A 72,089-nucleotide genomic window follows, 5' to 3' on the forward strand; every position below is an offset into this window, starting at 1 on the left:
GCCAAGCAACCCTTATGATGATTGGTTGTAAGTCAACCTTATAGACCAGCTATCCTAGTAGCGTGGACAAAGCAGTCTTAGGCTAAACTCAGTAAAGGCATGTGAAGCAAGCTGTTTTACCATACACAATCCCCTTGAATACCAAATGAAAGGACACTACACAGATATATATTGAAAATATATATATATATTTATTTACTACAAATATCCCCTATACTCTTTATGAGCACAGAAGCAAATGTGTTAAAACAAAACACAGTTTAAATACACAAAAGTTGCACAATATGGATGAGCCCTAAGGGCCACTTAAACCATATACTAAAATAGTGGTATAAGAACCACCAATGGGAAAGGAAATAGGCCTAGGGCCTGGGGAATCGCTGGAGCTGTTTGGGACTAACAGTGAAGAAGTCGGGAATGGCCCGCGGGACTCGGGTGCAGTGCTTAAAGTGCACGCATGCACCAATGCAAAGTCAATGGTGCGTAAAAGTTACAAAGTTACTGCAAAAGGAGTCTTCCGACTGGACTAGGACTACCAAACTTTAGAGTTAGGCACTAGAGGTGTGTACCAGTGTAAGAACACCGGCATTAGTAAGTTACCTCACCCACAGGAAGCGAGTGCACAGGTGCCAAAGTGTGTCGGGTTTCGTCACGCAGTCTGATGGTGCCTGAGGATGAAGATGCTGCAGGCATCCAGGCGAGAAGTGTCCGGTGTGATCCAAGGGTGGATCGAAGATGTGAAGACCTGAAAGCAGAGGGGACAATGTTCAGAAGTCACAAGCCAGTGACTGGCGAGGAACCAGGATGGAACCATGCAATGTCGGGTGCAAACAGGCGATGAGGTGCAGATTGTCTCCGCAGCCACGTGGACACGAAGAGGTCTAGGACGTCGAGGAGTCGATCACGAGCTGTCCCACAAAGGCTCTAGCTGATGGCGGTGTCGGCAACTTGATTGGAGCAAACAGGCCTTGGCTAATGCAAGTCATGCAGGAAGTGAAGAAAGCTTAATTCTCGGACCAGCAAGGTCAGAGGTGCTGCTCCTTTTTACAGGAGCGAGGGCCAATCTGGAGCAACCAGACCAGCTGTTTAGTTTGTAGATTTCGTTGCCAAGATGGCCACTAGCCACGTGGCAAGTGACCGGGATGACGCGTCGAGTGGCAAAGTGCAAAAGGACCCCACGCAGATCGTGGAGATGCTGGGGGGCTGATCTTTGGTGCAAATGCTGCTCGGTGGTGGGGCTTCTCACACCCCAAAGCACAGCATTGAGGGTGCCTCGGGTGCTGCGCAGTCAGCTTCTCGGGGTCTTTCAAGATGGCCGGTCCCACGTCTCTCGATGCCTCCACGGGTCTCTTCTTTTCAGGGACTGTGGATCGGGCTGCGAGATGTCTGGGAATCTAGGTCTTGTCAGGCTCTGGGCTCGGGTTCCGGCGGGAGGCGGCGGCAAAGCAGACGTCGAGTTGCTGGTTGGTGCCTGTATTCACAGGGTGGTCACTCCTTGGCCACAAGGTAGATTCTCTTCAGTCTTCTGTGCAGCAGAATGTCGAAGTCCAGTTTTCTTCTTAGTTTCAAGTCGAGTTCAGGATGATCTGAAGTCCTGGGACACAGCTCCTACTCTTATTCCAAATCTAGGGGCCGGATTACCTGCTAGGTCCCTCCTCTGGGTGGGACCAGGAAGGGGGGTGGTTACACCCCCTTTCCTTTGTCCAGTTTCGCGCCAGGACTGGTGCTGGAGAGCCCCAGGACCGGTTTGAACTGGCCTATGCACAGGGACACCTTGTGTGCCCCAGGCATGTCTCATTCTATTCAGCCCTGTCCTACCCAATACACAAAATCCTGTCTGTGGTGGTGCTAGCACCTCCCAAGGCAGGAAACCCTTTGTCCAAGCCTCCCTCGCTGGAAGGACTCCCAGCAGCAGAAGGTCAGACTTGTGTCTGTGGTGGCAGCATCCATTTTGTGATGCTGAGGCTCTAGTTTAACTTTAACCGGGGTTCAGGTTATGTACATGTCGTGTCCCTCTAGAAGGGTGGAATGCTACCCCCGTCGCCAGAACTGGCGAGGGGGTAGTATTCCAATTCGTATGACACCTTACTCAACATGTTTTGATAAAGGCAAACCAAAGATAGCATTTAACCGCGAGGTTCATAATGCACTTAAGAGTATATGGTATGGCAGTATCATGGAACAGCTACAGGAAGTGGTTCCGAAAGCTGCAGACAGGCTCAGCTCATGCTAGAGCACCATCTCACATATTTCCAAGCACTCTGCCTCCAGGATTGATGAGGCCTTCCATAGGAGTGGCTGGTAGGAACATATGTGTCCATTTTAGGTTAGGTATAGGCATACTACACCTAAGTAAGGGGTGATTACACCGACTTACCCCAGCTGAGTGATCAGCCAGTTGTGTCAAATATGGAGGCCAGGCCAGGGGTGGCACAATACGTGCTGCAGCCCCTGGTAGGCCTTGGTAACACCTATGCCCCGGGTACCCTGGGTACACTGTTACAGGGGCCAATAAGGTGAACCAGTTCCAATTCGTAATGCACCTAGAGTGCATTGGCATTAATTTAGAGAGAGAACAGCAGGCTGTGGGTCTGATTAGCAGGCCCACAGCCACATTAAGTCATAAACCAGTGAAGCAAAAAGCAAAAATTTGGGGTGACCATAGGATAGCAGACCCTACTCTCCTACACCTGCTGGTATGTGTTTTAGGCAATACTGAAAATGGAAAATTGTAACAGGCAGAGTGTTTGTTCCATGTACAATCAATTCAGTAGCTGGTTTTTATGCTACTGTGAACAGCAATCTTTCTAGTTTTTCAATGCTCAGCACTGTATAGTCTGCTCCCCTTTGTGCCAGTTTGATCTGTTTATCAGTGAGATTGAATTCTGAAAACAGTGACGTAGTATTGATTAAATGCCAAGGCACATAGCCTGAACGCAGATTTTGGAGCGTCCAACCTCATAGCATGATAGAACGTAACTGAGACTGACCATGTTGCAACATGACCAAGTCCTGTTCCATGATGTCTATGGTAGAAGACACTATGCTGTCCAATGAATATATGCTGGACGACAGAGTTGTTAACCCATTGTCACCTACAGAGAGAGATTTCTCTAAATTAATACGATCAATTTCTCCTATTTGTTCTGCAGTCTCTGCTTGCGTAATCTTCCATATTTCGTTATATGCAGCATACATACCGGCATATATGAAATGTTTTTGATGCGGTTTTCTTGGTCCTAAGAAGAATTCCCTAAGGTCTGCACCATCTTTAAGTAAAGATAAGTGTTGCTTTACATCCTTAATTGTTGATTTCTGTAGCCAATCAAGGCAGAGCTTCCCTACACTCTATGTTGTTACTATTCCAGGATGGTGTCTTTGAACATATATTGGGTCTGGCCTATTGAATGTGAAACCCTATGTTTTGTTCAGGAACCTATCTTGACAGTTGTTTGTGTCTGTGGGCCAGATTAACCATTTGTTGCAATCTGGATCTGTTCTGTTGTGATGCAAAATAGTATGTACGTCAACCTCCCTCTTTGAAGTGTTATCACTCTCAGGTGTAGGTATGGACGGTTTGTTTATGTCTTTGATCTAGGCTAACCCAAGGCAAGACATCTGTTGGACAGTGTCATTCAAAAACATAATTTGCTCAGGGATGATACAGGCTCTAAACAAAGCTTCTACCCCCTGCACTTGCCAATATTGTGTACCCCAGACAGTTTTTGTCTCAATGTTGTCTTTCCAAAAGTTGAAACCCTGTCTAGACAGTTGGGCATAAAAGGCTGCAGAATAAATCTGTTTTGTATTGGTCAACATACTTTTCATTCCTGTTTTGATAACATTTTTAAAGTAAAACGATACTGCATTTGATACATTGAACCCTGAAAAGTATGGAAACTTCATAGCAAAAGTCTTTGAGCTACCCCTTGGAGGTGTAGGACCATGTTCCCATTGGTTATACATTAATATATTTCTAGGATTTGCAGCTCTGTGCAAGAAATGATGACCATAATTTATAACAAAACATTTGTTCATAATCTGACAAACCTTCTAAATATTCATAATTTGCGAATACTGCTGACATCTCTAGATCAGACATCATATTATTAACAGTCTCGAAGTCCCAATCATCAGAAAAGGTACTAGATGACACAAAGTCACTTAATGAAATCTTGAATAAGTGTGGAATGTTCAACAGCTCCGACGGGCCACAAATGTCATATTCTGTTGTAAACCAATCTATACCATCAGGTATAGGAACGGCTGTGATGTTCACTGCTGAAAAGTCTACATTGGCAGAGTCCACTTGGCCTACTGCATCAGTATCGGCCACATAGTGTGGTTTGATCAGGTCGACACACACAAACCTGTTCTCCTTTTTTCCAGCAAAGGGTGGCAGTATCACTGTTCTAGTACCGTGGATTGCTAGGACAGGTACTGGTTGTGTGTAAGAAGGCCCAAATTCCTTCTTGTCTACGATATTTTCTCTGACTAGATCACCAAGCTTTGGGATTCAGACAGGCCTTGCTGGGACGGTTGGTTTTTCCCCAGGGGTGGTTGGCTTCAGGAACACGTGGCTTTGTTTCGTTCTTAGTTCATTTAAGTCCTGTAAAACAGCCAATCTTTGATATCAAATTTCTTTTGTCCCACCACTGATGTGTGACAATCAAGGTCTAAGACCAACATTCTTGTCCCAAAAACGACCTCATATGGTGTGATACCCCCTAGAGAACTTCTTGGCAAGTTGTTAAGACTACATTGGACTCTTATTAGATGTTTGACCCACCCGTCACCCGAACCTAATACCCTAGCTGTTATAGATTGCTTTATGTCCCGTATTTTTCTCTCCACAACCGAATTTCCCGCAGGATGAAATGGACTAGAATACCACAATGCAACGCCCAAGCTGTCCATGGCCTCTTTGTAAGCTCAAGAGCTTAATACAGGACCCTGGTCAGAATGTAGCGTGCCCATTGCGTATGTGCCGATAAAGACTCGCAAATCTTTTAGAACACTTTGAGCGTCAGCTGAGCGCTGAGGCTACATTCAAAGGAACCTTGAACACGAATACACTACAACCATGATATATTTATAGTTACCATCCCTTTGTAAGGGACTGCAGTGGTCCAGGTAAACACAAGCTAATGGCTTATCCGAAATTAACAGGGGCGTCGGAGCAGGACGTTTCACAGTCGAGACATTCATCTTCTGGCAATTTCACAATCCAAAACATAGTTCCGGATCTGTTTCTAAATGCATGACCATTAGTATCTCTGTTTTAATAATGTTTCTGTGACTGAAACACCTGCACGAGTAGATGCAAGGCCTTAATGTGCTGCTAGGATCAGTCCTAATCTATGTTCCATGTTTGGAATTACCCTCTCCCCCACTCCCCACAGGGATTCGAGCAAATGGAATATTATTTGTATCAGTTATAAATGAGTATTTGAGTTGAAACCCTTTAGGTAACACTGCACCGCTGCCTTTGCTAGTAGCATTGACAGCCAGCATTATTTCACTGTCTATTTTCGTTTTTGAACGAGTGATTGCAGCAACAGAAGCCCCTTGCACAGCTGCCTTCGCTGCTTCATCAGCCAATGAATTCCCTTCAACGTGAACGCCATCATATTGACGAATCAGCGTGTGTATCACATGAGTGTGTTGTCGTCTGTCTCGCAACTGAACTATTTGTTCCCAAAGCGTCTATTGCTTGATTGTGCCACCTTTTGCATCTTTGAAACCATTATGAAGCCAATTCTGTAAGCCAATTCTGTATTCACTAATATGATTGAACACAATAGAAAGAATCGCACACTATGAGTGTGGGGAATTTGCGATCCATATTTTCAAGTGCCATTTTTTATGCTTGTAGTTCAGCTCCCTGAGCTATGCAATCTCCTAGAAGTTGCGTTTTTGTGACCATTGGTCTGAATTTGCCATCGTGCATACGACCTTTAACGATCACGCATGCAGCACGATAAGCTTGTTTACCCTCGATAGCGGGCTGTGCTGATCCATCAGTGTAAATTACACATTCATACTGGTCTAGAGGCAGAATTTCAGTAGGAAGAGGACATTCTTGTTTGTAATGCAGGAATGCTTGTGTTTTTATATAAGAATCAAAAACGTATTTAACATCAGTTGCAGTAAGAGAATTAACCCGTTGTATCTATCTCGGATGTATAGCTTTTGCATTTGGAATGCTCGCTTTTGTCACTGCCTCTAAGGCAGGTACGGGAGTTACGATCATAATGCGTTTCCCCTGTGCTAGGGCTCTTTCTTTTGCTTCAGCGGTTTGAACTGCTGTCAGAATTTTTTCTGCAGAAGTGAATTTCATTTCTGCTTGTGTGCACAAATGGGATTTGTATGCGATTGGTACTTTTTCACCTTCGTTAAAAGTTAAGTAGGTGAATCCGCATTGACCCGGAATGATTCGGATCACTAAGTTGCGTACCTTTACGCATGTTTGTAAATGTTTAGTTGCTAATATGTCTTTTTGTAGTAAACGTAAAATTTCTGTGTTTTTTGTGTGTCCAATTTACTGTTTTAAAATCAGGTTTGATTGATTTGTAAAGAGGTTAACCCTTTCTGCCTAATTTAGAATGTAAGTTCTTCCAAAATTCAGGAATCCTAGTATCTACTGTAAGTTCTTCAGCGTTTTTGGAGGTTGGGACAGCGCACATTTCTCTAAAAAGTTGTCTGCCAGGCTTTTGCCTTCACTTGATAATTCGTATCCTAGAAAAAGGGCGTTGAGATGGGCAATTCTTGATTTCTTAAAATTGAATTTTTACCCATCAGAGGCGATGCCCAGTATAATGGTGCTCACCCTGTTCAAGTGCCTATCCAAGTCATTGTCTGTCAGATAGATATCGTCGACGTATGAGAATGCCTCATCATCATAAGTTTGTAGTAACTCTGTTACTCTTGCTGAGAATAAGCCCGTACTATTCTTGAATCCTTGAGGGAGAAGGCAGAAGAGACGTTGTTTCCCCATTATTAAGAAAGCGGTCAAAATTCAGGAATCCTAGTATCTACTGTAAGTTCTTCAGCGTTTTTGGAGGTTGGGACAGCGCACATTTCTCTAAAAAGTTGTCTGCCAGGCTTTTGCCTTCACTTGATAATTCGTATCCTAGAAAAAGGGCGTTGAGATGGGCAATTCTTGATTTCTTAAAATTGAATTTTTACCCATCAGAGACGATGCCCAGTATAATGGTGCTCACCCTGTTCAAGTGCCTATCCAAGTCATTGTCTGTCAGATAGATATCGTCGACGTATGAGAATGCCTCATCATCATAAGTTTGTAGTAACTCTGTTACTCTTGCTGAGAATAAGCCCGTACTATTCTTGAATCCTTGAGGGAGAAGGCAGAAGAGACGTTGTTTCCCCATTATTAAGAAAGCGGTCAAATACTTGCTTTCGAGTGCAATGTTTTCACAAAAGAAACCATTGGAAATGTCTAATGTGGTTTTATAATTTTTACGCACAATGTTATTCATTAATGTTGTACTATGTGCATTTTGCACTGCAAATGTTTTGCAACAACAGTTTAGATGTCTGTAATCCAAAACTAGACTATATGAATTGTCTGGTTTGGAGACAGGAAACAAAGGAGTGTTCATTTTTCAAGCACCCCTTGGTGTTCAAGTTGATCTAAGATCTCCCAGACCTGTTCTTTTGCTTCTTGCTTAACTGGGTACTGCCTTTTTGCATTTGGGTGATTTTGACTGGATTTTATGATGAGGAGAATCCTCATCCCATCCTACATGAATTTTGTATAATGCAGGAGCTTGGGCGACTCCCCATTTCCTGGCATAAGTATATTTTAAAAGTATTGGAATATGATCAGAGAAGGCTGGATAATGATGTCTTCAAACACTGAAGAGTAGCAGATGCACACCATGTTCGTCAGTTTTTCTCCTTGCTTGTTAATGAATTCCTGTTAGCGTGCAGACTGGAGCTGTGCCAAGCCTCAAGACATGTGTGAAAGTTTCAAAAGTCGTGGCAGCACAACTGTACTGCCTGTCCAATTGCACAGCTTAAAAGAGATGCTTTCAAACGTTTATTGTGTTCCAAACGCCATATTTATTGAATGATATTCAAATTTCATCAAACTTTCTTCAAACTTTGTCTTGTATTCTGCTATTCACAACAAGGCTGTTCAGAAACTCAATTTTTTCAAATGGAGCAGTTGTGCCCATCCGAGCCTCTTACTGCCCCACGTTAAAAAAGTTTGGGAAAAGTTTGATGAAATTTGAATATCATTCAATAAATATGGCGTTTGGAACACAATAAACGTTTGAAAGCATCTCTTTTAAGCTGTGCAATTGGACAGGCAGTACAGTTGTGCTGCCACGACATTTGATAATGATGTCTTCGCCATGTGGGCACTCTCTGACAAATTCTGGTGGCCAGTCTTGTTCAGCTAGAAGTATATCATAGCCTTTGAAAAGTCGCTCCCAAAAGAGTGCTTACACTTTTCTTGGTATATCTCCCTCCATCCGGAGTGTTATTTCATATAACCTATGTGGAGAACTAACCATGGTGTCTGCAGTTTCAACTTGAATGTCCTCATTCAAGTCCACTTTCTCCAGATGTACATTCAACATTGTCTGAGCTGTTCTTGAGCTGTGTCATCAAGATCCTCGGCATGTCTGATTTTTAGACATGCTACTTTCTTTAAGGTAAATTGAGCTTTCGTGTTTACTTTTCTGATCGTGTTGATCGCCTTTGGACTTCACACGTTTTTCTTTGTTCTCTGACCGTCCTCTTCTTTCAGATTTCTGTGACGATATCTGAAAGGTACAAGAGGAACGTGTATCAATATCTTGATACCTGTCCGGTTTTCTTAAATTATCCCTATTCTTGAGGTTGCACCTCCTTTCAGAGGGCTCATTTTGAGGAGACCTACCTCGGGAATGAGAACGCTTCTCTTTGGAAGTTTCTTTGCTATTTTCCCACTTCATTTTAGAAGAGGTAGGATTGTGTTTAGTAAAGACCTTTTCAGGACTTTCAGACGGTTGTGGTTTAACTGGTTTCAACTGTGTAACTCTATTAATTATTGTATTTGATTGAATAATTGTTCGACTGACATTGTTTCAATATCAGGGTCAGGTGTGTAGCCAGCTAAGGCTAACCATGTTGCTCCTGGTCTACCTAGTGGACCAATCCTGGTAATGTGATTTAAATGTTTTATGGTACCTTTAAACCAGAGCTCATGCTCCTGGTATGTGAGTGGAATTTCAATATCATTGGAAGGAATATATTCCTCTGGTGGATCATCTTCTTTGTAGAAGTGAAACATACGTGTTACTGGATTTGCTTCATACCTCTGTCTGGTGATATTCATGTGCCTCTATCGCAAAAACTGCCCTACCACCTATTGGTGTTAGGCCATGTTTTATAAGTTTTATAGTGATAGCTCTCCTTAAATTTGGAGGGATGATTATAGCATCCTCATCGGTTTCTTGGAAACCTGTAAAGTTTAAAGTGTCATCGCCTAGAGCTCTACCGGTCTCGGTGTTATCCTCGTTTTCGGTCATTGTGAAATGAAAATTGCAGAGCAAGTTTCAAGGGAACAAAGATAAGGTGCACAATATTTTGGAACACTGTATCCTTCAAGGTTGAACAAACCAAAAAGCTAATACATAGGATTTCTCGTCCTACTCAGCAAAGGCAGATATTATCCCTTTACCCACTCCAGACGTCTATTGGAGTATTACGCGAAAAAGGTCTCTGAGAAAAGCACGACTGAGTTACTTCAGTATCTAGCATTAAATTAGTACCCTACCAAACCATTGGGCGCCATGTATTGTAGTTCCTATATCCCTAATAGGCTCTGTGCATTGGAATAACATACACTATAGTTTTGACATAGGACTGAGGTCAGTATATCTCTATCGAGTATATTAAACTTAATTGTGTGTGCCAGCTAACTCATAGGTCACTAGAAACGTTCTCGAATGAACAAGAAGGGATTAGTCTCTGACAACCACACAAACATGGCAACTTTGTTTCCCTTAGAGTCGGAACATTATCTTCAGAGTCGTGGAAACAATAGATAAGTATTTCACTCAGTCAATCGTGCATGCTTTGTTTCTACAGAGAAATAGATAGACGGGCGTTTCAATAAAAGGGGTTTATTGAACAGTCTTATTTCTCATGCAAGAGATAATAACTGCTACAATCGTTAGACAGAAGGCGAAGTATAATGAGTACAGCGCAAACAGTAATATAAAATAATACTGTAATAGCATGATCTGTTGCTATGACATATATACAAATACATACATAAATAACACAGGCTAAAATACTCAACTGGTGCTTGCTTCTAACATAAGCCTACCCCAGTGTACCCGACCTAAGTCTAGTAAGAGGGAAGAAGTAGGTGCTATTTTAGAATAAGTTTAGTTTAGTTTAATTTCGCCAAGAATTGCCAAAGGTTTCTCTAGGTTCTAATCGGCTCCATGCCTTAGAATGAGAGAGGTTGGAGTCAGAAACACTAGAGTTGGATTCTCAGCAGGGAGATGACACCGTCTGGTCAGTGCGTCAGCTGGGGAGTTGGCTTTCTTCGGTACTTCGTCGTGCAAGTAGGTAGTCAAACTGCACCGAACCACACGTGCTTTGCCATAGTAAGTGAAGGTATAGTTATACCTTGAAGGTGTTTAGGAATGCCAGTATTGACATAAAAATCGGCATATGAACGTCATGAATGAACCCCAAAGGAATAGATGTTCATGCATAATAATGAATTCGTGGAGAAATCAATATCCGAGCATTTTGAGGAGACCTACCTCGGGAATGAGAACGCTTCTCTTTGGAAGTTTCTTTGCTATTTTCCCACTTCATTTTAGAAGAGGTAGGATTGTGTTTAGTAAAGACCTTTTCAGGACTTTCAGACGGTTGTGGTTTAACTGGTTTCAACTGTGTAACTCTATTAATTGTTGTATTTGATTGAATAATTGTTCGACTGACATTGTTTCAATATCAGGGTCAGGTGTGTAGCCAGCTAAGGCTAACCATGTTGCTCCTGGTCTACCTAGTGGACCAATCCTGGTAATGTGATTTAAATGTTTTATGGTACCTTTAAACCAGAGCTCATGCTCCTGGTATGTGAGTGGAATTTCAATATCATTGGAAGGAATATATTCCTCTGGTGGATCATCTTCTTTGTAGAAGTGAAACATACGTGTTACTGGATTTGCGTCATACCTCTGTCTGGTGATATTCATGTGCCTCTATCGCAAAAACTGCCCTACCACCTATTGGTGTTAGGCCATGTTTTATAAGTTTTATAGTGATGGCTCTCCTTAAATTTGGAGGGATGATTATAGCATCCTCATCGGTTTCTTGGAAACCTGTAAAGTTTAAAGTGTCATCGCCTAGAGCTCTACCGGTCTCGGTGTTATCCTCGTTTTCGGTCATTGTGAAATGAAAATTGCAGAGCAAGTTTCAAGGGAACAAAGATAAGGTGCACAATATTTTGGAACACTGTATACTTCAAGGTTGAACAAACCAAAAAGCTAATACATAGGATTTCTCGTCCTACTCAGCAAAGGCAGATATTATCCCTTTACCCACTACAGACGTCTATTGGAGTATTCCGCGAAAAAGGTCTCTGAGAAAAGCACGACTGAGTTACTTCAGTATCTAGCATTAAATTAGTACCCTACCAAACCATTGGGCGCCATGTATTGTAGTTCCTATATCCCTAATAGGCTCTGTGCATTGGAATAACATACACTATAGTTTTGACATAGGACTGAGGTCAGTATATCTCTATCGAGTATATTAAACTTAATTGTGTGTGCCAGCTAACTCATAGGTCACTAGAAACGTTCTCGAATGAACAAGAAGGGATTAGTCTCTGACAACCACACAAACATGGCAACTTTGTTTCCCTTAGAGTCGGAACATTATCTTCAGAGTCGTGGAAACAATAGATAAGTATTTCACTCAGTCAATCGTGCATGCTTTGTTTCTACAGAGAAATAGATAGACGGGCGTTTCAATAAAAGGGGTTTATTGAACAGTCCTATTTCTCATGCAAGAGATAATAACTGCTACAATCGTTAGACAGAAGGCGAAGTATAATGAGTACAGCGCAAACAGTAATATAAAATAATACTGTAATAGCATGATCTGTTGCTATGACATATATACAAATACATACATAAATAACACAGGCTAAAATACTCAACTGGTGCTTGCTTCTAACATAAGCCTACCCCAGTGTACCCAACCTAAGTCTAGTAAGAGGGAAGAAGTAGGTGCTATTTTAGAATAAGTTTAGTTTAGTTTAATTTCGCCAAGAATTGCCAAAGGTTTCTCTAGGTTCTAATCAGCTCCATGCCTTAGAATGAGAGAGGTTGGAGTCAGAAACACTAGAGTTGGATTCTCAGCAGGGAGATGACACCGTCTGGTCAGTGCGTCAGCTGGGGAGTTGGCTTTCTTCGGTACTTCGTCGTGCAAGTAGGTAGTCAAACTGCACCGAACCACACATGCTTTGCCATAGTAAGTGAAGGTATAGTTATACCTTGAAGGTGTTTAGGAATGCCAGTATTGACATAAAAATCGGCATATGAACGTCATGAATGAACCCCAAAGGAATAGATGTTCATGCATAATAATGAATTCGTGGAGAAATCAATATCCGAGCAAGGGGATGTCCCTAACGGCTTAAGAGTCTGGTTTTCCAAGAAATCGTGGTGATGTAGATGAAAGGAAGGAAGCGGCCATGCCTGTATTTGGGTGGCATGGACCATGCCTAAATAAGGACTGGATTTCTATGTCTAAATCAGGGCTTCTGCATAAGAAACAATATAAGCTGTAATCTCTTTTGTTTCTTGAATATTACTCTGTTTATTTATTATTTATATCATGAATCATGCTCTTAAAAAATAGTATTTAACTGCAAGAGGCATTTGCACTTTTCTGTAGAAGATAGAATCCCTTTAAAGTAATATTTATGAGAGTATTTATTATCTGTATAAGGAAAGAAACTCTTAAGAATAATTGCTTTGTATATACCTGCTGTAAGGATTGCTATGACATGTATCAATTGGTGAATTAAATAAAATTAATAAATAATAAAAAAGCTCCTCCAAAATAGTTTGTAAATAAAAACCATATTTGTATCATAAGGCCCATAAACATGTGACAGAGTCTGCAAACAAAATATTCTATGGACTTAGTAGAGGGAATGCAAACTATGACATTCAGAGATCTATATTGGGACCTTTTCCATAGTCTGTGGTCTTAGCACAGAGACTGCACACTATGAAACTTGTGGATCCACTTTCGGATTGTTTTCAGTGGCAGCAGTCGCTGTACTGAGAAAGCGTACTAAAGATGCTTTACAATTTGCAGTAAGAAACAGCTAAATGCATGACAAGGCACTTTAGATGGTGTGCCTTGTCACGGATTCAGCCGTTTCTTATATCACCTCGCATTTCAAGACCCCTTTTATTCCTTACAGACAATCTGACTTGAGAAAGCCCTTGGCCTGCGGCCCGCGCAGGCAAAAGACATGTCGATGTTCCATTACTCTCTTTCTCACTTGTATTTATGATAGGTAATAATTACAAAAGAGCGATATTTAAACGCAACATGAGACTTTTTTTCATTTTTTTTCTCAAAAACCTTTATTGACAAATTTAGCATATACAAAATACACTTTAGCATCAGAGCAGAGCATCGTACGCAACAGATCATTAACAGCTTAGCATAGACTTAATGATAATACAGTCACACACAGGCCTAAGTCAGTGCAGCACGGCGATGGCACCATAAACAACACTACATTACAGGAGAGAATGTCACCTCTGTAAAAAAGGTGGAAGCACTGTCAGAGGGGGAGGCGGGAACGCGGAGGGAGGCAGTTACTGACCAGCACCGGTGGCCGCGGCGGGCGAGTGCCGGGAGGGAGCGCGGGGGAGGCAGCACAGCTCTGATGTGGTCGGGAGTGAAAATCTGTCACTAGGGGGCCCCATTTGTCTATTGGACGGGATAGCGCAGGCAACAGCTCCCAGAATTCAGCTAACAAGGTCTGACATCTCGAAGCATCTTCAAGGCAATGAGAGAGCTGAGGCGCCGGTCTGCGACCCCAGCACATGGCCACCCTACGCCTAGCTAGGACGAGCAGCATTGCGATCAGGCGTCGGGTTGAGTCTGGGTAAAATTTAACAAAGTCCAGCAGGCACAACGGCGGGTCCGGCTGCACTGGTGCAGAGATAATCTCAGAGATGGCAGCGCATACCGCCAGCCAGAATTCCGACACATTAGGGCACAACCACGCTAGATGAGTGAAATCCGCAGCAGGGGCAGCACAGTGCATGCACCTATAACTCAACATTAGACTTTGGCATTATTTTTTTCCCAGGAACCTGTATATATACCTAAGGCGCAAACCAATCATACTTTGAAAAACACCGTTTTCATGTAGCATACAATACTAAAATGATACTATATAAGACTGCTATTTTAGATGTTTCTCGGAATCAAACCATCAATATCAGGCAGCTTTTTTCTGGATTCTTTTTTAAATGTAATGTAATGTGTATACTTTTAAAGCGCACTGTTGCCAGCCGGCGTCCTGGTGCTGTATACCGCTGGGGAAACCGTCCTGGCTTTCCCTGTGGGATGATCCCTGCTGGGGGTCCCCGAGGTGGAGCCAGGCATCCCCGGCGTTGATGGGGCCAATGTGGAGATTAGGCAAGCTAATGCCCAGAGTTGCCGAGTGGGACCCCTAGTTAGAGTAGGCACCGAGGCGAGAATTATCGAGTCCGCTGACCCTGGTCCACGACCCTGCCGCGTCGGGAATTGAACCCTGGTCCCGGACCGACTTCTGCTTCCGGGTCTGCCGCCTCTAACCAGTGAGCCACACCAGTCCAAAGTAAGTTTGGTGTTATATCTCCTTTAACTTTTACACCAAGTCATTCTTATAAGAAAATGGAGTATTAGTTGTGGGGAGTAAGAACCCACCTCAAGTAATATTACAATACTTGTCAGAGTGAATCATAGAAGTCACTAAATAAACCTATGCTCAACCCCCTGATAGCTATGGGCCAGAGCAGCCAGGCTTAACTTAGAGGCAATGTGTACATTATTTACTCAGCATTCAAACAATAATACAGTGAAAACACAAGAAACATCCCAAACCAATTTAAAGGTTTTATTGTAATGTATTTTTTATTTAAAAAGTAGTGTGTAAAAAACACTGAGCACCAACCACAGGCAACTGGCCGCACTGGACCAGGACAAGGGTAAGATTTAACGCCTACCGCGATGGAATGCAGGTCGGATACAAGGACAAACTTAGTCCCAGCCAAAAAGTTACCTTTTCACTTTGACACTTTTGTGGAGGTAGACAATCTTCATCAGTGCCAGGCAGCCAAATGGATCAGAGGAAGGGTTCAGTAATGATAGTGAGCCACTGTGCATGGTCTTGAAGTTATTGAGAGGCTGTTCATTGTTGAGTCTGATGAAGCTGTCTATTGGTTGCAGCTTGGCGTTGACTCTGGGGAAGCCTTGTATTGGGTGCTGCTCAGAGTTGAATCTGGTGAGGCTGTTGATGAAGGTTGTTGGTGTCGATACTCTCCATTGAGCCTGGTGAAGCTTTCAGTTTGGCATGGTGGAGTATACTCTGGCCAGAGCTAAGGGTGCAGGGCCCTGGGGGCAGTACTTGTGGGTCAGGTTTCACTCTCACAGAGGCCAGCAGAGGGAACCTGTTCATATCCAGTTATGTCTGGTCAGCTGGAAGCTTGTGGTAGCCCTGTTCCTCAAACAGGAGGTCAACCAACTGACCTTTGGAGTCACTGCTGGGGTCCTGGTTCATGGCAACCAGGTCCAGTCTTCTTTAGGTTTTTCAAACAGCAAGGAAGTCCTTCTTCTGATTCCTCTCAGGTATATGAGTATTCTGAGGAGGGTACTGGGGATGCTGTATTTAAGACTAGCCACACACTATCCAATGAGAGAAGACTTCCAAGGGGTGAACCTTCTCAAGTTTAGAGCACTTCCTTCGTGTTATACAGTAAACTGTTCCAAGTACCTTTCTCTGTCTAAACCAAAGATGGCTTGATCTTTCTTCACTTAGTCCGAGCTCCCTGGGCACATCCAGAGGTGTGCCTAGGATAATGGGAAACCTTCCCTTGTAGTCACTTCAAACTAGTTTTGGGGTAGCTCTCCCTTCCACTGGGTTTGTAGCCAAGCTGACTTGAGGGGCAAAGGAAGGGGCAGTCCTAGTGCCAGGTTCATCTGCTTGTGACAGGGTTGTTCTCTCTGAAATGTAATTAGTCTTTGGGCACAGCCCACAGCAATCCTGTCAAAGGAAAACAAACACCTCCCCACCCAAAAGCCCTTTGCCCTCTTTCTGGGAGCAATCCACAGGGAAGCCATCAACGTTCAGTTGACAGTTGAATACTGACATAAAGACATATAGTTTATGAGAGGTAAACTTTCTAAAAGTACATTTTCCAACATACTTAGTCAAAACATTTGATTTCAAAATTAAATTGCATTTAGAAAAAACTATTAAAAGGAGTCCTTGAATTATATTTTAAGCTGATTCCAAGCCGAAATTATCTCCATAAGCAGGGCCACTGGAATAATGCGGCAGGGGGAGCAGCAAATTATGTGTTGGGGCGTAGTAAATTATGTGGCTGGAAAAGGCAAATTATGTGTCATGATTTGGCACATTTTTTGACAATAATATTTCATTATTAAGGAATGTTTATGCAAGGTAATATTGTGTAGGCATAGATTTCATCTGATTAAGGTCAGTTTGACAATCAAATACAGAAATAAGCAACTGAAAGAAGACTAATTAACCTTTGCAAATTGCCTTCTAATGCATGCAGTAACTTTTAATTCACTTGATCTAGCAACAATTATTTTGTTAAAATCTGCAAATGCAGCAAATCCATAATTATGTGAAAAAACAGCTGCAATATCATGTAATTCCAGTGGCCCTGATTATAAAGTGTTATAATGTAATCCAGTGTTTTCTTTGGTGCAGCTAACCTTGCCACAGTGAAAAGGGATTTTCAGGCATTTTTTAATATCAGGTCATTCATTTCTACTAATGTTATGTTATGTTATGTTATAGATTTTTATTGTGCGCACAGCTACTCCAGCTAAGGAGCGTCCTGGCGCATTGACGAGGAGTAGCATGAGAAACATAACACAGCTAAAAGAGCCAAAGGGACCACCATAAATGCATAGCACAAACTGAAGCTAAAAAACTAAAACAGGAATGTTTTCAAGGCTTTCCTAAAAGCCATAAGATCTTCTAACAGGCGCAGTTCCACCGGGAGGGAGTTCCAGGCTGATGCCGCCTTTACTCCAAAGGAACGGCCACCCATACGGCAAAGCCTATATCTAGGAACTACCGCCAGGGCCTGGCCCTGGGAGCAAAGAGTGCGCGTGGGGACATAGAAAAGAAGAGAGCCAGACAGAATTTCAGGTCCCATGCCTCTCAAGATCTTGAAGGCGAGGCAGAGTATCTTAAAGAGAATCCACTTCCGTATTGGGAGCCAGTGTAGGGAACGGAGAACATTCGCGACCGAACAGAATTTAGGGAGGCCGACGATTGCCCTAGCTGCGGCGTTTTGTACTCGTTGTAAACGAGTAAGTTCGGCCTGGTTGGCCCCGGCGAGAAGCGAACTCGCGTAATCCAGGCGAGAGATGACAGTAGCCTGGATTACAAGCTGTCTAGTTGGGGCATCAAAGTACTTAAGAACAGGTCTTAAGCCTCTCAACAGACCGAAACAGCAAGCCGCTGTTCGTTTAGTGTGCCCTACAAAAGTCAGGCCCGAGTCTATCCACACACCCAGGTTTTTCAGCTCCAGAACCGGCACCGGGGATGGTCCCAGCTCACGTGGCCACCATTGGTCACCCCAAAGTTCCGCTCCCCTACCGACAACCATAACCTCTGTTTTAGTGGCATTCAGCTGGAGACAGTTTCCTGTCAGCCAGCTAGCCACTGCCTTCAATCCGTCCTGAAATCTGGGGGCATCCACTTCCGCGTCCCCGCTGAGAGTAACCGCCAGCTGAGTGTCATCGGCATATGAGACCAATGTTAGGCCCCACTGCCTCGCGACATCAGCTAGCGGACTCACGTAAAGATTAAACAACGTGGGGCTCAGCGAGGACCCCTGTGGGACCCCCATGGCCAGTGGTTGGAGATTGGACTTGAAGGGAGAGATGGAAACACAGAAGGAACGGTCGCCAAGGAAGGAGCGGAACCATTGCAGGGCCAGTCCACCGACACCTATCTCCTCGAGCCGATGCAGGAGGATGCTGTGCGAGACGGTATCGAAAGCGGCGCTGAGATCTAACAATATCAGCGCCGCCGTCTGTCCAGCATCCAGCACCGCACGGAGATGTTCCACCATCACAAGAAGGGCAGTCTCCGTGCTGTGACCAGCACGGAAGCCGTTCTGTGTGGGATCGAGGGCATTGGTTCGTGTGAGATACTCCGACAGGGCCAAGTTGACATGGGCCTCTGTGATTTTCGCCGGCCAAGGCAACAGCGAAATGGGTCGATAGTTTTCGGGCTTGGAAGGGTCAAGGGAAGATTTCTTGAGGATGGGAGACACCACCGCTTGTTTCCACTTAGTTGGAACCACCCCTGTCTCCAAGGATAGGTTGACAAGGGAACACACCACAGTGCGCCCCATAAAGGCCTGCTCTCTAAACAGAGCAGACCTAACTGGGTCGGATGGAGAGCCAGATTTAACTCGCAAAGCGAGTTTGTCAAACCCATCTAATGGAAGAGGGGGAAAGGAAAGCAGAGTGGTGGAGTGTGGTGTCGCATTAGAACTTCCCAAGTCAATCCCTGTATCGGGGAATGCCTGATAGATTGTTTGCACTTTCCCCAAGAAATAGGCAGCCAGGGATTCACAGTGGGAGATAGAACTCACCACTGCGGAGGAAGTTCGCTTCGCTACCAAATCCTTCACGGCCCTGAAGATGGTCTTCGACGGGTTTGGGCTGCAACGAAACTCTGCAGCATAATAAGCTGCCCGAGCTCGGCAAATTGCCCGATGGTAAGTCTTGGTAGATGCGGCATATGCAGCTTTTAAATCGGCCCCATATGTCTTTCGCCAAGCTCTTTCAGCCCGCCTACAGGCCCTCTTCAAGGCACGCAGGGCACTGTCGTACCAGGGGCTCGACTCTCTAGTACTGACCTTAGTTGATGTAATAGGAATCAGAGTGTCGAGAGCCCTGGTAGTCCATAAGCAGAAGCGGTCATACCCATCCTCAACATCTACCAGCGGACCCAGCGGATCTTCCGCTAGAAGGTGGTGCAAATCCTCTAGCTTAAGTTGATTCCACAACCTCCTAGGAGCACATCTCACCGACGGAGTGGAAGGAGCCGCCGGGATGGGACACAGAATGGTCACCAGAAAATGGTCAGTCCATGCTACCGGGGAGATAGATATAATGTTAGTCCCCGGCAAGTTGGTAAAAAAGGGGTCAAGAATGTGACCCCCTATGTGGGTAGGCTGCGAAACCAGCTGACTAAGCTGGAAGGCCTCTAAGTCAGCGGTGATGCTACGGACCGCCAGGTTAGAGGGGGCGTCGAAATGCAAGTTCAGGTCGCCCAAGATGGAATAATTGGCACACCCTATGACCAGTGTGCCCAGGGCATCCGGGAACGAACTTCGAAACACCACGTCACTACCCGGCGGACGATACACCACCATCCCTGAGAATGTAAATTCCGGGCTGACAGTGATTTTAAAGGAGGCGCTTTCACAGCCGGCGATGTTAAGGCCCTTCCACACGCATGCAAAGCAGGACCTGACTATAAGTGCTATACCGCCACCTCTGGACGGTCTGTTCAAAGTGAACATAGAATAGCCAGGAGGACAAACCAAATTGGGAATAGCTACATCCGAGTCCTGAAGCCAGGTTTCCGTGATGGCCAGGACGTCTGGGGCACCATCCTCAACTAAATCATAGATGTTCTGATAATGATTCAGTGCAGATCTAACATTTAGGTTGGAAACCCGCAGAAAGGGCGATAAGCCCTTAAGCCGACAAACCGGCACTGTAGCCTTCACAAGGATTGTCCCCGGCGAATTCAGCGCCCAGCGATTACAGCGGCACCGATACGGGCCACAGAGCGGATGGACAGGCGGCAGAGGACATCTCTGTCCGGCCTGGCCGATGTTGTAAAGGCTCTCTCTTGAGTAGGTCAGCATAGTAAAACGCCACAGAAGCCTACCTGAGCCCAAAAGTCCGCAGCGTCCCGCACGTCCTTAGCGCGGACGGGCGCAGACGGGCAGGACTCTGGCACGACTCCGGCCACGCGAGGACACGCCCGCTACGCGATCCCGCTACGCTGAGGGAGGAGCGTTAAGAAGGCGTCCCGTCCCAGGAGCATGCGCAGTCACGCGCTGACGGAAGAACCTCCCCAGCCCAGGCAAGATGGCAGCAACCCGGGGACCAAGCCCGCCAAGCGGCGGTGGGGGCACAAAATTACAGTGCAGGTAAGGGGGGGTTTAAAAACGGGCAGCCCACAGGACCATAGGCTAAATAGCAGGTTTTTAAAAAGAAATAAAACGCGAGCGCGCAAAACGCTCTAAGCAGCAATGCGCTCCGCTACCTCGTCAGAATCAAGTGGTCGGGACTCGCCTTAAGAAGGCGTCCCGTCCCAGGAGCATGCGCAGTCACGCGCTGACGGAAGAACCTCCCCAGCCCAGGCAAGATGGCAGCAACCCGGGGACCAAGCCCGCCAAGCGGCGGTGGGGGCACAAAATTACAGTGCAGGTAAGGGGGGGTTTAAAAACGGGCAGCCCACAGGACCATAGGCTAAATAGCAGGTTTTTAAAAAGAAATAAAACGCGAGCGCGCAAAACGCTCTAAGCAGCAATGCGCTCCGCTACCTCGTCAGAATCAAGTGGTCGGGACTCGCCTTAAGAAGGCGTCCCGTCCCAGGAGCATGCGCAGTCACGCGCTGACGGAAGAACCTCCCCAGCCCAGGCAAGATGGCAGCAACCCGGGGACCAAGCCCGCCAAGCGGCGGTGGGGGCACAAAATTACAGTGCAGGTAAGGGGGGGTTTAAAAACGGGCAGCCCACAGGACCATAGGCTAAATAGCAGGTTTTTAAAAAGAAATAAAACGCGAGCGCGCAATACCATGCACACTGCCTTAGAGGGGTAAGTAAAAGGCCTACCTTAGGAATGACTTATAAATATTTAAAAGGAATGTTTCGACCTGTCAAAACTGTGATTTGGACAGGTTGAATCAGCAGTTTAAAAACTGCACAGCCAGACCTGGAGACCTGCTTTACGGCGCTACCATAGTGGGTGGCACATTGACTACTGCAACCCTGTAGTAGCATTAGGTTAGAGGCCAGGACCTGGGTACATGTAGTAACATCTACTAGGGACTTATGAGTAAATTAAATGTGCCAATCAGGTGTACGTAAATTTCAGGGCATTTTAAGTGAGACCACACAAATTAGTATAGGGATCTAATTGAAGTGTTCCTTTACAAACACTTAGACAATCTTCAGGATACTTAATTGAAAATCAGACAAGTGCATATTGACTCAAGTCTTGAAGTTAGTATTAAACAGAAATAGCTAAGATTTAGACTTCTGTATGTTCTTCTTAAGGAGTTTGAAGGCTCCTGGAAGACTTTGTAATTAATGCGAGAAAGCAAAAGTCACACAATTGATGGACGGAATGCATAACAAATCAAAACATTCACCCCAGTCAAGAGATCTGGATTAATTCCATCAATCTTTTGCTCACCATGCCACCCCAGTTTAGACCTGGCCATATGCAAATCAGTCTTGACCCTGAGCCTCATGGGAACAGTCTAGCCCGAACTGCCAAGCCAGGTCCTCCCTGGACTGGAAACAAGCATCCTAGGACCGGTTTCGCGGTTTCACCCCTCACCAGCCAGAATAGCTTGATTCCAGTGGCTCAGTGAGCCCGGGGCCCACGTCTGGGCAAAAACGGCGCACTTAGGGCAAGAAAAACAAAAGACACACAATTGATGACTTTGTAATTAATGGCATGAAATTTTAGAACACATTGTATGTTCTATCGGAAACTACAGGCCATCAGAAGCAAGTACCTCTTGTCAAAGATCTATCTCATCGTATAGTAAGAGAAGCAACCAGGATCTGTTTTACTTTGCAACTAAGTATTACTATTGGAAAATGTATGACATTTTTTGATCCCGCATATGGCAAACATGAGAAACACTACTAATGGACAGGAAAAGAAAACTAGCTCCCTGAATCTTGCATATGATAGCCCAGGGATATGAAAAATTAGATCCTTGACTGTCCTCACCCTCGGGCTATGCTAGAGGTCTCTCATATTACACATTATCTGTTAATAAATGTTAGAAAACTGAACCATTCCCTCAACAAATCTTGTAACGTTCTAAACTTTAGAGAGGAAGAAATGTCTACCTGTTTTTAACATTTGTATGTCTGTACTGATGTTTTATGGTAAGGATTTTTTTTAAGTGTATACAATAAAGTAATTCATTCATTTATTCACAGCACTTTACTGCTGGTTAGTAGTAGTAACATGTGCAGAGTCCTAAAGCCAAGGAAAAAAACTTCAGGCAACCTGGAGGAATACTATGGAAAATATTGACATTTCCAACAACTCTCACTTCTTTTCTGTTTTTTTTAATATATATTTTTGGGACTAAAGGTTGATATTCAACTAAGAAGAAAGCAAGTTGCCAAGATGAAAAATGCTATATGTGCAAATGTGAACTTCTTATCAGATACAACATTAGTTAAATACAATATAATACAATATTAGATTAATTCAGCGGTTTAATTACATTTAATACAGATTCAGAATTTTTATTAAAATTCCCCAGTACGTTGTGCCATCTGTCAAGTCAAGTCAAGTCAGGGACATTTGCATAGCGCACACATCACTTGTAAAGTCTCATGGCGCTTGCAGACGGCTCTGATAGAGATGCTCGCTTAGTTATCAAAAATAGCCATGACTTCAACTTCTTACGAAAGCAGCTATGATCAGTGATGGTGCGTAAGTATGAGGGCATTTTATTCCAGGATACCAGTGCAAGAAAGGAAAAAGACCTACCACCTTTCCTTGCGTATGAATTCTGAGGGGGTTAAGCAGTGATTCATTACTGGATCTAAGCACCCTGTGTGGCTGATACCAACATAGGGGTCCATTAGTATAGCGGGCGGATCGCCACCGCCCGTATGGCGGTGGCGATCCGCCCGTGAAAAAGCTTCACCCGCTCTCCATTTACCCCCCACCACATTATGATGGCGGGGGGGACACCGGCGGACGGAAAGACCGTCCACCGGTTTTCCGCCCGGTAGCAGAGTGGACCGGGCGGAAAAGGTGCTAACATGGTGGCGGTGTCTGGGAGACACCGTCATCCATATTAGCATGCCTGCTGGGTTGTGCCTTTCCATGGCGGCATTGCCGCCATGGAAAGGCAGGCGTTTTTCGCCATAGGGGGCCCCAAGCGGCCCCCCTGGGATGACCAAAAATGCATCTGTTTATGCCTGTTAGGAATCCACAAAAGGATACGTGGCAAGTGTACAGTTTTACTACTGTTGTATGCTGTTGTCTAGGCATAGTTCTAAGAATTTCTGGGAATTCCCCAACGTGGTACATGTACATTCATACATAGAAATACATATACGAGTGTAGACATATTACTTTTTGTCAGTCAAACCCATTGCACTGGACTGGGTAAACCATGGCCGACCTCCTTCTGTTATTGACAGTGACAAAATCAGGAGGCAGAGGGGAGAGACAACATTCAAAACCTCAGAGCTGAAAGATGAGTTCATTTAGTCATGGCACTGGTGCTTGTTCCAGGGATGCTCACATTGCCATATACACTACTGCTGTTTCTTCTCCTGCCACTTTCTAGTTCATGGGCTATCTCATTTATGATGACATATTGACACATTATCAATAGATTGAACAAGAATAAATGTTGGTAAGGTGGGGCATTTGTAGATCTGGAGAACTATTTGCATATTGTCCATTTAACTACCCTGTACATGCTCTGCGGACACGCCAGTGATGGAAAGAGGATGGATAAGCTTAGCAAACGTTGATGTCATCTTTTTGGCCTTCAGATCAGGTTCTTATGTTTTTTCTTTCTTTAAGATGCTAATGCTGATTCTCGAGGTCCCATCAGTTTTGGTTGAGGAGACATTTCATCTTCCAAGCCCAGCTCCTCGCTGGAAATACTGTTATGGCTTGAATGTAAGAAATATTTTAGACTCTGCTGATACTCCATGGCAAATTGGGATTTAAGGGAAATTTGGAAGAATGATTTGGTTTCCAAAGCTAGTCTTACTATGTTCTCTTCAGGGATGGACATTGCTCTGAACATAGCATATGGTTAAAAAGCAGGGATTCCAAAATGCAATGGGGAGGGAAACTCTGCCTAATATGTACTTGGAATCAAAGAGTAACCATCAAACGCGCCAAATGTCGGTTCTGACCCTTGGTCAGGTGAAAGTGAGAAGGAAGATGGCTGGAAAGCAACAGAGGCTCACTAGGACCCAAGGGCTTAGAATCTCTCTGTAAACTACCACGTTTGCTCTTTAACAAAGACACATAAAGGAATGCAGCTCTGTCTTTTTTCCTATCGAGGAACATGCGGCATTTGAGCAGGAAAATGTACAAAACAGTTATGCCAAAGCACAAGAAGAAAATAGTGACTAGTCATCCAAAAGAACCAGTTCAACACAGTAGAAGTCCAAGTAGATCTCACTATGTAGACTGATAAAACATAAGCAGAGCTCTCTGCGGCCCCATGGATAACTATTAACTATTAAACTAAAAATGAGAGTGCATCTCGTTTTTATGGGTGGAAAAATGCAATGAAAAATTCAAATACCGTTTCAAGAAGTGCAATAGGATTTCATTAAAGCGTAATATCTGCTTCATTAGGGAATTTGCAGTGTAATGTTCAAATACTTTTTATGTATAGCTATAATTCTAGTTATTATTGTTCGATAGTCTACAAAGTATGAGATCTTTAACTTAACTAATATAACATAACATCTATAGTTGTAAAGAACAATTTTACCACAAAGAGTCTCTTAGTGATTTATAATACATGTTTATTGGTACTCTTATTTATCATCCTTATGAGGATGAAAGGATGAGAAGACCTGCAGTGATTCCAATTTGTGAGTAGATTCCATTCCCATTAGTGAATGCATTAATCATCTAAACCACCGTGCCCACATCAATACATTATCCCCACACCTAACAAAATGCATTAGACAATATGTCTTGAACATCACTCATTAAGGACAACTTTAAAAAGTAGCTGCAGGCAGGAAAGGAAGATCCCTTCATATCAGAAGTCCAGAAATGCCTGAATCCAGAACATGCATCTTTGCCCAAATAAGCACTGTCTGAAGACTGCCTAAACAGAGCAAAATTGCAAATGATAAAGCATGCCATTTTCTTATCAGAGGCAATGAGGGATATTATTTATAGAGCTGAGCGAGCCACCACTCTGTCACAACAGGATGTTCTGTCTAATGACCTGTGCCGATTTATTTTAAATGCAGATAAATGGACTCCTCGTTGCACATTACTTAGCCCATTGCAATTACTCCCTTTATGCGAGGGAAGACAATGACACAGACCCATTGTTATTTATAGATGTGAGAACAATATATCTCTTGAGTATTAATCAAGTCTCCTGAACTATGCTCCATGACAATATTCAAAGGCTGAGCTGAATATTCGTGGTGTGCGTTAGGATCTACAGATAGAAATGGGAATATTGTGGCGGATCAAATGAAGCCATTTATACACTTCGAAAATAAATAGCTTTTCTAATTTACTTACTTTTCCATAAAGACATCTTTTGTAAGTTCAGCAGTTCTCATCGATTAATTGTGCAAAACAAGCAGCCTAATATAACCCACATAATTCAAAAGTAAAAGTGAAAACAATCACTCTTAGGGGAACTTCAAAAAACAACCTCACCCTTCCCACCTGTCCCCTCGATCAGGCTCGGCTCCTACTGTGCATGTTGTGTTTGTATGTGTAGTCTAGAATTTATAATGTCATAAGTAAAAGCATAGGTATCGTAAAGAAACTGAAAAAGAAGCTTTGGCTATGTGAAATGTTTTAGCTGTACAGTTAAAGTTCACTAGCAGACAGAGTATGGGCAGAAGAAATACACATTTTTGGAACAGAACTGGTGCAGCACATCTGAGGCAGAAAGTGCAAGCTTCCTTCGGACATGGAGACCATCTAAAGGGACCGTTACAGGAAAAGAACACTTAAATGGCAGTCATTATCCATTAGCTATAGCACAGCCAGCAGGTAAATAAACATCCAACACACATACGCACTACGCACACATACACACACGTGTTATAGAATCCACCAATACCGCTGCATTGGGGGGGGCCTGGCTTGAGCCGCCACAAGAAGGCTTCGCGCAAGAAAACATTGTCCACACCTTCTTTTAGGAGCAAGAAAGGCCACTTTTATTTTAGGACAGGTGCATCATCAATATCATAAACATATTCATTATTTATTTATTATTTACATAATTCAACTCTACAGTGAGCCTACGAAACCTAAATCCCAAAACCCCGAACAAACTCCTGCCTACTAACCCTAGCCTACCCAACGCTACCCTTCAGGATGGCCAACCCGCTCCAGGCTGCCCACCCCCACTAACAAAAACCCGCCTACAAAAGAACAAAGGCACCCATCCTAACAGTGGCAAACCTACCTAAACTAAAACAGTGCCTAGAGCACCGCAAAATAACAAACCCAGAAATAAAGAAAGAAAAAGAAAAAAGAGGGAGGGTGGGTGGGGCAAAACAACCTCCCTACACGCCTCCCGCCACGCAGTTGCTAATCCCCGCCTGACTTCCCCTTTTCAACCCTCTGCTAATCAGCCCCCCACCTGTTGATGTTCCTCGCGCGAACCTGCCCAGGGAGAGACCGGCTCGCGCCTGGCTCTCCCTGGGTCCCCCCTCGCGCAAGAAAACATTGTCCACACCTTCTTTTAGGAGCAAGAAAGGCCACTTTTATTTTAGGACAGGTGCATCATCAATATCATAAACATATTCATTATTTATTTATTATTTACATAATTCAACTCTACAGTGAGCCTACGAAACCTAAATCCCAAAACCCCGAACAAACTCCTGCCTACTAACCCTAGCCTACCCAACGCTACCCTTCAGGATGGCCAACCCGCTCCAGGCTGCCCACCCCCACTAACAAAAACCCGCCACCCAGGAAAACCTTTAGCGTTTTCCTGCCCCACCTAAAGGAAAGGAAGGAGCACACCACAACTGTACTTGAAGAACCTTGCTAATCAAGTCCCTGAGTTCAAGGAGGTAAAAAGAGAGGCCCAAAGCTGAGAGATGCACACCGTCCTCACAAAATAAATGATGTTCAGATACTTGTAAATGATAATGGTTCAAACTGTATATCCCCCAATGTTGACAAAAAAGGCGCATTGTCCTGTTCACTTTCCGTCTAGCCTTTTCCAGGGCAGAATGGGTCCGTGCCCCACGCCAGTGCAAACGGGGCACAAACTCAGTCCATATGAGCATGGTGCTCTCCCATGTGGTTCGGATGATTTCCAGGTCCTGCTTCATTAATTTTAACAAGGTCAGCCCAGAGAGAGAAACCAAGTCATTCTCTCCCAAATGTAGCACCAGGAGATCCGGAGGGCCCCCCAAACACTGCGAAACCAAAGCAGCCAAGGCGGGAAAAAGCCCACCCCAGCGCATTCCCCCTGTTCCATGCCATGAGACTTCATGTGTCATACTGTTCAGGCCAAGTGATCTCCCACAAAGCTGGCTGGCAGCGGCTAAAGCTGCTCGTTTAATAAAAGAGTGCCCCAGTATCCACACCCTTCTTTTGCATCCGGCGACTGATAGCCAGGGACCTAGGAGAGAAAGAAATGTTAGACCAGCCAAAAATGCACTATTTCCTCACATACTTTTCACAACACTTGGAACGCCAACGACCAATGCGTCGGATCTGGGACCAGTCCCACCCCAGGCGGGCGGCCTCCGTCGCCGCACCAATTCTGAAGGAATGGGTACCAAACTGAACAGGGGCCTTCCCCAAACGCAACAAGACCTTACGTAATACAGCCAACAATTGAGATGCCACTATGGGACTACCATCCGCATGACAAAATATGGACCCCTGTAGAAAATGCGGAGAGGACACAAACCCTTCCCATTCCCCAACCGGGCAACATGCAGAGACCCCACTCCTACCAAGGAACACCCACTTACCCCTCCCCATCTGGTCGGTTTTGGATGCCCGCAGCCAAAGTCGCACTCTGTCACTTTCCAACACCACCTCACCGCTGGTCATACCTACCCTGCCCCGCAACCCCAGCAACTCTGATGCCCGAAATGCCCCAAAGAACAACCACACAAAACACAAACGAAATTTGGCACACTCAAAAGCATCATGACAACACACCTCCAGTTCCGGCAACATCAACTGGAGCAATTCAAACGTCACGGGCTGCCGGAGCTGCTGACCCCCAGCCCGGAGCCTGGCCAAACCTTTCAACAATTTACGAACCAACACCCCCCCAACCGGATCCCTCCCCCACCAAAGCTGTCCATAAAAAGAAACCCCAGCCAATTTACCCGAAATGGTAGTGGGCGACAGGCCTTTGTCCGCCAGATGTAAAACAAACTGCAAGATGCATTGTTCATCAGACCAACCAGCCCTGAACGGCCCCATCGAAACCTTGCAAAACTGCAGAAACTCAGACCAGGCTTTCACATAACCCCGCCTGGTGGATTCAGCCACAGAATTTTCCACCAAGTGGTGAACCCTCAATCCCCCAGGTCCCATACGTACTGTGGGATCGGTGTTGGTGCCAGGTCCGCCCCAGGAGCTAACTTGCGGAACTCGGACCACTGAAAGCGAGACAAAGAGTCAGCGATGCAATTAGAAGTACCAGGAACATGCCGCGCTTTAAAGACAATATTCAGTTGCAGACACCGCAGCATGAATGCGCGCAGGAGCCGCAAAACCCGCAAATCGCGAGCCTTTTGGTGATTGACAAGGTGTACTACAGCCAAATTGTCCACGTGAAACAAGACGGAACGATTCTGAAACTCATCCCCCCATAGGTGCAAAGCAACCAGCAGCGGGAAGAGCTCCAGAAACGCAATGCTGCGACCCTGATCCTTCCAGTGCGCCGGCCAGCCGGCCGCGCACCATCGACCTTCCCAAAATATTCCGAATCCGTGAGCCCCTGACGCATCAGTGAACAACTGTACTTGCCACACCATGTCCTCATCCGCAAAAAACAAGGACACGCCATTAAAGTCTTGCAGAAAACGAAGCCAGACAGTCAAATCGGCACGCACAGCGGTGGTAATGCGCACCCTATGATGGGGAAGGCTTGCTCCGGACATGGACAGACCCAGACGTCTGCAGAACGTCCTGCCCGCCCGAACAACCCGGCAAGCAAAATTGAGATAACCCAACAACTTCTGAACAGTTTTCAAAACCACTTTCCGCTCCCCCAACACCAGATGTATGAAAGCAGACATTTCCTTCACTTTAGCCACAGGCAGTCTCGCCACCATAGACAGAGTATCAATTTCGATCCCCAAAAAAGTCAGGGACGTACAGGGACCCTCTGTCTTGTCCGGCGCCAAGGGGACACCCAATTCCTCCGCTAGAGCCTGAAAGATGTTCAAAGCCGACTGACACTGCCCAGAGCAACCCTCCCCAATGAAAAGAAAATCATCAAGGTAATGACAGACCAACGCGTGGCCACTGACAAAAGTGAATCGCCACTGCAGGAAGGTACTGAAGGTTTCAAACAGGGAGCATGACACTGAACAGCCCATGGGCAACACCCGATCCACGTAGAAACTACCATCAAAATGCATTCCTAACAGACTGAAATCCCAAGGATGAATGGGCAATAGCCGGAAAGCCGACTGAATGTCGCTCTTCGCCAGCAAAGCCCCAACACCAGCCGTGCGCACGAGCCGTAAGGCATCGTCCACCGAAGCATAAGTGACAGTTGAGTCAGCTGGATCAATAAAGTCATTGATTGAGGAACCCTCGGGCCAGGACAGGTGATGAATAAGACGAAACTCCCCTTCCGCCTTCTTGGGCACCACGCCCAGGGGTGATACAATCAAGTCAGGCAGGGGACAATGCACAAAAGGACCAGCAATCCTACCAGCCGCAAGCTCTGCATCCAGTTTCTTCCGCACCACATGTGGACTCTCCTTCGCAGACTTCAAATTATCCGACCACCTGCCCACCCTGGGTCCCTGATACCCAATCCGAAACCCAATTTTGAAACCCCAAGACAAAATCTTAGCGGCCTCAAAATCCGGATAATCCACCAGCCAGAGGTCGAGAACCTCCTGCCTAATAGGAGTAGGGGCCCTTGTAAACAGACTGATGGTGCTGCCCCCTGCCCCCAGAACCCCGTCCCTGATCACCCCATCTCTGGCCGGGAAAACACTGGGTGAGGGCGTGCTTCCCTCCACACTGTGAACACTCATGTTTATACCTGCAAGCGGGTCTGTTACAGGAACCTCTGTTAAAATGCCAGCAAGTGCCAGAAGCGGCTGATTGACCTCTGCCCCAAACCCCCGCCCCAGACTGAGCGGGGCGAGCTGAAAAGGGCCGATAAAACACAGGTTGCCCGCTAGCTGTGTGGGTCGTAGCAGGAGGGTTTGCTGATGCCATCCATTGCAACCATAACTCAGAGTCAACCGCACCCCACGAACGCTCAGGAAAAGCGGCCATGCGCGCCCTAAATTCGTCATCGTAGGACAACCAAGCAAAGCCTCCAAAATAACTGTGAGCCTTGCGGATGACATCTGCATATTTAAACATGTCTATCGCTTTCTCAGGATGACGTTGACAATAAACGCTGGCATAAATGAGAAAGGCCGAAGTCCAATTCTCTATGGACTTCGGAACCCGAGGCCTCCGAGCCAATTCTAATTCCTCCTCTTTCGACCCTTCTTTTGCCTGGACATCCCTGTGGAGAAGACGAAAAACATCTACAAAAGCCCCAGACCAGATCAGATTCTTTGTTTTTTCAGATAAATGGGACCCCAAGGGCATCCCCACCCCAGAATAAGGCAACTTTTTCGGTAGGATACTATCCTCCGTTACCCGAGTGGCATCCACCCCGCCATCCCCCGATATAGAAACTTCTTTTGCAACTTGCACAGTAGAAACATTTGAAATTACGGGCCGCTCAAGCCTCGGTGCCAGAGCGACTCGCTCAACCACAACCCCATCACCCGTACCACAGGATCTTGTACTCTTAACCGGGAGACTCTCCCTAGGTTGCACATTTGAAATTACGGGCCGCTCAAGCCTCGGTGCCAGAGCGACTCGCTCAACCACAACCCCATCACCCATACCAACAGATCTTGTACACTTAACCGGGAGACTCTCCCTAGGTTGCCACACTGACCACCACCCATCCTTACCTCTTGGTAACTGCTCCGACTGCTGGGCGACGGCCCCACGATCCCGCTGAGAAGGTCCAGACCACACTGCCCCTCGTACACCTGCAGGGTCCGCTCTAGACTCCTGCAAAACACGAGAAACAGTGGGTTGCCCCAACCCACCCCCCTGGGCCCGTGCTGCCAAAAGCCCAACATCTTTGTCTCTCAATTCCCCCTCTTCCAACTCATCATCATGAAAACTCCCACCGAAAGCTGCATCAGAAAATTCAACTTGATTACTTCCACTGGGCATAGCCCCATCACCAATACCCCCATCATAAAACTGCCAATCAATGGTCTGAAAGCTTTGTGGACAGAAAACTGTAGAAGAGGTATCCGCTCCAGATAGCCCCCCTGAAAGCCCACCACTGGAAACAGCCGTGGGGACAGTTCCCGGGCCCGTAGAAACTGCCAACAGCCGCCCAGCCGAAGGCGCAGATTGAAAACTGCTGCCGCTCAAGCCAGACGATGAAGGGTGCGCGACAACATGGTCCCTGAAAGCTGAACCGCAATTTTCCCCCAAGGGACGGCCCACCGACGCCAGACCATGGACACCTCCCGACCCAGTCGATTGACCCCCCAAGTGGCCACTTGGCCGCCCCCTGGGGACCGGGAACAAGGCTTGCCCCGGGTACTGGGGCGCCCCCTTGTTGAACAAACCCCTCATACCAGGAGCCGGGGGCGTGGGGATGGCAGCCCGAGGGCCAGGCAAACCGGCTGCCACAGCCTCAGTGGCCGGGGGGGGCAGCAAGCTAGAGACAGTGCCCATTGGAACCACAGCAGGGGCAGGAGTGGGGACCACAGGAGGGGTTGGAGCCGGCAATGCAGCAGTGAGTGGCCCAGCACCGGCGTCACCCGTGTGCGGGGAGCCAACATCGCGGGGGGGGCAGGGCCAGGCCCCAGCATGGCAGGAGAGAGCATAAAGCACTGGCCATTAAGCCACAGGAGTGGGGAAACCCCCCCCGGAGAATTGGGCACCGTAACAGCAGGGACTACAGGCATACCGGCAGGGGGAGGGGTCGGCGCGTGCCCAAGGGAGTCCAGGCTCCGCCCCCGCTTCGGTTTAGGGCCCGCCTGCAGCCTCCCCGTCTTCCCCGAGACCAAGCCGCCTGAACGCGGAGCTTGACGGCCCGCAGAACGCCCCCGCCTCCCCCCGGGCGCCCCGCGGGAACCAGCACCAAGTAACTGGAATTCACATACCTGCTGGGGGGCGCCCGGGTCACCCGGCGGGGGCTCCACTGCAGCGACCGGCAAAACGAGCATGTGCCCGTCCGCAGGCGTGGCCGCCTCGCCGTCTTCCTCCTCCTCCGGGCCCGGGGTTAAACAAGCGTCCACGGCCCTGGAAACGCCCTCGGAAGCCTTGCGAGGTGGGCGGGCCAGTCCGACCCACGCCTCCGCTGGGACACCCGGCCGCAGCAGGTCCTCGCGCCCGGCATCGCAGAGGAACCGCACGGCCCTCCTGACCTCCTCCACGTCCTCCATGTGGTCAGAGAAAACCAAGGTACGACAAATACACGCCGCAAAACAACCTCCCTACACGCCTCCCGCCACGCAGTTGCTAATCCCCGCCTGACTTCCCCTTTTCAACCCTCTGCTAATCAGCCCCCCACCTGTTGATGTTCCTCGCGCGAACCTGCCCAGGGAGAGACCGGCTCGCGCCTGGCTCTCCCTGGGTCCCCCCGTGTCCGGCTGAGGCTCCGCGAGTGAAAGCGACCTCTTTTACTTGCCGGAGCTGTTTTCCTCAGGTTTTGAAGTCACGGCGTGAAGGCTTCTATGGAGAGGGCGCAAGGGCACAGGTAGGGTTTTTTTTATGTTTGAACCTGTTTTTCGACTTGTATCCCCCGCACCGTTTTTTCTCTTCAAGTACCTGAGGTTGCGCCTGCCATTTTGTATTTGGAGGGACACTGCTCTGCATCACAGGATTACTGGGGCTGTTTGCGGCGCAGTTTTTTGAGACACTGCTGCAGCTTCAATTTGGGAGATTTGTGCCCTACTGGGTTCCACACCTGAACCATTTGTTTTGGCAAAAAGTGGTGGCAGGATACCAGTTAAGTACACACATTGCATGACTTTTTTGTATTTTGGTCTTCTTTGAGAAGTGTCTTCACTGTTGCTTCATGCAGAGACCACTGCATCAACATTCAAGCTCATGATAGATGGCAATAGTTTATTTTCTTAGAATGACTGCTTATCTTTTGGAAGATACTCTTCTACCTCACCCTCTATAATGCCCTATATGTCTATTCTGTTTCATTCATTTTGTAGATATATGGTTGCATTGGCTTCATAATGCTCTACAGTTAATGTTTCTTATATTATTCTAACTGAGTGGCCTTACGTTGTCAGGTTCTCAGTTATTGCGCCTGCATTTTCGGAGCACGCATGAGGGGAAACAAACTGTGGAATGGACATTGTGGCTGCCACGGGAGTTGGACTACAACTCCCAGACTCCTCGGTGAGGGGAAGTACTTGTGCATCGTCTACACGCTTCCTGTTGCGTGTAATTCATTGCGTTTTCGAGTTCGCTTTGGAGGAGGTCGGGAGTCGCTGCATGCCGCGGCTGCTCGGCGAGCAGTTTGGTGAAGTGAAGCCGGAGTTCATTGGCGTTCTAGATCCAGGTAGGATCTGTACTTTGGGATTGCCTCGTCTGCGGGCGGTAGCGTCTTGCTGTGCCACGCGGTCTTCAGGCTGTGCAAGAGCGGAGCGCGGTGGTAGTCCGCCACGCGTTCCCGTTCTAGATTTCCTCGGAGTGGAGTTAACTTCGGAGGAGACAATTAAACAAAAAACAATCCTTGTTTCGTTGTGCGGAGAAGGAAAGACTTATTGTGTGACTGAATTGCGGGGCGCTGTGGTGGTCGAAACTACGCGTCACCCTACACTGCCCTTTAATTCATGAACAGCTGATCACAGAGCGGAGTGTTGTGGTTCTTGCTTCCCACGCACTGCCGTTTTCTGTTAATAAGGAAGCCTTTGCTCACTTTCATTCCTTGTGGATCTATTTACTTTTCCTTATACAGCAGAGTGCTGTGCTTTATTTGAATCCAGTTATAACGTCTCTCGCCTGTTGTCATGGTATGCAACCTATAGGGATTTAGCTACTAGTGGTGTGTGTGTTTCATGGGAGTGTGTTTGTTTCTGAACTACCTTTGTGTCCCGATAGGTTTTTGAGGTGACAGGAGGCGATAGAGGAGACGTGTTGCCAGAAACGTTTACCTGTTATATCACAAGGTATACACAGTTCTTTAGCGAGATCATATGAGAGTAGTCATTTGTTTAGGACTGCATGTCTAGGTACTTTGTCTTTGTCGTTACAGGAATATCCCTTCCCTGCTGGCCCTTCCCTTTCCCTTCCCTGTTCTTTTTATCCCTCACCTAATGGCTCAATCCCTCTGTGTGTTTCTACAAGAGGCATTGTGATGTTTGGAGGTGGAACATTGTAAGCATCAATCGGATCCCGTGGAGCAAAACTGGACAGAAATACACGCCCACGAATACTGCTCTACCTGATCCGGTTGAGTTTATAATGGCCTCTCTGGATGATGTTTTACAGGCCTTGGTATTAGTCCAGCAAGAATTGGCCGCCTCTAAAACAGAGGCAGCCAACTTAAGAGACAAGGTAGACAGGTTAAGCAGAAACCCCTTTAATGCTTCCACTTCACAGGTTACTGTCCCACCACCCATTCCATTGGCTAGCCCAGAGCGGTACTCTGGGGATCCGACTAAGACTCAAGTCTTTTTGACTCAGATAATGTTGCATTTCTCTTGCAAACCGGCCTCATTTCCAAATCATCACTCAAGGGTGACTTTTGCCATTTCGGATTTGATCGGGGATGCAGCCAATTGGGCAGTACCCCTGGTGCGAAACAACAATGCTATATTGTCTGATTGGGCTGCGTTCCGTGCGGAGCTCGAAAGGGTTTTCGATAGACGCGCTACTACATTCAGCGCAGACAGAGAATTGCTCACCCTTAGACAGGGAAGGAGGGATCTGGTGTCGTATCTGACTGATTTTAACAGGTTAGTGGCAGAGACGTCTTGGCCGGAGGAAAAGAGGATGTCGCTTTTTTATCAAGGGTTGAGAGATGGGCTGAAAGACATCATTGCCCAGATAGACCCTCAACCTGTTACATGCACGGATATGATCAATCTGACATTGCGTTTGGATGGCAGACTAAGTGAAAGAGGGGGAGAAAGGGGACGGTGGGACAAGGTTTCTTTTGGAACTGAGGCTACTCCTCGGCGACCAACATCTTCCTCAGACGCAAACTCAGAACCGATGGAGATAGGAGCTGTACGAGCCCCCTTGTCTAGGGAAGAAAAAGAGAACCGTAGAGCCCTGGGGTTGTGCTTATATTGTGGGACGAAGGGGCATTTTGTGAAGGAGTGCCCCACCAAACCGAAAACTGCAGGGGTATGGAACAGAAGCAAAAGAATAGCAATCTCTGTGGTAGGTACATGCGAGAAAGAGGCAGAAACTTCTCAGGAACAACCGAAGGAGTCTCCGCCTTTTAAGATACCGTCCTTGACGGTTATGGTTTTGCAGGATACCAAGACACATATCGTTCTCCCTATGAATCTAGAGAGTCGGCTACAAATACATCAGGTAAAGGTCATGATTGACTCCGGGGCCACGGGGAACTTTATCGATAGCAGCTTAGTATCCTCTTTATCTTTAGACAGAGTAGCTAGAGAAACCTCCGAGGAGGTATTGGCTGTAGACGGCAAAACACTGATATCCAGCCTCATAACTGAACGGACAGACGTGGTGGTGTTGTCCTTCAAGGGACCGGAGGGACTGCATAGAGTGGAACTAACGCTTAACATAATCGAGGCCCCTCAGTACGAGGTCATTCTGGGGATGCCTTGTCTAAGCTATCATAACCCGTTGATCGACTGGAAAACGAAAGAGGTCCGGTTCTTGTCAGAGGAATGCAAAAAGCATCTGAACACATTCCAAACACCGACAGCCGCTTCTTTATTTCTCCCTGTAGTGGTGGCTACGGCAGCAGAAAAACAGGTCATCCTACCCTCTGAATACCAGTGTTTCAGGGATGTCTTTAGCGAAAGCCAGGCAGAACAATTGCCCCCACACCGGATATATGATTTTCGCATAGATCTGGTGGAGGGAGCCACACTACCTTCTTGTCGTGTTTATGCACTGTCGGTACCTGAGACAGCGCACTTAAAGGAATACCTTGATCACTATGTTGAGATAGGGTTTATCAGACCCTCCCGTTCTCCCGCAGCCTCTCCTTTGTTTTTTATCAAAAAGGCGAACGGTGAGTTGAGAGCCTGTGTGGATTATCGGGTACTGAATAAGAACACGGTACGAAACAGATACCCGTTGCCACTCATTTCGGTCCTGCTGGATCAAGTGAGGGACGCCCAGATATATACTCGTCTGGACTTGAGGGGCGCGTACCATTTGGTGCGTGTCAGAGAAGGGGACGAGTGGAAGACTGCCTTCAAGACTCGTTATGGATTATACGAATATACTGTGATGCCGTTTGGGCTGTGTAACACCCCAGCGGCGTTTCAGTATTTCCTTAAAGATTTCTTGAAGGAGTTTGTGGATATCTGTGCAGTCGTCTACATAGACGATATTCTCATTTACTCAGACAGGACTGAGAGTCACAAGCATCATGTCACCCAGGTGCTACAAAAGTTAGGGGAAAACAAACTCTTTTGCAAGCTGAGTAAATGTGAATTCGGGGTGACTGGGGTGGAATTTCTGGGGGGGATACTGAGTCCCTCGGGGTTGCAGATGTCAGAAAGAAAGGTTCAGGCGGTCCAAGAGTGGCCGGTTCCCTCCAATGTAAAAGATGTCCAGAGCTTCCTAGGATTCGCGAACTACTACCGTAGGTTAATTTCGCAGTTTTCTCAGGTAGCGTCACCTCTGTCTAGATTGCTCAGAAAAGGAGTAGCTTTCCTGTGGTCTACCGAAGCAGAAAGAGCCTTTGAGACCCTGAAACAAGCCTTTACCACTGCCCCGATCGTGGCCCATCCCAAACCGGAACACCCATTCATAGTGGAAGCAGATGCTTCAGACGTAGCGATAGGGGCCATCCTGTCACAGCGGAACCAGACCACAGGGCAGCTACACCCTGTAGCCTATATGTCCAAGAAACTGAGCACGGCTGAGATGAATTATACCATAGCCGAGAAAGAGTTGCTGGCCATAAACAAAGCCTTCCAAGAATGGCGTCAACATCTATGGGGGGGCTGCGTTCCCGGTCACTGTGTTCTCTGATCACAGGAACTTCCAATATATGAAAACAGCCCGGAACCTCACACAAAGACAGATGAGGTGGATTTTATTCTTTTCAGAATACGATTTCCTTATCACGTACAGACCGGGGGTAGAGAACTGGAAAGCTGATACCCTATCCAGGCAGAATCAGGCTGACAACGTTCCTGGTGGGAAACCCTTAGAGGCGATTGTAGATCCAGGAAAAGTGGTTTGCGTTGTTCAGGCAAACACCTTCTTGGATTTGGTTCGCCAAGCAAAGACTCCAGATGCCTGGGTGATGTGGGCAGCGAGGGGAAGTGGTCGCACTTTGAAACAAGGGCTGCCTTTGCAGGATGGTAAGCTGTACCTACCCAATTCAGTGTTAAGAAAAAAGGCATTTGAGTGGTGTCATGAAACCTTGTTGGCATGCCACTCAGGTGTGAGCAAAACGATTCTGTTACTACAACGTCATTTCTGGTGGGAGTCCATCAAGGGAGACGTTACCACATGGGTAGGAGCCTGCGAGGAGTGCGCCCGAGCCAAGACCGAGACAGGAAAAAAGAAAGGGCTGCTGATCCCTCTGCCCACACCTAAAAGGCCTTGGCAGACTATCAGCCTTGACTTTGTTACAGGACTACCCCCGGACCAAGGTAAAACGGCTATCCTGGTAGTAATAGACAGCCTCACAAAGATGGGACACTTCATTCCATGTGTGAATCTCCCTACCGCAAGTCAACCAGCGCAGTTACTATCGAGCAACGTTATTCGTTTGCACGGGGTGCCCGACGTCATAGTCTCGGATAGGGGCCCGCAATTCATTGCCAGGTTTTGGAAGGCCTGGTGCCAGGCCATGCAGATACAGTCTTCTCTTTCCACGAGCTTCCACCCACAGACTGATGGGCAGACTGAGAGACTCAATCAAACTTTAAAAAAGTATCTGAGGTGCTATGCTGCTGAAGCCCAGGACTCGTGGGTCTCTCTGTTATGGATGGCCGAGGTGGCGTACAATAACGCATGGCACAGTTCACTGGGGGTGTCGCCTTTTTGCGCCACCTACGGTTTTGACGCCCGAATACTTCCTATCAGCATTCCAGAGGGGGTAGCTGATCAACCTACGGTGTTGGGGCAGGTGCGTCACATACAGTCAATGCACAAAAAGATCAGGGCTCATCTGCAGAATGCAAAGATCGAGTACAAAAAAAATGAGGATAAGCATAGAAGAGCTGAACCTACCTATGTTGTAGGGGATAGAGTATGGCTATCCACTATCCGTTTCAAGTTGCGCAGTATCTTTCACCCCAGATAATGAAATGAAATGAATGAAATGAAATGAAATGAAATTCATAACGCGCAACTAAGCCCGTAGGCATCAAGGCGCCTAACAAAATAAGATCAAAAAAGGCAGAAACCAAGCTAAGGATATGCACTGGCAAAAAGCCATGTCTTGAGTGCCTTTCTATAGGCCTGCTTTGAAGGAAGTGTTTTAATGTCAGAGGGCAGAGAGTTCCACAGCCTTGGGGCTAAGGTTGAGCAGGCTCTGCCACCCCACCTAGCTCTACGAACACGGGGGATAGATAGCAGGGCTTTATTGGCCGAGCGCAGGGCTCTAGAGGGGGTATAAAATTTTAGCAGATCCCTTATGCCTCCTGACTTGTTCGTGGCCAGGGCCCCATAGATCAAGCAAAGGGACTTGAACGAAATCCTGGCATCGATTGGGAGCCAATGCAGTGTTTTCCTAGCAGCCGTAGCAGAGGCCCGCCTGGGCAGATCTAATACAAACTTTGCCACCGCATTCTGCACCATTTGGAGTCACATTATGTGACTCTTGTTAATGCCAAGGTATAGGGCATTGCAGTAATCTAATCTTGAGCCTATCAATGCAACTACTATTTGCTTTCTTGCTAGGGGGGACAGGTAATGTTTTATTTTCCTCAAGATGTTTATTATGCCCCAGCAAGTGGAAATGGTCCTGCTTACTTGCTGGCCCAGCCCCAGATGAGGGTCGATCATGACTCCTAGGTTCCTAGCCAGAGCAGTGGGTGTGGGGCACACTCCCAGGGATGAAGGCCACCATTCTGCTGACCAAATGTCCTCCTTGCCTCCGAACACCAGAATTTCGGTCTTCTCACCATTAAGCTTCAATGAATTGCAAATCATCCATTGAGCCACTGCCTCCATACAGTGTCTAAAGTTGGAGGCAGCCGAGATGACCGGATGGGCGAGAGACATCATTATCTGCGTGTCGTCGGCATAGGAGACTACCTCCATCCCATAAGATCTAATAAGCCTGGCGAGTGGGGTCACATAGATGTTGAAAAGGGTCGGACTTAATGCCGACCCCTGTGGGACCCCGCAATGCACAGGGAGGGATGGAGATAGAAACTCCCCCAGCTTGATTCTCTGTTCCCTCTGGCCCAGAAAGGAGGAAAGCAGACTAAGTGCCGGCCCGTCAACCCCTATCTCCCTCAGCCGTGATGTTAACACTGAGGGAGACAGGGTATCAAACGCAGCCGTAAGATCCAGTAGGATGAGGAGAGTGGTCATGCCCCTATCCACCCTGGTACGGATGTAATCAAGCACCGTGGTAAGGGCCGACTCCGTGCTGTGCTCTCTCCGAAATCCATGCTGCGAGTGATCTAGAAGGCCAGAGGTTTCCAGGAAAGCAGCCAGATGCTGGTTCAGATGGGTTTCCAACATCTTTGCTGGGGCTGGGAGCAGTGAAATGGGGCGGAAGTTTTTAAGAACACCCGGGTCCAAGGTAGGCTTTTTTAACAGTGGTTTAACCATCGCTTTTTTCCATTGTGGCGGGAAGATCCGCTCTCTCATTGCCCTATTCATAATCTCTATCAGCCAGGGCAAAAGAGTCTCCTTACATTGTTTAAGAAGTTTTAAAGGGCAGGGGTCTAAAGGAGACCCCGACCTGGTCTTCAAGAGGAGAGCTTCAAGATCCATCATGGCGAGGGGGGGAAAGCTGGAAAGACACCCTAACGGTGTCTCCTCCGAAGGTGTTAGTGGAGGGACCAGGACGCTCGGAGAAGGAGATAATGCCGACCTCTGAGATTCTAAGGCCGAATAGATGTCCACAATTTTTGATAGAAAAAATTGTGCAACATCATCACAGAGCCGCTGAGAACTGACCACGGGGTCCGGTATTTTCAAAGAGGTGAGCGTGTCAGCGATTTTAAACAGCTCTTTGGGCGAGGAGAGCGAGGAGGTCAACGAGGTAAAATACTCTTGTTTAGTCCTTATAACCTCAGTTTTATACTCTTTAAGGAGGGATTTATGACTATCCCTCTCTCGCGGATCCCAGCTAGTCCTCCACAGGCGTTCCTGTCTTCGAACTCCCTGTCTGAGGAGTCTTAATGATTCGGAAAACCACGGCGCCGAAGGGCTTTTCCTCGCGGAGTAGCAGAGTGAGGCAGGGGCCAGATCATCAATGGCAATTCTAATAGCAGTATCAAATCTGTCTATTGCTTTCCCTACATCCTCCTCTGTGGAAATCAGCCTACTGGGCAGTCTAAGGGCAAGCATTTCATTAGAAATGTTTTTGAGGTTACGTCTCAATTCCGTTTTGCTTGGCTGGTTTCCCTTAATCTTAACAGTCGGGGATGTTAGTTCTAAAGGGATCGCAAAATGATCCGACCAAGAAAGAGGGATGGGAGTTCCGGTGGTAAGCCGGGGGTCGTTAGAGAAGACCCCATCGAGCACACGACCTGCTTGATGGGTGGGATCATTCACTAGTTGTTTCATCCCACAACCGGAAAAAGTGTCCAATAGGGACATAGTATCCTTTGACTCCAGATTTTCTAGATGGAAATTCATATCCCCCAGGACAGTAAAATGCTCACAGCCAAAATGTGGCTCTAACAAGTTGAGCATGTGTTGGCTGAAAACTGTCCTGGTACCCGGTGGCCTATAGATAAGAAGGCCAGTGAACGGAACTGCATAAGGTCCGCTGATAGAGAACTGGAGGGCCTGAGAGGAACTTAGCGGTGTAGAGAGAGGGATGGTGTGGCAGGAGAAGCAGTCTCTATAGAGGATGCCCAACCCACCCCCAACACGTCCTACTCTGTCCTCTCTCACCAGCAGGTAACCATCAGGTACTGCCTCAACCAGATCCGGTCCCGAAGAGTCCTTGGCCCACGTTTCTGTAATAAAAACCCATGCGGGTTGTCTAAGCAAAACGAAATCCTTGAAAGCAAGGTTATTCTTAATCAAGGACCTCGCATTTATGAGAAACCCCTGATCGTTCCTCATCAGGATTCCTGATTCAGTATTCAGTGCTAGCGGTGTGTAAGCCGCCGATGGAACCGGCCCCAAATGGATATGCCGGAAGCAGTGGCAGCTCAAGAGAGTCTGAAATGACTCTGGGCCGTACCTATGATGACAGGGCCGTATGGGTGGTTTAAGAGTCAGCATTTCCTGCCTGTTGTAGCAGAAATCCGTACACTCACCGTCAGTACGTCCAGTCTCCCAGCCGTCCAGCTCGTCCTCAGCGCGGACGGGCGCAGACGGGCTGGACTCTGGCGTGACTCCGGCGGTACTGCGGCACACACGCCGCGCGCACACGCTCGGGATGCCATCGATCCTTATGTCATCGTGAAACGGATTAATCCGGTGGCCTACAAGCTGAAGCTGCCTGGTACCCTGAGAATACATCCTGTGTTCCATTGTAACCTGCTGAAACCTGCTTTTGGTGCCCGGAGGTGTGCACCTCCTCCCGTGCTTTGTGATGGTAGTTTTGAGTACGTGGTACGGAGTATCAAGGACTCCAAATACAGGATGGGCGTGTTGTGGTACTTGGTTTCCTGGAAGGGGTACTCGGCAGAGGACGATTCCTGGGAGCCCGTGCAGAACCTCCGTGCCCCTGATGCTATCCATTCTTTTCATCGTAGGTTTCCTCTGCGGCCTGGCCCTAGGAGGCGCTAGGAGGGAGGACATACTGTCAGGTTCTCAGTTATTGCGCCTGCATTGTCGGAGCATGCATGAGGGGAAACAAACTGTGGAATGGACATTGTGGCTGCCACAGGAGTTGGACTACAACTCCCAGACTCCTCGGTGAGGGGAAGTACTTGTGCATCGTCTACACGCTTCCTGTTGCGTGTAATTCATTGTGTTTTCGAGTTCGCTTTGGAGGCGGTCGGGAGTCGCTGCATGCCGCAGCTGCTCGGCGAGCAGTTTGGTGAAGTGAAGCCGGAGTTCATTGGCGTTCTAGATCCAGGTAGGATCTGTATTTGGGATTGCCTCGTCTGCGGGCGGTAGCGTCTTGCTGCGCTACGCGGTCTTCAGGCTGTGCAAGAGCGGAGCTCGGTGGTAGTCCGCCACGCGTTCCCGTTCTAGATTTCCTCGGAGTGGAGTTAACTTCGGAGGAGACAATTAAACAAAAAACAATCCTTGTTTCGTTGTGCTGTGGTGGTCGAAACTACGCATCACCGTACACTGCCCTTTAATTCATGAACAGCTGATCACAGAGCGGAGTGTTGTTATTCTTGCTTCCCACACACTGCCGTTTTCTGTTAAAAAGGAAGCCTTTGCTCACTTTAATTCCTTGTGGATCTATTTACACCAACCCTAAGATGACCCTCAGAGGCACCCTCGTCTACAGACCCCTGGGACCACGCACACAATTCAGCGAAGACATCACAGACTTCATCAGCCCACACGCCCTCCCCTCCGCTGACTACATCCTCCTAGAGGACCTCAACTTCCACCTGGAGAACAACAAGGACCGCAACACCACCGCCCTGCTGGAAAACCTCGCCAACCTCGGACTCAAGCAACTGGTCAACACCCCCACCCACTACGCCGGCCACACGCTTGATCCCGTCTTCTCTTCCAGCAAGTACATCACCTTCAGGCACGCCACCGGACTCCACTGGACCGACCACAGCTGCGTCCACTTCAGCTTCAAAAGATCCACGACCCACCACCACCCGCAACAGGTACCTCACAGGAATTGGAGTAAGATCACCGCAGACCAGCTCACCACCTCCCTCAGCCAGAGCCCACCCGCCAACAAAACGGACCCCAACGAAGCAGCCCGCAACTTCACACAGTGGCTGACCGCCTGCTCCGACGACCTCGCGCCACTAAAGAACCCTCCCAGCAGACCCAGAAGCAAGAAGGCATCCTGGTTCACCGACGACCTCAAGGACTCCAAGAAGACCTGCCGCACCCTCGAGAAAGCCTGGCTCCTCGACCGGACCACCGACAACATGACCGCCCTCAAACACGCTACCCGCAAGCACCACCAGCTCATCCGCACCACCAAGAAGAAATCCCTGAAGGAACGACTGGACAACAACGCCCACGACAGCAAAGAGCTCTTAACTATCGTCAAGGAGTTCTCCAACCCCAGCACCGGCACCAACGACATCACTCCGTCACAACACCTCTGCGACTCCCTCGCCTCGTTCTTCCACCGCAAGATCGCCGACATCCACAACAGCTTCGGCACCCCACCCAAGCACCCAACCGTCGAACCAACGCCCCCCACCGCCACCCTTCGCACCTGGACCACGGTGACCACCGAAGACACAGCCCGCACAATGAACACCATCCACTCCGGATCACTGACCGACCCCTGCCCACACCACGTCTTCAACAAGGCCGACTCCACCATCGCACCCCAACTCCGGAACATCATCAACGCCTCCTTCAACACCGCCACCTTCCCGGAGAGCTGGAAGCACGCCGAGATCAGCGCCCTCCTGAAGAAACCTACAGCGGACCCCACCGATCTCAAAAACTTCCGCCCCATCTCGCTCCTCCCTTTTCCTGCTAAAGTCATCGAGAAGATCGTAAACAGACAGCTGACCGCCTTCCTTGAGACGAACGGATCCCTCGACCCCTTGCAGTCCGGCTTCAGAGCCAACCACAGCACCGAGACCGCCCTCATCGCAGCCACCGACGACATCCGGACCCTGCTCGACAAGGGGGAAACAGTGGCCCTCATCCTCCTGGACCTCTCCGCTGCGTTCGACACGGTCTGCCACCGCACCATAGTCCAGCGCCTGAGCAACATCGGTATCCAAGAGAAGGCACTGGAGTGGATCATCTCGTTCCTCGCCGGAAGAACACAAAGAGTCCGCCTCCCCCCGTTTCGCTCCGAGGCCACCGAAGTCATCACTCAGCCCCACCCTCTTCAACATCTACATGAAACCTCTCGCAGCCATCGCACGCCAGCACAACCTCAACATCATCTCTTACGCCGACGACACCCAGCTGATCCTCTCCCTCGCCAGAGACCCCGACACCGCCAGAACCTGCCTACACGAAGGGATGAAAGACGTCGCCGAGTGGATGAAGGACAGCTGCCTGAAACTGAACTCAGACAAGACGGAAGTCCTCATCCTGGGATCTTCGCCCTCCGCCTGGGACGACTCCTGGTGGCCCCCAGCCCTGGGCACCGCACCCAAGCCAACCCACCACGCACGCAACCTGAGCTTCATCCTGGACCCCTTCCTCTCGATGACCAGACAAGTCAACGCCGTCTCCTCATCGTGCTTCAACACCCTGGGTATGCTTCGAAAGATCTTCCGCTGGATCCCGACCGAGACCAGGAAGACTGTCATCCAGGCACTCTTCACCAGCCGACTGGACTACGGAAACGCCCTCTACGCCGGAACCACAGCCAAGCTACAGAAAAGACTCCAGCGCATCCAGAACGCCTCCGCCCGATTCATCTTGGATGTCCCCCGACGCAGCCACATCTCCAGCCACCTGAGGAACCTGCACTGGCTCCCCGTCGACAAGAGGATCACGTTCCGGCTCCTCACCCACGCACACAAGTCTCTCCACGACCTGGGCCCCAAGTACCTCAACAACCGCCTGACCTTCTACACGCCCACCCGCCAGCTACGGTCCACCAGCCTCGCCCTCGCAGCCGTACCACGCATCCGAAGAGCCACCGCCGGAGGAAGATCCTTCTCTTACCTGGCTGCCAAGACTTGGAACTCCCTCCCCATCCACCTTCGGCTGACCCAGGACCATCTCGCCTTCAGGAAACAACTCAAGACCTGGCTGTTCGAGCAGTAGCATACCCCTCCCCCCAAGCGCCTTGAGACCCTCCCGGGTGAGTAGTGCGCTATACAAATGGCATGATTGATTGATTGATTGACTTTTCCTTATACAGCAGAGTGCTGTGCTTTATTTGAATCCAGTTATAACGTCTCTCGCCTGTTGTCATGGTATGCAACCTATAGGGATTTAGCTACTAGTGGTGTGTGTGTTTCATGGGAGTGTGTTTGTTTCTGAACTACCTTTGTGTCCCGATAGGTTTTTGAGGTGACAGGAGGCGATAGAGGAGACGTGTTGCCAGAAACGTTTACCTGTTATATCACAAGGTATACACAGTTCTTTAGCGAGATCCTATGAGAGTAGTCATTTGTTTAGTACTTTGTTTTTGTCATTACAGGAATATCCCCTCCCTGCTGGCCCTTCCCTTTCCCTTTCCTGTTCTTTTTATCCCTCACCTAATGGCTCAATCCCTCTGTGTGTTTCTACAAGAGGCATTGTGACGTTTGGAGGTGGAACATTGTAAGCATCAATCGGATCCCGTAGAGCAAAACTGGACATACGTATAAACAAACTGAGTCAGCTGTTGTTTTTTGATGCTTTTTCTACAATGAGTAGACTCTGTCAGTATAAGGCGACTTTTACTAAGTCTGGTGGTGGATATTAAAATTTGTTCTTCGTGAGGTTGCCTATAGAATCAGGCTTCCCAATCCAGATGTGGTGGGCAGAAGATTAGAAGAGCTTTTTCATACTTGCTTTTTAGCAGCTTTTTATAGGTGTCATATTACTCGTTTATACGCTTCCTATCTTCTGAACTCTTCAATATAAAAACGCATTCACCTACATGGAAGCTTCCTCCTCGCTTCGACAGAAAATTACTTCAGAAAGTATGTCTTCTCTTCAAAAGGATTCCAATCCTGCTGACCCTCCAAAACGTCACAAGAAGGAACCTAACTTGCCTACCAAGTCTCTACTACCCATAACAATGGAGGACCTCATGGAAGAATGCTTAAACCTTTCGCAGTAGAAACTAATGCAACCTTTGAGAAGTAGTACGAGAAATGGTCTAACTTAGACTCACAAGTGTCGGCAGTGGAACAAAAGATTAGCGATGCTCAAGATGTGATCCTCAGATTGCTGATATGTCTAAGGAAATTACTCTCCTCAAGATGCAAACGGAGGACTTAGAAAATCGCAATAAACGCAATAACCTTCAAGTTTATGGTATTCCTGTTTGAGAGGAAGGATCTGACACCTTCTTAAAAATACACATCCCTAAAACTGTTGGTCTCAAGGATGGCACCACTCTCAGTTTGTAGCGTGCTCACCGCATTGGACCAAAAACAGGGGGTTTGCCTTCTTCTTCGGCAGTCACTCGCCCCAGAGGGATAATCGATTCGTTTTTGGAGTACACCGAGTTATTAATTGTCCTTCCAGCGGCAAAGTTAAGAAAGTAGATGTTATGGTGTGGTCAGAAATTTTTCTTCTCTCAAGACGTGGTCCTAGCCACTGCTGCCCCTCGCAAGGATTTTCTTTCTCTTCGCCCGGCTCTAAGATCCATGAACGCCAAATAGGGACTAGTGCATCCCTGCTTTTTGAAAGTGACATATAAAGAGAGGTCCTACTCTTTTGATCGTCCTGAAAATCTAAGACAATTTATTTCTCATCATAAAGGAGATGTAATCGACTTTGGAGGTCCTTGAGTAACAATGTTGTTTCTACTTGTATTGCACTCTCTGAGTTCATCTGTTTACTCAAATATATTTGATGAGTTTTGTTATCCTTTATGGTTGTAGGTTATGGTCTGCGGTTGCTATTTTCTTTCTAGATTATTGTGGCCCTCCTGCCCTCATTGGAGGTCATTTCATATTACTGTTCTTTTCTCTTTTTCCACAGATGTTCTCTCCTCCTGTATGACCCCATTCCCTAGATGCTTCCCTACTCCCCGCCTTTTTCACCTCAATCCTAATGTTCCCAGTTAATCCTCATGCCTGGTAAGTGTTTAAGAATTTCATAACACTCCTTTTGTTGATGTTGCTTGCCTGTGTTACTTTTATCAATTTATGTCTAATCTATAGTTGGTCTCCCTCATCGTGTTGTGTTATTTCATAGTTGGCTCCTTGTTTTCATATGTATTTTTATTTTTCATCATTGGTCTTGGCTGTTCTCGGTTGTTCTTGCTGGCACTGCCATCTGTCTTCCTTCTGCAGTTTCCCGCTCCCTATGTTATTTTCTTTAATCTGGATACTTATCCCATCGTTCTTGGCTGAAGTCCCTCGACTTCTTGTCAACCTTCCTTTGTCTATTACATACTTCCTCTTCTACCCTTTCTTTCCTTTCCTTCTCGTTCCTGTTTATTTTTTTTTCTATTTTCTCTCCTTTGACTTTATTTCATGTATTTACTTTTTCACTTGCATTTTCTCTATGTCCTTTTCCTTGCCTCCTCTATGTAACTCTTCCTTATCATTTATCTCATATCGTTCTTAATTCTTATCTGTTTTCAGCTCAACTTTACAACCTTATTGACTTTGATTGCTGTCATATTGTTTGTAACACACTTTTGAATTCTGCAATGTTTATGTTATTGATCATGTTTGCAGTGCTTAATTTGTACAGTTCTTATGTTATTGATTAATGTACTCTCCCCTTTGCGATGACTGAAAATGGTCGAATTATTTAATGGAATGTAAAAGGTTTACGTAATCCTGTTAAGAAGCAACAAATACTTACGCATCTTTCCAAACTACAATGTAAAATTGCAATGTTACACTAAACGCACCTCAATGATAATGATGTTAATACCCTCAAAAAACCATGAGTTAGCGATGCTTATAGTTCCCCATCTAAAGATAGGAGAACTGGAGTGGTGATATTATTTCATAACTCCCTTCCCCTTACTGTAGAGAGAGAGGAAAAAGATGCAGATGGTCGTTGGCTTCTCCTCATACTCTCATCAACGGTTCACGTATTTATCTCCTTAACATTTATTGCCCCACAGGTATCGACTCCCAATTCTGGCATTCCATGTCGCACACCCTTCATTCGTGCTCTGACTCTAGTCTCATAGTGGGTGGTGATTGTAATCAGGTCATAGATCCATTTATTGATAGGAAATCCTCTTCCAGGAACGTCACTGATAAAATACAAAAAACCTTTGCTAATACTATACTCTCTAGAGCAGACCTTTCCAAACTCTGTGTCGCAACACCCCACTGTGTCGCTTGCAAATGGTGGGTGTGTCGCGGGATGACACCAGCAGTGATCCCTGTAAGATATGCACATGCACGGTAACTTCCCCGAGCGTGCAAACTGAATTGCGAAGCGCGCCCATTTCACAAATCATGCAAGAGACCGTTTCAGCTACTTTTAATAATGTGACGCTGCATGAAAAAATGGTCACTTGCATGCTGGAGAAGCGGAGACAATATAGTGTAGAGAAGCAGTTCACTGTGGAAGAGGCAGGGGCGGGGAGGGGGCCTGCAGAGAGTCACACGCATTGCTGGCTGTAATCAAATGACTCGGACTGCAGAAAGAAACTGATTGTTGTGGGGACTGGTGTCGATATGATGTAATTGCAAGAGGTTTGAGGAAGATGGGAGGAGGGCAGGGGGTTGATAGTGTGCTAACAATTACTGAGGTAGGGCTGTCACAAGGTGCATACAGGCCGCTAGCTTCATATATAGGCGAAGCTATATATTCTGATATAGGCGATGGCTACAGGCATTTACAGGCAGAAGTGTTGAGTCAACCCTGATTAACGTATTTTTAACTGCCATGCATCAATTGGCATTATTCGAAGGCCTGGTAAAAGTGTTATGTTTAAAGTGCTCTGTGCATTTTTCGTGTTTTTGTGTCTTTTGCGGAGCATGGTGTGTGCACACATGCTTTTTGACATTTTACATACTTGTTCTTTTAAAGGTCAAATTTGAAAGTACATTTTTTCTAAGCCAATATAAAATGTAAAACCCAGGCGTGCTTTTACATTTATAGGAGGCATAATTTATTACCTATTATGAGGGGAGGCCTTCTTTACCAGTCACTCGCCGGCACCCCATGGTGAAACAGCCACCTGCCTGGCAGGGCTTCCAGGCTGCCTACCTCCCCTAGCAACTTTAACACAGCCCCATATCATCTTTGGAATAGCGCCTCGGAGCCTGGGCTGGTGCATAACACCCATATGGTGCGTCTGGGAGCACCGGCTTTCCAATGGACTGCTGTACTCAGGGACTCAACAGTACACCATCCTTCATTAAATTGTGGTCTTGGACAAAAGCGGCTGGCTATGGTCTGTGCTGACCCCAAATAGCACCTGCTGATCTTTGACAAAACCAGACCTCCATGAGGCGGTGTGGGCTGAGCGACGGTAGAGAGGTGGACCACGCCATGTCGATTTCGGGAAAATCAATGCGAGATGCACAGAAACAAAGAGAGCAGCGAAAGCCAAGTGTTTTAAAGCACATTTAGTGTCAATGAAAAGTGAGAAAGAAAAATAGACTCCAAGAAATGCAAAACAGTAACACAGAAAAGAAAGCAGAAAGAGGGTTAGGGTACGAAAGAGGTGGGTTGGGGAGGATATGTTGTGGAGTATTGAACAGAGCAGGTATGGTGATAAGGGGTTAATCATTGTGCACCACCTCGCAAAAAGTGGAAAGGAGATAGCAAAAAGGTGGGTGTACATAGCCAAAGTGGAATGGACAGGAGGGCAAGAGGAGAATGAAAAGGGGGAGCAATAGGAGTAGGGCCAGTACTGTTTAGTTATGAGAAATTTGAACATTGAAGATTATTTTTCCATTAGTATTATAACAATGTGATTCACGTGAGTTGCAATTCAAACTAAGTACTTATAAATAATCACATAACATCCTTTTAAATGAAGCTCACAAAACTGTGGTTTACGCCTTGCGCCTACGCTTGCCTTTAAGACATAGGTTGTGCCATAGAAGTTGATGTACATGCATTATTTTTTCATATATTTTATTTTTACTTGTGAAGTTTGCCATTGTCGTTATAAAAGGAGGCAGAAGTTGATGCACAATTTGAGTTTCTGATACAGACATGTGGTACATCTGGCTATTTTATTGTTTGGTAATCAATTTTCACGGCCAGGCAGGTTGTGTTTTGCCACTTCAATTCTGCATTATGTCTGCTACATCAGCCATCTCTCTTGATCTTAACGTGGAATAAAACCCAAATCCAAGATTTGTTATTTTTAAGAGGAGGTCTTTCTTCAAATTCATAGTGGTCTTGCCCCAGCTATATCCCTTCTTCCAATACAGACATTCAGAAAGTGCCACTATTTTGACTAGTTTTCCGTTTCAGACATTTACTGTTGGGATTTGGGAAGTTGATGCACAAACCATTGTGATATTTTTGACCCAGACTCATCACGTGCTCCGTATTCTTTTTTTTTTTGCAGCACAAACTAGACCCAAAGGTATCAGAGCGCTTTACATGAGCACCAGTTATGTTACAGACGGACACATTAATTTTTGTTAGGCATGGGGAGATTAAGTGATTTGCCCAGAATCTCAGAATGTTGAGCGTGCCTGCCGAGACTCAAACCGGATCCCCAGCTCCGAGGTCGACCACCCTAGCTGTTAGGCCACATTCTCTCTTAGTAAAACTATAGAAATGGGGACATAGTGATCCTAATGTACATTGACAGTGGCTATGTCTGACTTAAACCATCACTGGGAAACTAAACTCGAGAGAACCTGAAGTGGTTGGAGGGTGAAGTGGGAAAAGAGTGGCTGCTTCAACTCTTTGCTTGTGATTGGTTCTCTTACCGGAAGATCAGTGATGGTGGGAACATATAGCAAAGACCCGCCTGTGAGAAAGAGCAAGAGCTGAAAAACATTTTCTGCAGTTCATGTGTTGTGTTTTCTGCAGATCTGTACCTGCAGTGTGCATGATTATTTTCTTCTTTCAGGCACAAACCTAACCTTTCTTACACCCATTTTTGCCAGTCACTGTCTTTGTTTGATCAGATTCACAATTGCTTTATTAACCTTCCTGCTTTCTCAAATTTGCTTGAAAATGCACCATTTTCCCACTATTTTTTAAAATGTTCTCAGGGGATAACCGGCCCGAACCCCCCTGAGGAGGTTCGGGCTCGCTCACATTACCGTGTCGCAAAATAAAGATTGTCTAAAAAGTGTGCCACCAACATGAAAAGTTTGGAAAGCTGTGCTCTAGAGGGTTGGTTGATGCCTGGAAAATATTTGAACCCGATTGTTTACAATTCACCTTTTATTCCCGACTCATAATTCTACATCTAGAATTGATTATATTTTTTTGAGTCCACTTCTTCTTCCTAATCTGTTGCCTGCTGAGATAGGTTCCATTTTGATTTCCGATCACGCTCCTGTCCTTATCAATTTAGATCTTCCCTCCATGCCCACTAAATCCCGTAGAAGGCGATTCAATAGTTATCTTCTTAAAGATCCTCTGTTTATTGGATGCTTTTTTTCAGAATTTCTTCTCCTAAACGCTAGTCCATGTATGCCTTTTCATACCGTATGAGATGCCTTTAAGGCAACAGACAGAGGTTTTATTATTGACTATATAGCAAATAAAAGGAAACAATATTGTAAGGAGTCTGCTTCTATGTTTTCTTCCATTAAGAAATTGGAGCATGCATATTTTTCTTCTAACAATGCTGACAATCTTAAGAATCTGGTTTAGGCAAAACAAGCTTTTAATAGGAAATCGACAGAGGAAGCTTCTGGAACATTATCAAAAATGAATCCTAAATTTTATGGTGGTCGCAATACAGCGGGTAAATTGCTGTCGAACTACTTGAAGATTAAGTCTCAAAGATTTAGAATTTTCAAGATTACTGATGATTCTGGTATTCATCGCTTTAAGGATGAGGAGATATTAAAATGTCTCACAGACTTTTATAAGAACTTATATACCCCTGAATCCTCTCCTTCTGAAGCCGCCTTGGATTCATAGTTTGATTCATTACCTCCTCACTCTTCCCCTCTACCCAACTGTTCTATTTTTGATGTCGATATATTCCTTTTTGAGATCAAGTCCGCCTTATCTAAGTTGCCCAATGATAAGGCCCCTGGCCCGGACGGCCTTACTGTTGCATTTTATTCGTGTTTTTCCTCTATCCTTTTGCCTCATCTTTTATCTCTGTTTCAACATTTTGTTTCCTGCAAGGAGGCTCGAGGTTCTTTTCTGGAAGCTATGATTTGTTTAATTCCCAAAAAAGATAAAGATCCTTCATTCTGTGCTAATTATCGCCCCATATCTTTGATCAATCTAGATTGTAAAGTTTTGGCCAAGGTACTAGCCCTTCACTTTACTCAGATACTTCCAGAATTGATCGGTCCTGAGCAGACAGGGTTTGTTAAGGGAAGGACTATAGCTAATAATTCCAGAACTTTTCTTAATAATATTCATCTAGCATCTAAGAGCCATTCCCCTGTCGCAGCCATAACCCTTGACGCTGAAAAAGCTTTTGATCGCGTCCATTGGCTTTTTATGATGCACGCACTCAAGTGCGTGGTTTTGGACCTACTATATTATTCCTGATTAATTTGTTATATTCTTCTCCTAGTAGATCGGTTTTCGCTAACGGTTCTCAATCGTCTTATTTTCCTTTACAGCGAGGTACACATCAAGGATATCCCATTTCTCCTTTGCTTTTTATTCTTTCCCTGGAGCCTTTTCTTCATTCTTTGCAGAATTCACCCACCATCTGAAGCTTCAGGCACAAGGCAATTGAAATTAAACGTGCTGCATATGCAGTGCTTCCATTAAATAAATTCTGTTTAAGGAGCATGTTTGATGGGTCTGATTTTAAGTGGAACATTAATAGTATCACCTGCTTGGGAATTAAATATTCCTCATCTATTGTAAAAACAATTCATCTTAATTTAGATGAGGTTCTTTTAAAAGTTAACAACATGATGAATAAATGTTCTCCCCTTTTCCTGTCTTGGTGGGGTAGATTGGACGCAATTAAAATGATGCTGCGTCCTAATATTAATTTTTATTTGTCTATGTTACCAGTGAAACTTCCTTTAAAAATGTTTAAAACACTTAATGCAGGTTCGTGTAAATTTCTCTGGAATAGTCGGAAAGCCCGTATTTCCTTAGCCCTCTTGTCTGCCCCTAAGGATTGGGGAGGTGTTCAATTTCCCAATTTTCAACAATATAATTCTTCCTTTTTAATTCATCAAGTGTTACCGTATTTGTCATCCTCTGAAGGGATTTTCAGTTTGGTCTGGCACAGATTGGAGGAGTCTCTGATTTATCCATTTCCCTTTTCCTTGTTAGCCAGTTTCATTAATCCTCCTTGTTCTTTTAATTATCCGACGATTTTAAATTTTATTTCTACCTTCCACCCAGTTAAGTTTAGATCCCATTCTTCTCTTCAAATATTTCTAGACTCACCTCTGTGGCACAACAAATTAATTAAATTATCAAATCTTACTATTTTATTTTTTTAAACAATGGGCCGCTAAAGGGATTTTCATGGTTAAGCATTAAATAAACGATTCTCTTTTTCCCTCCCCCCGAGGGGGTCAGTCCAAGTTTGATCTACCTGTTTCCTCACTATTTTGATATGAGTCTTTGAGATTGCTCTTAACCAATTGGTTCTCCCTCCTTTCTGGATCTCCTCCCTCTCCTTCGAACTCCTTGTTAGAACCTCTATCCACTACTCCCCCTATTCGGGTCTCTCATATTTATAAATATCTTCATTTTTCCTCTCTTACTCGCCCCAAGAGTAAAGTTGAACTTTTATGGGAGTCTGATTTGCAGCGTACTCTCTCTATTCACACATGGAATTCTATTTGGGCACGCATACACTACACCTCCTGTAATGGTAGCACCACTCAGACCCTTTATTACTTTTATCAAAGATTATTTCTCACTCCATTATCTCTTTCTAAGTATAGTCTAGAATTATCCCCAAATTGCTGGTCATGTCAAAATAACCCTGGCTCATTAATGCACTCCTTTTTTCTTTGTCCCAACATCTCCCGTTTTTGGATAAAGGTATGTCATTCAATCTCCTCCATTTGTTCTACTAATTTCCCTTTTGATATCTATTCCATATTCCTGGGGAGTAACTCTGTAACATGGTTTGGTTCACGCAAGATGGGTATCTTTGTAGATCTGTTAATTGCTGTTGCCTTCCAGGTTATAACCTCTAATTGGAAGGATGCCGCTAAGGTCTCCTTTTCTGCTTGGTGGAACTTTCTTTGTTTTCATCACAGACTGGGTAGAGCTTCTGTCAGTACGTCTCAGCAGTTGATTAGAAAAGAAGCCTTTTGGTCTCCACTCACTAATTATCTATCCATGTCTGCACTTCGGAATAAGGACTTTTCTTTTGTCTATCAACCACCATGAGTATCTTCTTTTTTTTCTTTTTCTTCTGTTGCTCTTATTAATCAAGGTTTGGTTTCTATGCTGTTTTTCTGAAAAATGATGTATTTTGGTAATCTTATATACGACATTAGATAAGGATAGAATCTTATTCTCTTTTCCTGCCTTCTTCTTTTTCCCCTCTTTTTTCTCTTTTTCTTTCTTTCTCTAGCTTTCCCCATCTCTTGAAAAATATAAAATGCTATTGTGTCTCAAGGTACAACCTTACATTACTGCTTTCATCTTTTGGGTTATTGCTTATCATTGGTAGATATTTTGTGATGTACCTTCCTTTACAGGCTATACTCTGTTCTTTACTTTTTTGCTCTTTGCTACGTCATTTTTGTAGAAAGTTGTACCTATGCCTCTATTTGCTTCAATAAAGCTCTTAAAATTTAAAATACTGCTGCATTGGCCTCATCAGAAAGTTGTGCAATGGGCACAACTGTAAAAGGTAATTTCAACTGCCAGCGTAAAATTTTCTGAAAATATTTAATTATGCCTGCCAGAAATTCATAATTCTGGGAGACGTAAATGGATTTACCAAAGAGGATTTCTCTGCCACAAACGCGTGGAAATCTGCAGCAGTAAATGCAGGAAAGGGGTGGTAAGTTTGTGTTACATGGCATTGTTTGCAATATACGTTTATAAACACCGACACACATATGGTTGTTGTTATGCATCCAACCCCTTGCAACCCTATAAATGGCCAGAAAGTTAATCCAGCTAAATGCCAGAGTACCTCCCCTTCTTTAGGTTTAGAGCTGATACTGTTAAATATTTATCGCGTTTCCCGCTTGGATATCAGTCAAATCTTGCTGCTATTCCGTGCCCCTGCAATGGCAAAGCAGGGCCAAACAATGATACATTTTTTAATGTTTTGTAAATTTTATGAATTTTATACTAGCATGTTTTTAACTCCTTTGTTTAAAAATGAGGTGTCATAATATCAGGCAGTGTAAAACCTTGTTTTCACTGGTTATGCAATTATCTGGTGTGGAAACCTGGTTACATGTAGGCTCATTTTTAACTCATGACGGGCACGTGGCACTTTATTATTTTAAAATTTGCTGTTATTATTTGTTACCTTTGTCATACTGATTCTCCTTGATATAAGTGTTTCACTTAATGAAATGTTTTATCTGCTATGTCTATGCTACTTTTATGGATGAAAATGATAAAGTGTTTGAAACTTGAAACTCCCTGTCTGGAATGGGAAGGAGAATACATGGAGGGCTGCAGGGGGAGAGCTTTGTCAACGAAGAAACAAGATTTCCCCTCAAATCATCAGACTCCCTTCCCCATTGCTTACGACTATGCAGTGTAGATTTACAGTGGGAGAAGGAGCCCGTGGGGCTGTCACATGACATTTCTAGTCGTTATGTTATGCTGTTGTGCTGGAACTACATTTCACTACAGGTACAGCGATATTTGTATTACAAAACGGGCTTTACAAGCGTCTGTGGCACCTTCTGTAATACCAAAGTGCCCCGAGGGCACACAAAGCGGGCACAAATGCCCACTTGTACCGCTTTGGCCGCCATAAGTGTGGCAGGGTATGCTCAGAAGTGAGTCCCTTGCTCACTTTGCAACTGGATTCAAGCAAGCCTGGCTGAAGACGGCTGTAATGCCAGAAACCGGTCCTCGGAAGCTTGTTTCCGGTCCAGGGAAGGCATGGCTTGGCAGTTCGGGCTGGACTGTTCCTATGAGGCACAGTATCAGACTGATTTGCATATAGCCATGTCTGAACTGGGGTGGCATAGTGGGCTGAAGAACGGTGATGGATCAAACCCAGATCTTTTGACTGGGTTGAGTGTTTGATTGGTTCAGATGCTCCGTCCATCACCACCCCCTTTTGTACCGCTTTGGCCGCCATAAGTGTGGCAGGGTATGCTCAGACGTGAGTCCCTTGCTCACTTTGCCACTGGATTCAAGCAAGCCGGGCTAAAGACGGCTGTAATGCCAGAAACCGGTCCTCAGAAGCTTGTTTCCGGTCCAGGGAAGGCATGGCTTGGCAGTTCGGGCTGGACTGTTCCCATGAGGCACAGGATCACACTGATTTGCATATAGCCATGTCTGAACTGGGTGGCAGAGTGGGCTAAAGAACTGTGATGGATCAAACCCAGATCTTTTGACTGGGTGTGAGTGTTTGATTGGTTCAGATGCTCCGTCCATCACCACCCCCTTTTGTACCGCTTTGGCCGCCATAAGTGTGGCAGGGTATGCTCAGACGTAAGTCCCTTGCTCACTTTGCCACTGGATTCAAGCAAGCCGGGCTGAAGACGGCTGTAATGCCAGAAACCGGTCCTCGGAAGCTTGTTTCCGGTCCAGGGAAGGCATGGCTTGGCAGTTCGGGCTGGACTGTTCCCATGAGGCACAGGATAAGACTGATTTGCATATAGCCATGTCTGAACTGGGGTGGCAGAGTGGGCTAAAGAACGGTGATGGATCAAACACAGATCTTTTGACTGGGTGTGAGTGTTTGATTGGTTCAGATGCTCCGTCCATCACCACTCCCTTTTGTACCGCTTTGGCCGCCATAAGTGTGGCAGGGTATGCTCAGAAGTGAGTCCCTTGCTCACTTTGCCACTGGATTCAAGCAAGCTGGGCTGAAGACGGCTGTAATGCCAGAAACCGGTCCTCGGAAGCTTGTTTCCGGTCCAGGGAAGGCATGGCTTGGTAGTTCGGGCTGGACTGTTCCCATGAGGCACAGGATCAGACTGATTTGCATATAGCCATGTCTGAACTGGGGTGGCAGAGTGGGCTAAAGAACGGTGATGGATCAAACCCAGATCTTTTGACTGGGTGTGAGTGTCTGATTGGTTCAGATGCTCCGTCCATCATCACCTCCTTTTGTACCGCTTTGGCCGCCATAAGTGGCAGGATATGCTCAGACGTGAGTCCCTTGCTCACTTTTCTACTGGATTCAAGCAAGCCGGGCTGAAGACGGCTGTAATGCCAGAAACCGGTCCTCTAAGCTTGTTTCCGGTCCAGGGAAGGCATGGCTTGGCAGTTCGGGCTGGACTGTTCCCATGAGGCACAGGATCAGACTGATTTGCATATAGCCATGTCTGAACTGGGGTGGCAGAGTGGGCTAAAGAACGGTGATGGATCAAACCCAGATCTTTTGACTGGGTGTGAGTGTTTGATTGGTTCAGATGCTCCGTCCATCATCACCTCCTTTTGTACAGCTTTGGCCGCCATAAGTGGCAGGATATGCTCAGACGTGAGTCCCTTGCTCACTTTTCTACTGGATTCAAGCAAGCCGGGCTGAAGACGGCTGTAATGCCAGAAACCGGTCCTCTAAGCTTGTTTCCGGTCCAGGGAAGGCATGGCTTGGCAGTTCGGGCTGGACTGTTCCCATGAGGCACAGGATCAGACTGATTTGCATATAGCCATGTCTGAACTGGGGTGGCAGAGTGGGCTAAAGAACGGTGATGGATCAAACCCAGATCTTTTGACTGGGTGTGAGTGTTTGATTGGTTCAGATGCTCCGTCCATCACCACCCCCTTTTGTATCGCATTGGGCACTTGGGGCACTTCTATAATACAACTCCTGGTGTTTCATTAAATCACACATGTTTCTCGACTCAATCAATGTGGACACTCGTTTTTTCTACATTACCTGCTGATACAACCAACATATTCATTCTGAAGTGTATACTGTGGCCAGAGGTGCTCCTTACTGAAGTGGGGGCAGAACACCAGTCCCCTCCTCCATAGTGCAATTATAAAGAGACCTCCTCTTTCTGCGCAGCCTTTGACGTCACTGTTTGATAAATATTGTCATTATGATGGACGTGGCCAAGCCGTTGACTAAGATGACCGCAATGTGCTGAAGCTCTGGCAAACTTGGCCTGGAACACACAGAGATGAGCCAAAACACATACCCCTGAAGGACTGGGGTGCATCCATCAGTTCCTCCAACACTAGTGGGCGGATGTGTGGTGAGTTGGAGGTGGCAGGGCACCTCCACAACGTCCGGCTAAAATGAGCGCTCGCTGATCTGGTCTGCCTCGGATGCCCTGAGGTGACAGGGGCTGCAGTGAGCCTGAGGTACGAGTCTGCCGGGCCTCACCGGGTTGCTTGGGCTGCCTGTGCTTCATAGCATGGAGCACCCGCGCTCCTTCCTGTCTGGCTGTGGCAGTCCCGGTGCCGTGCTGGAGGACTGCACTGCCATGCAATCAGACCTGGGGGACTAGCTTTGTTTGACCAGACTGTGTGCCACTGCCTGGGGGATCGGTCAGCCTCGGCTGTCCGCCTCCAGAGCATCACAGCAACAGGACGGCCTGGGACCAATGGACACTGGTATGTGCAATGATCCCTGACGCTCCCAAAGTGCTCTGCATAACAACTGGCCTGCAACCTGTGCCTGGGAACTGCACTAGGGGCCCGCCATACCTGCCTTGTGAGGCTGCACTGCCATGCCTGGTGGAGCCGCCGTGTCTTCCAGGCTGCCTACTTCTGGCTGCCGGTCCAGCTTGACATCTCTGCCTTACTGCAGAGGAATTGAGGCAACAGGATGACCAGCACCTGATGGACACTGGTAGGCCACCCTGTGCTTTGCTGCCCCTCCTGCGCTCTGGTTGACAAATGACCTGTGCCTGAGTCCGGGGCTCGTCCTGAGTGCATACCATCCCAGCATTGCTGCTGCGGAGCCACGGCCTACGGGTCTCCAGTGCATTAGACCTACCACTGCTGGTGACATGCTTGTGTCAGCAGTTGCCTCTCTAATAGTGATCTGTGGACTGTCCAGAGGGCTCCTGCACCAGGCCCCAGTGTTACCTACTTGGCTGTTGGGTCCGTCACTCCTGCCTCCCTTCTGGGGTGACTGCTACTGTATGGACTCACAAGGCCGTCTTAATGCATGGCCATGCTGGGCAGTTTTCCGCAGGCCACACGGGTATAGGGCCCCATGCACACCAGAATTTAACACACATTTTTTGTTAGACATTTTTATTCTTGTGTTTGTGTAGGCAGGGCTCAGTGCACTGCTTTGCCTGTGGGGCCTATAATGCTGTTAAGATGGCTCTGGCCAGACTGGGCCTGCATAAACCTGCATTGGATCCCCATAGTTGGCCCAGCCCTTCCTCCTCTTCACAGTGATCGTTAGTCTCCTGGTTACTTAGCCGCCGAGCCCTCCCTTCCGAAAGATGCAACACCACTGACGTGCCTGAGACTGGGCCAAATATAGAGATGGATGCAACTGGGGGTCATGGTGCCAGGCAGCTATCCAGCACTGATACCATCATGGTGGAGAACCAGGCTGTTTCCCTGTCATAAATGCCAGATTCAACACACTCGCTGGATGCCAGGATTGCATGGGGGATCCAGACAAGACACATGCTTGGATGGCGCGGAAGAGCGTACATCCGACCTGGATGATGGGGTCGCCACAGCAGCTAAACGACTGGAGAATCTGGAACTCCACCTCAAAACAGTAGCCATCAAGAATGAGGATTTGGAAGCCCATGGTCGCTTCAATAATATTTGCATTTTGGGTATTTGCAAAGTCCACCGAACAGGCCGCCTTGACTTGTTTGTGGGACACCTCTTCTCCAAATGTGTTGGTTGGCAAACCTTCACATCCACCTTTGTTGTGAAGTGGGCCCATAGATCGACAGGCCCACTCCCTTCCCCAGGTGTGCCATTGTGGCCAAAACTGGCCAGACACCTAAACTTTTGGGACCACAACATTGCCCTACAACTTGCACGTGAACAGGGTCCACTCAAGTATCAGGGTTCTGCAATCTACCTTTATCTAGACTTCTCAATGGGCTACAGCACAATATTGTGTGACGTCTGTACATTAATCCAAAAAAGTCTCCACTTTCATCCCACGACCAGCCTCCTCCATGAGGATGGTAGAAATGTCCTGGTGGCTGGCATCCTGGAGGGGCAGTGAGTAATGCTGGCTAATATATACGCCCTTAACATTGACACTACCAATTGCTCATGTTCAGATAGGTCGTATGGACACAGACCACATCATACTGGGTGGTGATTTCAATATGCTACTTGATCCCTTGCTGGACATCAATGCTGCCAAACCGGTGGGTAAGCCAAGTTCACTGTGCATCCTCCGTGATCTCCTTGCGATACTTACATGCTCTGTGATCCCTGGGGCCTGCTCCACTTCTGTACACCAGCAGATACATTCTACTTCGCACCACATAAAACATGGGACCCGTATTGACTATTGGCTCATATCCACCTCCCTTACCCCGTGGCTGGGCAGCACCTTGCCTGCAGACTCTCCAACCACTACCCCAGTCCAGATGGTGTTGCACATTCCCATCATAGGGAGATTGGAACAACAATGGCGCTCCCACGACAAACTGTTCCGCTCTGAACTCTGTGCTGCAGTAGCTTTGAACTCAACACTGGCTCGGTCTCTTCACAAGCCACGCTATGTGAGGCCTTTAAGGCATATATTCATGGCATTTGTATTCCAAAACACTCTGGAGTGCTTCGAGATATCCATAGAAGCCTAACTTATATAGAGGCCAAATTGTTAGAGGTTGACCGGGCAGACATATGGCAGCATTACAAGTCACAACTGCTCAGGCGTGGTACCTTACTGGCCGAGTTTCGTGATTTTGCTGATCACAAGGTGGATTTCTTAGGGAAGTATGCAAGGGTCCGTCCCTATGGTAAGGGAGAGAGTCCAGGCCGCATGTTGGTTAGACTCCTCTGCCTAACAAGAGGTACCTCTTACATCCCAGAGATGATGCTGGCTGATGGGACGTGAGTGACCGCCAAAGATGACGATTTAGCTGCATTGCCTGGCTATTACAGAACCTTAATAACACCCTGCTTGCTGGGGTTACTACTGGCCTATCTGCATACCTCACTGAGCTCGCAATGGTTTGACTCACAGGTGCCCAGCAACAGTTCCTCAGTGAAGAGATAGTGCAAGCAATGGACTCACTTGACCGGTCCAAGGCCCACGGCCTAGATGGACTCACCAGAGACTTTTATTAAAATGTTAAGCTCCTGTTGGCTCCCCATTTGTTTGCTCTGTATGCAGAATCTCTTGAAGCTGGGGTACTCCCTCCATCATTGCAAGAGAGACAGTGATAACGTTGTTCCTTAAACCTGGAAAGGACCTGCAGCACTGCTGCCTATCTGCTCTTGTCGCTGCTTAAGTTTGATTATAAAATACTTGCCAACATCCTCGCTACTCACCTCTCACAATGGATCAGAACATCTCCCCATTTAATTGGGTTTTGTCCCCATCGCTCCACTTCCTTAAACCTGTGCAGAAAGGGCAAGTAAGACCTATCCTAAAGAAGTCCACCCTAGATGCCAGTGAGCCAGGGAACTACTGCCCCATCTCGCTGCTGCCTTAGTTCGGGAAAGCCCTCGAAGCCCTGGTAAATAAACAACTAACCAGTCATCTATAAAGCCACAGGCTCCTCAATTCTTCTCAATCAGGGTTTTGAGCAGCACACAGTACCGAAACGGCAGTAGTTGAAATGGTAGATAACATCAGGTGTGCCTTGGATAAAAATGAATCAGCTATGCTGGTCCTTTTGGACCTGTCAGCCGCCTTTGACACCATCTCCCATGACATTTTGTTACATCGGCTCTGGGAGATGGGGGTCCGAGGAAAGGCTTTGGACTGGTTCAATAACTATCTAAAGGACCGTTCCACCACAGTGCACCTAGGCTCGATGGCGGCGTGTAGCAGACCAGTTAATATTGGAGTTCCCAAGGGGTCCATTTTGAGCCCTATGCTCTTTAATCTTTATGTTACCCCTTTGGCCAAGATCATCAGGTTTTAAGGGTTTGAGGCAGTATCGTATGCCGACGATACCCAGTTGCTGATCACCTTTTGCCCCGACCCTACTGATGCAATGATCCAGTTTAAAAACTGTATGATCCACATTGACAGCTGGATGGGTCAAAATAAATTACAGTTGAATAACAGCAAAACCGAGATCATCCTGTTCGGCAGGGCCGAAGATCATTGGTCAAGCAGTTGGTAGCCACAGTCATTGGGCCTCTGTCCTTCCCCAAAACAAACCATCTGCAATCTGGGTATCACCATCGACAACAAGCTTTCCATGAGAGCCCAAGTAAATTGTGTATAAGGTACCTGCTATGGCATTCTACGGAAGCTGCGGGAAATCTTTAAGTGGCTACCAATTGAAACCCGGAAGCCACTAGTACAGGGCCTAATCATTAGCCGCATGGATTATGGAAATGCTCTACTTACCTCTATAAATGAAGACTTCTTCTCCAAACTACAGACTCTGCAGAATACCGCAGCCAGATTAATCCTGGATTTACCCTCAAGATCGCCATCCCGTCCTAATCTAAAAATTCTGCACTGGTTTCCTATCAGGATGAGAGGGCATTATAACATTTTGTGTCTAACACACAGGAGCATCTATGGTACTGGCCCTGGGTACTGAAAAAATACCAGCCCACCAGAACCTTGAGATCAAGCTCTAAACTTCTCCTAATCCCTCTGCGAGTTCGTACAGTGCGAAGCGGAGGCCGTTCCTTTTCTTACCTTGCTCCCCATCTCTGGAACAAGCTTCCACCCCACATTTCGTCCATCACAGACAACCTGCGCTTTTGCAGAGAGCTGAAAACATGGCTGTTCCCTAAAGACCCAAGATAGAACAGGTTTGGTTGATGTGTCTGCAAGCGCCCTGAGACCTTACGGTGATATGTGCGCTATACAGGACTCTTTGACTTTGACTTTGACTGTGGACAGTCTTCTCAGTGCTTAACAGAATCTCCCCGGATGTTCTTGCCGCCATAGCCTTATAAGAAACTGAAAAGCATTTGATTCCCTGGAGTGGCCCTTCCTACAACCAACACTTCTCAAGATGGGTATGCTGCATGGCTTCATCTCCCTGATAGTGCTCTTATATTCCCATAAGGTAGCCTGGATATGGACCAATGAGAGAGACACAACAGGGGGGCCCTCTATGCACCACAAAAAGTTATACAATTTAACTATTGCCGGCTATAGTTAAACTGACCACCCAGGTGGAGTGATGGCTCCATCTCCACTTTTCCATGGCGGGTAGTATTGCGATCATCAAGATGATGGTCCTCCCTCAGTTTCTATACCTCTTTTTAAACATACCTATCCCTCTCACGAATTCCTTTTTTGGTTCCCTGAAGAATGTACTCTTGAGACTTATCTACGCGTGCCTGGGGCCCCAGATTGACTGGGACACTTTCATGCTCCCGTATGAGCAGGGTGGGTTCTTATAATACCTAGCTGCACAGTGTCAACTTACCCTCCATTGGTAGGATCCCGATGCACGTCTTACCTATTCCAAACCCGAAAGGGATAATCAGAACCAGTTTCCCTCTGCTCAATACTTCCTGTGGGACACCCTGTGGACCACACAGATATTCATGTGCTTTCCAACACTAACTGAGCCTGGAGGAGGCTTGTCTGATTATTGTGGTAGGGCTCCTTTATTCCACGGCTCTGATGTTCGCGGATAATCATTGTCTCCACAGGAGAAATTGGTCGTTGTCACGACATGCCTTACACAGGTTTGGTGATAAATCCTCTGACCTCCTGGTCTGGGAGCTGCTCTTCTCCCTGAAGCTCCGCTGTCCGCGCGTTCACTGCTGACCCCGCCCACCTCCTCCTGGGAGGTTATTGAGGCTGCCCAGGTTCAGTTTGTGCCCACTTTGGTCGGCCTTCGCTCCTCCTGCTGTGTCTGTCCCGGCTCCTGGTCTGATTTCAGTTTATTTCTTGTTGTGTGATTCCTGTTATTTCTTGTTTATTTCTGGGCTTTACTGCTTACTGTATTAGTATTTTATTACTGTTGTGTTTGCCCATTTGTTCATCCAGCCGCTGCTTGCCCTGCTGCCTCTCCCACTACCGGTTCCCGCTCCTGCCGCTCAGCTGCACAGCTGCACGTCCATCCCCTTCCCTATTTTATGGTGGCCACTGCATGGTCACGCCAAATATGCACTAAAAGCAAGCCCATCTTTGCCCGTCCGTGACCCAACTGTGACCAGCGCCAGGGACCCTGGAGCTCCGACCATCCAACACTATGACTCAGCCAACCTCCTCGCACTCAACCTCGGAAGAAACAACAACTGCCAACAGTCTACACCGAACACAACCCGCGGCCAGTTCTACTGCCACCAGAACTTCACCACCGGCCCCGCCGCCAACACCACCGATGTCCTAAGATGCATTTTCCTGAACATGCGTTCCATGCACAGACACGCCATAGAGATCTGGAACCTCCTGGACACCCTCTCACCTGAGGTCGCCTTCTTTAAAGAAACCGGGACAAACGCCTTCTCCACCCCTGACATCGCCATTGCCATCCCGGACGCATACAAGATCCAGAGGAAGGACTGCCCCACCCCCCTGGGAGGAGGATTCGCCCTCGCGCATAGAAACTCCCTCCGCCTCTCCACCTCGAGCAACACCTTCCCCATGGCCGAACACCTGCACTTCCAGATCCAGACTAGCCCCAACTACACTCTACGTGGCACCCTCGCCTACAGACCCCCCGGCCGCCGTGTGTCAAAGACTTAGCCGTCCCTTACCTTGTCTTGCTTGTGATGGCGTAGAAATTTCGCAGGGAGGCAAGGGACCAACTTCCCAAATCACTAACTAGTAACTTGCGATTAAAACTCACTACTAAGTTCAATTTAGCAATTATGGAGGATTCTTGCTGTCGACCTGTGAGGCAACAAGTGAAGGTTTTGATCAAAATTAACCCCTTGTATATGAAACATGCTACAAGAATTATTACACAATTAGGGTGTGTATTTTAGGTTTGACAATTAGCCTACCTGCAAACAGTGGATGAATGGCCTATGTCCTAGTATTTCTTGTGTTGGTTTTTGATTGATGAAATGTAAGGATCAGTCAAAGTCTTATGTTGCGCAAAACATTCAGCTAAAAAAAAATAGAAACAAGTGAGTAAACTTCCCTGCCCCTTTAAGTTCTTTCATACCTTATTTCTGCAGTCTAAACAATGAAACTTACTTATGAAGTGATGTGACTTTTCTTGCGCATCTTTAAACACTTTACCTATTTTTAGAAGAAAAGAAATATACTCCAAAAAACATCCTAATAATGATTCTGATATGACAGTTTCTAAAATTAATGTATAAAAGCTTTCCCTTTGATTTGTTGATTGAAAATCTTTGCATGAACAAACGCAATTAGTCTTTGTAACAAAATTTGCAAGTCCGATTCCTGACTTTAGTTGTGACATCCGATAGTAATTCAAAAGTTAAAGTCCTTCTTACATATGCAGAAGTTCACAAAATTTGCCTTAGTATCTTGACCTTTCTTGCGAAGGGCGCCTAAATACTTAAATGTTACTTATCTCCTTTCCTTGTTTCTCATTCCAGGTCCTGCCGTCGTGATGGAAGAAGAATTCCGATGCAGAGAATCGAAACCGTAGAAGAATGCTGAGTGGTAAATAAGGTAAGTCGAGAGAGTCCCAAATCTGGAAAACAAGAGGAAGGCAAAGCGCATTTTATAAGGTGGGTGCAGTTTTTATAGCCAAACACACATACGTATACGTATTAACGGGACGGCGCGTGAATAGCCACTTATGTTTAATGTCAGCAAAGCACCGCAAGCACCGCAGAGATCCGTAGCGGTGAACTTCAAGTTCTGTATTTGTCTTTTGCAGCTCTTTAAAGTCTCAAAACCTAATAAATACTCTATACCAAATAATCACCAATAAATAGGTGACATAAGTTCCTCTATCAGGATTAAAAGTATGAAGTAAATTTACCGAACACAGAAACATGCTGAATATTTACCGTACACAAAAACATGCTGAATATTTAGAATGGTTTCTACAAGCGAATTATACACCTCTAAACACACTAACATTATTGGGTGCTGGTGCACGGGAAAGGGGTGGGTTTTTTCCTTATCAACATGAATACTGATTCCTGAGCTCTTTTTAGACGCGCAGAATCAGGATGTGCATGTAGAATAGTTATTCGGGCCCTCTTCGCCGACACCATCACCGAGCTCATCGCACCCCACGCCATCGCTTCCATGGACTACATACTCACCGGAGACCTGAACTTCCACCTCGACAACCCCAGTGACCCTAACTCCACTATACTCTGGAGAACCTCGCCAACATTGGACAAAAAATACTCGTCACCACACCAACCCACAAGGCAGGACACACCCTCGACCCCATCTTTGCAGGAGGAAGCAGCGTCCACTTTAGCCACACCACGCAACCCCCATGAACTGACCACCACTGCGTACACTTCATCGTCGACAAACCCAAGCCGCCCAAACCCGCTCCGTGCTCTCCACAAAGGAATTGGAGCAGAGTCACTGAGGAGCAGCTTAAATCCAACCTCACTCGCAACACCCCCACCACAGCAACAAACGCCAACCTCGCAGCCAGGGAATTTCACACATGGTTCTCCAACTGCACAGACAAGGTTGCTCGCTACGCAACTCCGACAGACACCGCCCAAGGCAAGCCACCTGGTTCACTACCAATCTCCGATAAGCCAGACGCACCTGTAGATTGCTTGAGAAGAACTGGAGAAACAACAAGACACCTGAAAACCTCACCATCTAGAAGAACGCCACAACGGAGTACCACCAATGCATCAGAACCACCAAAAGGACCTTCATCCACAACAAAATCCTCGCCAACTCCAGAAACTCTAAGAGACTCCTCAGCATCTCCAGGAATTCACCAGGCCCTCCAGCGAAGCCACCGACATCACCCATTCCCAGGACCTCTGCAAAAAGCTCCGATCCTACTTCCACCTGAAGATCAAAAACCTCTACGACAAGTTCAATGACCAAACACCTGACTTTGAAACCATCTTGTCCTCCGGCAATGTCAGCCAGCCCACTGTTAGACCTGGCATCATCGGCATGAGTCTCTCCTCCATTTTTTCTGTTTGCCTCCTCTGTTTACGATGTTTTTGCTGGAATATTGCTTAGGGCACTGGGCCACTGCTGATCAGTGCCACAGTGCAAGTGCTCCCTATGTGAAATTGATGTATTGATTAAACTCCATGTTTGGCTTATTTGGTTTACTGTCAGTCCTTAGTAGCGTGCACCAGGAGTGCCAGGGCTTGTAAATACAAATGCTGCTCGTGGGCTTGCAGCACGTGTTGTGCCACCCACAAGAGCGACCTAGTAAAAGTATGTCTAAAGGTCTGCCATTGCTACATCTACGTGCAGTCTGGTACTGTCACGCGGGCTGCGCAAGTACACCTACTTGCCAGTCCCTAAACCTTCCCTTAGCTTCATGTTAGTCACCCCTATGGTAGGCCCAAGGGCAGGGTGCATTGTAAGCATAAGGTAGGACAAGCCTGATGAGGTTGGCATGTCCTAATAGTGAATTACAGCCATATTCGTTTTTCACTATTGTAAGGTTACCTGCTCTCCATAAGTTAGAATGGGCAGCCAGGATTATTAAATGGTATAATCCTAGCGGGCTCGGGGAGCATGGTGCAATGTCGAGTTTGGTATCCCTGAACTCAGAGTTTAATAACGCATCCATTTGGGTGGATGGTTTTTGGACTCTGTGTTTGAAAATAGCACTTTTAGAAAGTGGCTATTTTCTTGTCTGACTGTCTACTGGTCTCTGCTGGTTTGGTGTGCGTGTGACAGGAGCTGGGTGGCTCCAGAGGTCTGAATGAGTCAGTGTGGGGTGAGTGGGGCATTTGCATTGAGAGTAGGGGAAGAGTAGCTCCTGATAGCCTGCCCTGCCTGACACAATGCTGGCTCCACCTCCTGCCAGGCGACTGATGGCTCTGTGCCTGCTAGGGACGATCCTGGCCCCACCTCCTACCGGGCGATTGATGGCCCTGCCCCTGCCAGTGACAATGCTGGCTCCACTTCCTGCTGGGCGGCTGAAGACCCTGCCCTGCACAGTGAATAGGCCAGGTGCCTCGGCCTGGCAACACCCACAACAAACCCAAGATGGGGGAAATTCCCCTGCATGGACAAAGGGATCAGCGCAGAAAAGGGGTTTTAGAGAAGGACCCCTGAACCAAAGATTTAGATCACTTCTGACAAGGAAACCTGAACCAAGGACAAGAAGCCTGCTGATCCAAGGACTTGCCTACACCTTCTGCCAGTGAACTGTTTGTTGGGGGAATCCTGCAGTTGCTTCTTTATTTTTGCCAAGGAACCAGGAGAGAGGAACTGAGTGTGTACTCTCAAGCTTTGCCAAGGAAATCTCCAAGGGCTGGAAGAGTGCCAGCCTCCTGTTGAAGTCACAGGGTTAAAGGACTTCATCATTTGCTAAAAGTGCTTGTTGCTGGAAATTGAAAGTCCAGCACCTCTGAAGAATCCAGCAATCTGGACGCCGACGGACGCCGCCAAATCCAGCTCGACATCGTGAGTGCAGCTCCTGTGTCCCGCACCTTCGACGCCAGCCGCCGGGCCCGATCGACGCTAGTAGCGAAGCCGCTACAGACACCTCGACACCGAGCCCTCTCGACACTGTGAGCGCTGCTCACTCTTGCAACAACACCAACGACATCGACGACGGCGCCGTATCCTGCTTCGCCTCATGAGCGCTGCTCCTGCCTGACATCTGTCGACGCCGCTGCAGATCGCCCCGACTCCGAGGCCCGATCGACGCCGAAGACACGACGCCGGACATCTCGACGCCGCTAATCATCGCGTGCTTCGCTTTTCCAAGGTACTGTGTTGTGGGGGTCTGTTTCGACTCTGGGCTCGACATAGCGCTCCTCGCGGTCGACGCCGAACTTTGCCTCAACGTCGTGTGACTCCTGTGGGGGTTACATTGTTGCCAAGAACTGTGATTTAAAGAAGAAGAGTCGCTTTTGTTACTAAAGACTTTGTGCTAAGAAGAAACTACACTTGAACTATTAATTTTCCTTCCAACAGTATTTATTAAGATTGTGGTATATTTTTGTCGTTATTTGGTCTTGTGCTAAGCCTTATATAAACATCCTTATTTTTATACTACTACTGTGTCGTGTCCATTTGTAGTGTATTCACTTTATTACTGTATGTGGTCATAAATGCTTAACGCACTGCCTCTGAGATAAGCCTGTCTGCTTTGCCAAGCGACCAAGGGGGTGAGCAGGGGTTATCTAAGTGTGTGATCCTCTTGCCCTGACTAGAAAAGGTGTGTCCCTATTTGTCAGAAGTGTATACCTCTGCCAACTAGAGACAGCCGCTTCTAACACCCACCATCTCCTCCTGGCCACCAGTCATGACCGTAGAGACCGTCTTGACCATGAAAGTCATCCACTTGGTTGCCCCACAGACCCCTGATCTCCACACATCTACAACAGAGACGCCACAGCCATCGCGCCAGACTACAACACACCACCAACACCACCTTCGAGACTGCACTTTCCCCAACGATTGGAAATGGTCAGAAGTCAGACCCCTGCTCATAAGGCCCTCAGCAGATCCCACAGACCTCAAAAACTACCAACCCATCCCGCTCCTCCCCTTCATGGCAAAAGTCTCTGAGATGACCGTCGATTCAGAACTAACAAGGTTCATCGAAGACAACTCCATTCTCGACCCTTCTCAATACGGATTCTGCAGCAAACACAGCACCAAGACTGCCCTACTCACCGTCACAGACAACATCTGCACCCTCCTTGACCAAGGCCACACCCTAGCCCTGATCCTATTTGAACTGTCAGCAGCTTTAGACACTGTCTTCCACCGCACACTCCCCGCCAGGCCACACGACGCCAGCATGGAAGGAACCGCCGTCAACTGGATCAGCTCGTTACTCACCGGCAGAACCCAAAGGATCGGCCTGCCCCCCTTCTGCCAGAACTACAATGCACCATCAACACCACCTTTGAGACCGGCACTTTCTCCAATGATTGGAAATGGTCAGGAGTCAGGCCCCTGCTCAAGAAGCCCTCAGTAGATCCCACAGACATTCAGAACTACGAGCCCATCTCGCTCCTCCCCTTCGTGGCAAAAGTCACGGAGAAGATCATCAACGCAGAACTAACAAGGTTCATCAAAGACAACTCCATCCTCTATCCTTCTAAATCTGGATTCTGCAGCAACCACAGCACCGAGACTGCTCTACTCGCCACCACAGACGGCATCCGTACCCTCCTTGACCAAGGCCACACAGCAGCCCTGATCCTACTCCACTTGTCAGCAGCTTTCGACACTGTCTTCCACCGTACACTTGCCACAAGATTACATGACGCCGGCATAAAAGGAACCACCATCGACTGGATCATCTCGTTCCTCACTGGCAGAACCCAAAGGATCAGTCTGTCCCCCTTCCTCTCAGAAATCAACTGCAGAGTGCCCCAGGGATCATCTCTCAGCCCAACCCTCTTCAATGTCTACATGGCCCTTTTGCCACCATCTTCAGACAGCATGGACTCAACATAGTATCCTATGCCAATGACACCCAGCTCATGCTCTCCCTCACCAAAGACCCCACCTCCACCAGACTCAACTTCCAGGAAGGATGGCAGAACGTTGCATCTTGGATGCGCAACAGCTGCCTGAAGCTCAAGTCATAAAAGACAGAAGTCTATGAACCACTCCATCAGCATGGAACAACACCTGGTGGCTCACCACCCTCGGCAGCCCACTAACCCCCACGGACCATGCCGCAAACCACAGCATCGTACTCGACTCCTCCCTCTTCATGAATCAACAGGTCAACGCCGTCGCTTCCAGATGCTTCAACACCCTCCTCATCCTTCGTAAGACGTTCAAATGGATCCCCCCGAGTCAAGGAAGACAGTTACCCACGCACTCATAACCAGCAGACTAGACTACAGAAACACCCTCTACGCCGGCATAAACAAGTCTCTACTCCGCAAGCTCCAAATGATACAGAACACTGCCAACAGACATGTCCTTGGTATCCCTCAACATGAACATATCAGCCAATACCTTTGTAATCTCCACTGGCTCCCCATTGAAAAGAGAGTTACTTTCAAGATACTCACCCACGCCTACAAATGCCGCC

Source organism: Lissotriton helveticus, chromosome 10 (genome assembly GCF_964261635.1).
Source record: "Lissotriton helveticus chromosome 10, aLisHel1.1, whole genome shotgun sequence".
Lineage (NCBI taxonomy): Eukaryota > Metazoa > Chordata > Amphibia > Caudata > Salamandridae > Lissotriton > Lissotriton helveticus.